General features: G+C 38.8%; 5 protein-coding genes across 8 annotated transcripts in view; 2 read left to right on the top strand and 3 right to left on the bottom strand.

Moving 5' to 3' along the window:
• Positions 1-3,320: 3,320 nt before the first annotated feature.
• Positions 3,321-9,498, top strand: slc14a2 (solute carrier family 14 member 2). Its single transcript, XM_084729600.1, has 10 exons — positions 3,321-3,549; positions 4,167-4,238; positions 4,794-4,977; positions 5,888-6,077; positions 6,239-6,367; positions 7,283-7,475; positions 7,983-8,130; positions 8,296-8,430; positions 8,711-8,760; positions 8,849-9,498. The coding sequence occupies exons 1-10, from the start codon at positions 3,526-3,528 to the stop codon at positions 9,233-9,235; spliced, it is 1,512 nt and encodes a 503-aa protein (XP_084585726.1). The 5' UTR covers positions 3,321-3,525; the 3' UTR covers positions 9,236-9,498.
• Positions 9,499-23,866: 14,368 nt separating this feature from the next.
• On the bottom strand, positions 23,867-46,765 carry lnpep (leucyl/cystinyl aminopeptidase). Of its 2 annotated transcripts, XM_084728960.1 has the most exons (22): positions 46,338-46,765; positions 41,793-41,887; positions 39,984-40,186; positions 39,019-39,130; positions 38,633-38,890; positions 38,349-38,539; positions 38,008-38,146; positions 35,609-35,743; positions 34,464-34,584; positions 34,207-34,358; positions 34,000-34,113; positions 32,859-32,990; positions 32,555-32,689; positions 29,640-29,800; positions 29,472-29,560; positions 29,183-29,366; positions 28,910-29,066; positions 27,625-27,809; positions 27,239-27,400; positions 25,625-25,765; positions 25,429-25,510; positions 23,867-24,786 (listed from the first exon to the last, which is right to left on the bottom strand). In XM_084728960.1, the coding sequence occupies exons 1-22, from the start codon at positions 46,363-46,365 to the stop codon at positions 24,655-24,657; spliced, it is 3,108 nt and encodes a 1,035-aa protein (XP_084585086.1). In that variant the 5' UTR covers positions 46,366-46,765; the 3' UTR covers positions 23,867-24,654. The 2 variants fall into 2 exon arrangements, with proteins under 2 accessions (XP_084585086.1, XP_084585085.1); XM_084728959.1 differs by having other exon boundaries at positions 34,207-34,584.
• Positions 46,766-50,248: 3,483 nt separating this feature from the next.
• Positions 50,249-62,674, bottom strand: erap2 (endoplasmic reticulum aminopeptidase 2). Its single transcript, XM_084728958.1, has 21 exons — positions 62,622-62,674; positions 60,801-61,192; positions 60,509-60,695; positions 60,067-60,236; positions 59,824-59,962; positions 59,606-59,740; positions 59,380-59,500; positions 58,156-58,310; positions 57,867-57,980; positions 57,631-57,762; positions 56,617-56,748; positions 55,927-55,995; positions 55,636-55,811; positions 54,416-54,495; positions 54,147-54,330; positions 53,878-54,034; positions 53,241-53,425; positions 52,937-53,098; positions 52,128-52,268; positions 51,793-51,874; positions 50,249-50,650 (listed from the first exon to the last, which is right to left on the bottom strand). The coding sequence occupies exons 2-21, from the start codon at positions 60,971-60,973 to the stop codon at positions 50,504-50,506; spliced, it is 2,841 nt and encodes a 946-aa protein (XP_084585084.1). The 5' UTR covers positions 60,974-61,192; positions 62,622-62,674; the 3' UTR covers positions 50,249-50,503.
• Positions 62,675-63,407: 733 nt separating this feature from the next.
• LOC146320633 (uncharacterized) lies at positions 63,408-66,105 on the top strand. Of its 3 annotated transcripts, XR_014771507.1 has the most exons (4): positions 63,408-63,534; positions 64,712-65,157; positions 65,248-65,353; positions 65,736-66,105. XR_014771507.1 is itself a non-coding variant. In XM_084729599.1 (2 exons), exons 1-2 carry the CDS (start codon positions 63,480-63,482, stop codon positions 65,053-65,055), a joined length of 399 nt encoding a protein of 132 aa, XP_084585725.1. In that variant the 5' UTR covers positions 63,408-63,479; the 3' UTR covers positions 65,056-65,366. The 3 variants fall into 3 exon arrangements, 1 of the variants encoding a protein (XP_084585725.1); XR_014771506.1 differs by having other exon boundaries at positions 64,712-65,353; XM_084729599.1 differs by lacking the exon at positions 65,736-66,105 and having other exon boundaries at positions 64,712-65,366.
• Positions 66,106-69,403: 3,298 nt separating this feature from the next.
• The window catches only part of rgmb (repulsive guidance molecule BMP co-receptor b), a 12,480-nt gene continuing 10,264 nt past the window's right edge, over positions 69,404-71,619 (bottom strand). The window contains exon 3 of the mRNA XM_084728956.1: positions 69,404-70,919. Within this exon, the coding sequence (XP_084585082.1) occupies positions 70,161-70,919 (759 nt within the window). The 3' untranslated portion in view covers positions 69,404-70,160. The remainder of the gene's footprint in view (positions 70,920-71,619) is intronic.

Genomic DNA, 71,619 nt, shown 5'->3' with positions numbered 1-71,619 from the left:
CTCTTTTCTGGCTACTCCTCTTCCTCCTTCAGTGATGACTAGATGTCTGCAGCAGCAATCAATGCTGCTCATCAGTGCTGTAACTCTACTATAATTGTGTTTAACGACTAAATAAATGCAAAAGGAACAAACATATCCCTCTGTGCTCGCATTATCCATCTGTAAGTGTATGTGTGTGTGTCTCTTGTTTCTGATAATGTGAGTTGGAATTCATGCAATGATAAATTAGTGCAACAGAATAAACGATATTTGCTAATCCCACTGCCATTCTCAGATACTAAAATACAAGGGTGAAAAGTTACATAAGTAAAAGTACACTGTCACAACTAGGTAAGTACTTCAACTACATTTCAAATAGAAAAATATTGTCACTCCACTTCATTTTGCATGAAGAACCATATGAAATGCTTTAAAAATACAATGCATTGTTTAAGATGACATCAATGGTTCGCAACATTTGTGGTTTGGGACCTCTAACAAAAAACACTGTCTATGTCTGTATAAAAGTAGTAAAACTACCTCAGCGTCAAGCAGCTTAGACAGTAAAATGCTACCTACACACCGATGAATCAGTATTATTTATCTTTATTTTTATGTAAATTTTAATGGAAATGCTATTTAGTTTGATGAGGGTAAAATTACAATGTAAGTTTTCTTTTCACTATTTACTAGTATTTGTATATTGTTGTATTGATATTCTCTTTCACAAAGTATCTGGATACTTCTTCCACACAACTTATATAAGTGCATGCATTGTGATCTGTATACCGTAAAGCACATGTAATGACAGTAGACTGGCTGAATGTGGAAAAACTGAGACATTGTTTGCTTTACAATCTTAAGCTATTCATCATTTCTTTTGTAAATGGATTGTGTTGTTTCTGGTAGGTTATGTAATGGGTTTGTGGTCCTGCCCACTAGAGAGCAAACTGGGCTTTATGCGCCCCATGAACTACAATGCGTTTGACACCCTTGGTGATATATTATTTTTCCTTTGTATTTGACACTCCTTTTGCTTTTCTGTGAATGCTGTAACAATGATGATTAACCATCTCTCATGACATGACAGCAGCAGGGCGTGACACCAGAGCAGAAAATCATGATGCATGGTGAAATGTTTCCAAACATTTTTCTAGCAGGGCAGCCTCTATGTCACTGCATCATGTTAAGGGCACCCTAGAAGGCACTTAATCCCCATCATGTTTTTTTCCTAAGTTATATTTTTGGGCTTTTCTTGCCTTTATTTGACAGTACAGCTGAAGAGCAGACATCAAAGGGGGTGAAGAGAGAGGGGATGACACGCAGCAAAGGGTCGCAGGCAGGAGTCAAACCAGCGGCCGCTGCAGAGGACTGACAGCCTCCATACATGGGGCGGACGCTCTACCAACTGAGCTAAACAGCCGCCCCAGCTATCATCATGTTTTGTCTACCACAGGGACATCCTAGAGGGCCCTTTATCTGTGTTTTAAATATGCATTTACCTGAGGGGCCTCAGTCCACCAGTGACTCTGACCATTCCCAACATTGCTGTGGTCTAGATTCAGCAAGAATTGCGAGCAGGTGCTGCAGTGCAGGTGTCATTCTTGACATACAGTACATTTTTAGACTGCCTCACTGCTTTTGCGTGTAAGCATGCAGAAATGTCAGTGAGTGCAGGAAAAGCAGGATTTACACTTTAAATATATGATCTCTGACATGTTCGCATGCTTTCATCGTACGTGAGACCAACATAGCCGGTCAGTCAATCAGTCAATCTTTACAAATATAGGGAAACAAGCTTCTTACACAGCAGACATTTTGACATGTCATAGTAGGAAAAGCATAGGTGTTATCAATCACAAAGTCTTCATTGAGTTAGGACCCTAAAACCAAAAAGCTCAAAGTGACATCACTGATATTCAATTAAATACAAAGTAGCTAAGCTGCTGTAAGTGGTGGGTTGATATGACAGATATAACAACTGTGCTACATTATGACTTGCTGGTGTTAAACAGTGTCTGACAGCTGTTGGGATGAACGACCTGTGGTAGCCCTCTGTCTTGCAGTGGGACTGCAGCAGTCTGCTGCTGAAGGAGCTGCTTAGTGCACCTACAGTCACATGCAGGGGCTGAGAGGTGTTGTTCACGGCTGATGTCAGCTCGTAACATCCTCCTCTCACCCACCTCCTGGAATCCAGAGATCAGCCCAGGACAGCGCTGGCCCTCTTAACCAGCCTGTTCAATCTTTTTTAAGATTTGGCTGCCTCTAGTCTATTAACAACCCATGGTGGACACGCTTTGTAGTGGACTGTCCATTATTATTTTACACTACATTGTCTTCATCTGTTGTTTTTGTATTATTTTCCAGAGCAGAAGGGAGGAAAGAAGGTGGGTGTGTGTTATGCACATGTGTTCCTTTGTTCCTGTATGTACTGTATGTTGTTGTATTGTCTTGTTGTTGAATTTTCTCGTCCTACATCATGGATCCCTTCAACAGTAAAATGTGTCAGAAAAGTGGTAATACAGGCTGGTTTGCTAAATAGCAACAACATTCCGAGGATCTTGAACTGAACCAGTTCAAGAACTAGAGCTCATTCCCAGTGTTCTCCTGACTTGAGAGGGATCTGTGCAGCAGGTAGATGACTACATTCTCTACCCCAGTGCCTGGTTAGTAAGCAAACTGCAGGGGTCTAATCCCCTCCATCGTCTTCATCAGGTAAGAGGACTTGCTCTTGGACCATGTTGAATACGGTTATTTTGAGGCTGTATGTATTTCCTCTGCAACCGTATTATTTTTGATCCATAATGCAACTGGTGTGCCATAAACTAAACTCTGCTCCTGTGACACTCTACATCACAGTAATTCTTATACAAAGAGCACCACATTTTTAACCAAACATTATTTCAAAGGTTATTAAGGCAGTATATTTTAGATACATTTTAAATCAAAGTTACCTTTTTAATATCTAATTTTATTACCGGTAGCTCCTTTGTCTTTTTTGGGGAGTGATATTACATAGCCCATAATAACAGCATAATAACATAAAAGCAATATGCCAAGTAAATCTTACACACTGGACCTATAAACGCTAATTTCAGTGGGGTGAGACATTCACCCCAGCGTCTGGCAGTAACACAGATCTATGTGGAGTGCATGACCTCTGAAGTGTTGGACTGCTGGAGGGGGATCAGGTGCTAACCAGTGCTGTCCTGACTCTGACGTGCTTTACGCTCTGCAGTAGGTCACATTGTGCAATGAGCACCCTGGCTTCGACTGACCTCATCTTTACCTTATTTCTGGCTGTCACTCAGCGTAGGAGAGAGGACTGACATTGTGTCAGGTTGTGTCTAGAGAGAGACTTGGGTGTGGCAAATACTATCACTGTTATCAGACAGAAATTCCTGTAAAGATGTAGAGCAGAGGAAAAGACAGAAGAGGTGGGGTTTTCTCTGTGGTCTGCTGCTATAAAAACCCCCAGTGGAAATCTCTGTTGCACAGCTCGAGAGAGGCTGGCAACCCGTGCAACCTGCAGCTACTCAAGGACTTATGCCTGGATCACAAAGCACAAAGGTAGGACTGCTCCTGTGATCGAATTAATTATTATTAATGATTTTAACTAACTTATTATTATTAATATTATTAATATAGGAAGATTACAGGGATAGGGTCAGGTTAAATATGTTATCCCTTTGTATGAGAACATTGATTTTGATTGATGATTAATTCAAATTCAATTAACTCAAATCATTGACCATACTGCAGCTTTATACTGCAGTGAATTAATTTTTCTATAAATAATGATTGATATTTAAAGGCTGCCAGTTGGTTTTGGTTTAATCTTCTGTAAGAGTTAATTTAAATAATATATTTTAGGCACGGTACACCTTCTGTTGTTTGTAGACAGGTGCATAGGAGGAAAATCCTCTGGAAAGAGAAGACAGATCTCCTGCATACTGTCCTTTACTTGTATTAAACTGTATTAAAGATACAACATTTCGGTCCTTAGACTCTAACTTTATATGATGAAGGTCTAGGATAAAGGATAGTGTGCAGGAGTTCTCTCTTTTCATACAGGCTGATAAAATGAATGCACACTTTAATTTTGGAAACCTTTCATACAAATATACGTTTAAGTATGAACTGATGAAATGTGCTGCTAGGTGACGCCTTGTCCTCTCTCCTCCCAGGATATTCAGAAGAATATCAACTGTTCCACTTCTGCTGCACTCACCACCACCTCTCCTTCCACCACCCTCTTTGTAAGTCAGTGCTCACAGTTTAGACATATGTTAAGTTAAATGCTGTGTGTGCTTTGCTGTTAATGTTTGCTGCAGATTTAGGGGAGGCTCAGTTAATGTAAGTGAGAAAATATTACATTAGTTATCATAGTTCAGAGATACATTATTGGGGAATTTTACTTTTGTTTCCAGAATCATAAACTGACTCATGCCTTTGATTAGGCCTTTTCTATGTATTTGGTATAGTCTTAAGTTCTGTAAAATGGCAATATGAGACTATTTCGGCTCAACTGTTGAATGTCTATGTGATAAAATGACACAATCATGATCCCATAGGCATCCAGGAATTGAGCGAAACTAAGAAAGTAAACTAAAGGGGGTCGTCTTTTTCCAAACTTTGTCTGAGGAGAGGCCCACAGTCTCAGACTTTGAAAACTAAATGGTAAATGGATTTGTATTTATATAGCACTTTTTTTTATGTCTATCAACTACTAAAAGCACAAAGACAAAAAAAAAACAAAAACAAAAAAACACAACTCTGCACTAATTAATTTCTAACCATGATGGTGGCTGCAGGAGCTTCAGCCCCTCATGGCGCAACCTGACCTGCCGTCTGATCATGACAACTCCCAGGAGAACAAGAAGGAGAAGGAAGCAGTACAGCTAAAAGCTACAAACCTGCAGAGGAGCAAGGCCTGCTTCCTCAAGGGAGTCTCCTACTTCGCTGGAGACATGGAGCCATTGGCAAAATGGATGGAAAGTAAGTCAACTCTAAGTTTTTGTTACATTGGAAAAATCTTCACCCACAAAAAGGCAGAAGAGCATACTAGAAGTTACATAATTATAAGACTGAAGATTTAAATTCTCAAAGTATTAATCACAGTCTAATCTCCAAACCTGTGCCTGCTGCAGTGTTCTGCTTTTTGTCCATATGTAGAAGGATTTATTGGCCTGTTAACAAAAATGCAAAAGTAACTAAATAGATTACATGGTGAAAAGCGTATTTAAGTACGAGTAAAATTTCAAGCTTGAAAAAATACTCATAAAAGTCTAAGTACCAAGGGCTTACTGAATTGTCAATAGTCACTTCTACCACTGATTGTAAATAACTTGATGGTGATACTCACTGTACCTGACATGATGTATAGCTTTGAGTATGTCCTATTGTAATAACAATGTGAGTGAGCCACAGAATGACGCTGTTAGATTGATTCTATATATCAGTCAATACTGAATGTACTGAATGATTTAAGTACAAACAATTACCTGACACTGACAAACTAATGACAGGAACTTTAGGCCGCACTCTTAAAACAAGCCAGGCTATAGATTAACAATGTGCAAAATGTTCCCTTTGAAGAAATGTTAGAAAAACCCAATCTTCGGATGTCCATTTTTAATGTAAGGCTTGTGTGACCTTGGATAATCAAATCGAAACACAGATACAAACGCTCCACTTCATCGTCGTTCACCTCAACAGGCTCCACTTCACACTGCGTCTTTTGACAATCTTTAAAAATATCAAGAGGGTTTTGCAAAGTACTTGGCAAATTGATGCGTTTGTTTTATCTTCGCCACTGGCTGCATGACTGTGAGCCTGCAGGAAGCCTATTAGGCAGCACTGGGAAGATGTCAACGCTTTCTGTGTGTTCTCTCTTTCCATCTTCCAGAACAGTTTTTCTTGCTGCAGTTGCTCGACTGGGTTTTGCGCGGAGCTGCTCAGGTGATGTTTGTCAACAACCCTCTGAGCGGCCTCATCATTTTTGGTGGCCTTATCCTGCAGAACTACTGGTGGGCTCTCAACGGCTTCGTGGGGACGCTCTTTGCCACTGTTTCAGCCCTCATTCTGCAGCAGAACAGGTTTGACATTTTTTCTTAGATAGAAAGTGATAAATGAAATTATAATTAGATATTACTACATATAGAGAAAGTTGGATGTGACCTCACTGACACTGTGTGTGGCTTCTTTTCTTTTGCTGTTCAACAGTAAAATATTCACTCATTCAATAACTTTATCTCAGGGGTGCAATAGCTGCAGGGCTGTATGGTTACAACGGTATCCTGGTGGGTCTGCTGATGGCTGTATTCTCCAACAAGGGAGACTGGTACTGGTGGCTCCTGCTACCCAACATCTTCATGTCCATGATGTGGTGAGTAACTAGACTGACTAATGGTTAAATGATACGATAGATTCATATCATAAGAAGTGAGAGGTGGATGTAGGTGATAAATTGGCAGCAATTAGCAATTAACATGCAATTAGCACCCACCTGTCAGTAGCCAACAATATTATTTGCACCCATGGTGAAATAGCCGGTGTTGCCATGTACACCCAGTTGTATATATCCTTGCATGGCAGAAACTAAGCACCCAGGTGTCCATAGCTAATAAGTTTTTGCACCCATGGTGTAAATAGTCAATGTAGCTATTTACTCCTGCATGGCAGAGACAAACCAACTTTTCCTAAATCCTAACCAAGTGGTTTTATTTCCCAAACATAACAAAACTGCTACTGAAAACTGAAAATTAAAAATAAAATAAAATAAATAAAACAATTAAAACAATAAACTGACAACACTGAAAGTGTTGACAGTGACATTTTCACACCAGATTCTTCAACTAGTTTCCCAGATCAGGCTTTCACTGCTGGTCTCCTGCAGGATTAGCAGGTGCTTAACCCCTTCATCCAACATCATCTTTTTTCTTTAGGGCCTTTGCTGGTCTTTATAACCAAACCAAGGGGGGTTGGTGTAAATAGCCAAATAATTCTCACCCATGTACAAATAGACACTCTGTAAATGAAGTAAACCATAACATGTAAAATGTAAAAACTGATCAGTTTATTGTCGTATGAAGATATAAATGCAATGACTAATTGTCTCAGCTCAGCATTTATATTTAAAGAACCTATATACTTCTGTTAACAGTAGCCTGGTCTCAGTCAATCATTTCTGATCCAGTCAGCCATGGAGCACCTACGCTAGTTAATAATTGTGTGAGTTAATAATTGTGTAAGTTAAATGCACATTAAATCTAATACGGGTGATGTTGTGTTTTTCTTTCAGCCCAGTTCTGTCCAGTGCCCTGGCATCTATTAACAGTCGCTGGGACCTGCCAGTGTTCACGCTGCCCTTCAACATCCTGGTGTGTCTCCACATGGTCGCCACCGGCCACTACAACCACCACTTCCCCCAAGTCCTCATTCAGCCTCGCTCAGAGCTGCCTAACATCACCTGGGCTGAAATCAACGTAGCCAAGGTCAGTGACAGACCTCTCTTTCTGAACATACCTCTCAGTGACATTATTTTACCTTTGCTCTAATGACATTTCAGCTATGTGTCATTTAGATATCAGTCAATGTCAGAACTCAGCTACTTGACCTTTGACCCAGCAGTCAGACTGGTTCAACAATAGTAAATGACTTGTTCCCTAAAACAAGACCTGTTCAGTCATCTCTGTGTTTTGAGTATTTCAAAACAAGCTGTTGTTTCTACACCAAACATTAGCTACCCAGTTAGCTAGCTAAGCCACATCTTAAGTTAGCTAATATTAGCAAAAATCTAACTAGCTTGCTAACAGCTTTCAGATGTAACTAGCTAGATAAAGACTGGTGTAGATTAGTTAGCTAGGATTTTGCTAAAATTAGATAACTACAGTTCTGCCGGGTGCCAAGCTTGCTCAACTGTTTTTGGATCATAGAGAGAAAAGGGGCGGGACTTAGAATAAGTAAATTATGTTCAACCTCGTCTGTCTGTACCTCCTCAGCTGTTCATGTCAGTGCCCGTGGGAATCGGCCAGGTCTACGGCTGTGACAACCCTTGGACAGGAGGAATGTTCATCATCTCACTCTTTATCTCCTCGCCTATCACCTGCGCTCACGCTGTCCTGGGATCTGCTGTAGGCATGGTTTCTGGTGAGAGAACCAGACACTACCTTGGCAGGCAGCCCATATAGGGTGCCCAGTAATGAACATCTTCATGTAAAAGTCATTCTGTCTCACCTCAACAAACAGCACAACTTACTTTTGCTTCCTTACATGCTTGCACTTCACTGATGGTTGTGATTTAATATTTTGCAGGTCTGGCTCTCGCAGCTCCTTTTGGAGACATTTACTTTGGCCTCTGGGGATACAACTGTGTGTTAGCCTGCATCGCCATCGGAGGAATGTTTTACGCTCTCACCTGGCAGGTGCACCTGCTCGCCATCACATGTGGTGAGTGGAAAGACCGTCTTAAAATAATCTGTCCCTGACAGGATGATTACCTGACATGTAACCATGTGCAACATTGTGAAAGCGCGACCACATACTTGGGTCGCACTTTATTTTACAGTTCTTAAATAAGACGTAACAAGCCATACTTTGTTTTTGTCTTTCATTATCCCTGATTACCCTCTAATAAGTTCTAATAAGGGTCTAACTGTGGAAAGTAATATTTGTATTTTGCATTTACATGAATACCATTTTAGGTAATCTCTCTTCTCCTCCCCTGCAGCTTTCTTCTGTGCATACCTCGGCTCAGCCATTGCCAATGTCATGTCTAACGTAAGCGCACATTTTCTCTCACACTTATATCTCAGCCTATAATAAACACAAGTTACTAACTCCAATGTGACATGTTTTTCATCTACAGTTTGGTCTGCCAGCCTGCACCTGGCCTTTCTGTCTCTCTGCTCTCACTTTCCTCCACTTAACCACGGGGACCGACAGGATTTTCAAGCTGCCACTGGCCAAAGTCACCTACCCTGAGAAGAACCTGCGCTTCTTCTGGAAGCTGCAGAAACAGGAAAAAATGGAGAAGGCTGAGAAAGAGAAGAAAGAGAGGGAGGAGCAGCAGAGAGCCCTCGAGGAAGAAGTGATACTGAATGAGAAGGAGAAACTGAGGCTAGAGCTTGAACGGATTGAGGAAGGGAGAGAAACAAGTGAAACGTCAGAGGGTAAAAATGATGAGGCATATGTCACAGAAGAAGAAGTCAAACCCAGTGATCAGATCGAGGTCCCTATTGCTGACTATGTCTAATAGTTACATTTCTGCAGCAAGAGAAAGAGGATACACTAATGACACTTAAATATATGAAGAATCTAAATAAATCTGTCTGTAAATAGTCTTTCAGATTACTGGTATATTTTACTATAAACTGAAAACTTATGCTGGCAGTTCTTTCTGAGTCCAGATGATGTTTCATTGGATGATTTGACGAAATATTTCACTATCTAGTTCTGTAAAACTTTGTTTATATATCATATGTATATTTTTTTAAATAAATTATTTTCCAATCATCACTCAAATCCATGCTGGTTTATTCAATGTTGTCTGAAAGTACTCAATCAAAGCTAAATATGAAATAATTGCAGATAATCTGTATCATCTGTTGGTATAAGAAACATTTACAGACACTTATATACCATTTAGTTAGAATTCACAGTCTGTTGTGATGTGTGCAATGTGTGTGGACTTCAGGGGGAATAGCTGTTTTGATCAAGGATGGGGATCTTTATAAATGAAATGTAATTTAATTTAAGGCAGAATAATTTCTAGAGAAATATTACTTGTTGTCCATAAACAAACCACACAATCTTCATCACAGGGGGAAAAAAGTCAAGGAGTGGTCTGTTTGAGTCCGCTGTAATGAACAGGAAGAGTCCTGGGGAGCTGGGCTGGTTGCTGGGCTGCAAGACAGACTATGATGGACACAGAGGAGAAAACGTTGTAAACAGTCTTACAGGTGAATACAGTGTGTTGTTCCTTTTCAGCAACTGTTTGCTTTTGAGTCAGAGTGGCACCAATGATATGTTCACTGTGTTTACCTTCATTAAATCACATGGAAACAACACCAGGCTGCAGCAGTGTAACCCTACAGTTAACACATCAGAGTGGTCGGTTATAATATTCTGCTTTTTTATGAAGGACACATCTGATAACCTGGGCTCAAAGCAAAAAATAGCATATATTGTATCCTTGAAACACATCGCAGTGCAAATATAGTTGTGCAACACATTACTTACTCAACTATGTGACCATGTATGAGGTGCTATATATAAGAATTATTGCCTAAATAGCATCAGTCCATGATGTAGTCATCACCAAATCTATCACTACCTATTGTTATTATAACTACCTGAGGAAAATCACACTCCCACCTGTCTTTGGGTGCAGATTTGTGTTCATGTTGTGATGCACTGAACCATCCAGACATTTCCTTAGGTAACCCTTTCTGTTTTCTGAGCTGTCATTCTGATTGGTACAGCTGTTTCAAAGCTATGAGACCATTGATGAGACTGGCTGGGAGAGTATTAGATAATCACAATGCTCAATATTCACCATCATCCAGCCCTTTGCATGTTGTGCTGCTGCACAGACATGAAGCAGAATACAAGGTGTGCATGGAGACGTGCAGTCTGTGCAACCTAAATATTCTCCCAAATAGAAACGGACAACACAGATGCAAGACCTACCGCCTTGCACTTGGCATTAATTATTCATCTGTCGACTGAGGTTGCAAAATATTTAACAGAGGGTGCAATGCTTTTGCAGGCTTGTAGACCAAAGCATTGAAAGAGGTATGCTTGCTACACACTGAACTGAAAATGATGATATAGGTATATTGTTTGAATCATTTTCCTGACCCCATACTGGTGCAAAAATACAGCTCTGTAAAAAATTAAGAGGCCACTGCAAAATGATCGGTTTCTCTGGTTTTACTATTCATAGGTATGTGTTTGAGTAAAATGAACATTTTTATATTATTCTATAAACTGCTGGCATCATTTCTCTCACATGTGAAATTAAAATATTGCCATTTAGTGCATTTATTGGCAGAAAATGACAACTGGTCAAAATAACAAAAAAGATGCAGTGTTTTCAGACCTCGAATGATGCAAAGAAAACACGTTCATATTCATTTTTAAACAACACAACACTATTATTTTAACTTAGGAAGACTTAAGAAACCGATATTGGTGGGATAATCTCAATCTTTAATCACAGCAGTGGTTTTTATACTCTCCCTCATAAAATAAGATTTGATTCAGGTGATCATCTAATCAGTGTCTCATTAATGAGAAGGCTTGTGTTGGAATCCAACAAACACTGGAATGGACTGACTGCCACACATGTAGAGATGCTTACTTAAGAAACATTTGTGAGAGTGGTCTCTTAATTTATTCCAGAGCTGTATGTTGCCAGTGATCATTTTACCATCATGTGACTGCAGTAGAAACCATTAAATAGTGTGTATATGTGTCTATTTTCAGGATTATGATTGAATAAAGTATTGAAATATTAATGAGACAAGTTTTAAATATTTTTTTGCTCAATTATTTGTTACATTAATCAAATAATTTAAAAAAAATCTTTAGATTAATCACTAAATTAATCGTTATATTAAACATTTAAAAATATTTGTTAGTTGCAGCCCCAGTGTTAATAATAAGTTTCTGTATGGTGCAATAAAAACTGTTAAATTTAGTACAGTGTGAATAACATTCATCTGGTTCAGTAAAGTAGGTCAGTAAATAACTTTCAGCAACTTTCAGAATATAATCTGGCACATTTCACAGTATGCATCTGTACATTTACACTGCGTCTTTAGCTTGGTGATGCCATTTCTGTTGCACAATGTGCTGCAACATTCCACTTGTTTAATGAAACGTGTGCTTGCTGGTATGATTGTACAGTTTACGTTGATGATATAATCTACAGTCATCCAAGGGCACCGCACATCCAGCACATTCAAAGGCTCAGAGATTTTCAACTCAAAACACTTGGGGCAGCGAACGCTCGGGAAAAAAAAAAAAAAAAAAAAAAGCCATTTCTTTAGGCAGTCGCAGACATTCTCTGCCCATTGGGAACAACTGAAAAAACAGCTATGTGGACATGGGCCTTGGCCAATTAACAATTTTGACTTAATAGGAAATTTAAGGTTGTGTGTGACTTGTTCTAAGAAACAGGTGGGACGTGATGTCAGGAAATGCTCTGCACCTGTATACACTGAGCCTCAGGATCATTTAACAGCTTTATCATTAACATTTCATAGCACATTTACATGTACAGTATCCGTACCCAATTATTAACTGTAATGTGTGTGCAATAAAGCATAAATACGCAGGACAGGCTGGTAACCTTGAGCAGGGAAACGTCCCCTCGTTTTGCATTTCATACAAACCTGCTCTGGCAATGTGCTATTGAAAATTTAATAATTACAACTTTGGTCCTTTCATCTTTTAATTCTGCTTGAGGGGTTAAGAAATCTGGGCGGAGTCTGCTGGTCATTTTTGCATTTTTTTTTTATTGGGAGTGTCTTAACATTTCTTCCTATTGGATAGATGTGGTGACAGAGATCAGATCTCTAACCAGCTCAGAGCTTCATTTTATTTTCAGTGTTTTGTATTTAGGAAATGTGCCAATGGGGCTGAAAAAATAGGACAGATACAAAAGAAATAACCAGCAAATGGCTGACTACAGACTCTCTTACAGTCCCTGAGTGGATAGAAATAGTTCAAGAAATTTATATCATGGAATGATTAACTTTTTCTCTGAGACATGCTACCAAAAATACTGGGAAAAAAATGGAAGTCCTGTATGAATCTGAAGTGATTTCTTACTTTTGTTAGGAGAAATTTGCCTTACTGCCCTCTGTACTTTTCTTTTTTACCAACAGAGCAGACTTTTAAGTTATACATGAATAGGTATTACCTCCTTAAGAAATACTTATTGTTCATAAAAACTTCCACGATCTCAAAGGGCAATTATGGACAGAAAGGACCCACAGATTTTGATACCACAGTGTGACCCAGATTCACCCATTTTATTTTACATGTTGTCTGTTGTCCATTTATGTCTGTTGTGTTTTTGTTATAAAAAAAAAATAAAAATAAAACTCAAATACACAAAGTTGTCATGTCGCAAACTAGGCTGCTTTCCATATGTTGTGAAACTACAACAGAAACGTGCGACACACTACAGTGAAAATATGTAACCCTGATGTTTCTAGAAGCTTGCAAGGCCTTCTTCCTCAAGTGTAGTGTGTGAGATCCAGCAGGAAGATAGGATCTGAAGATCAGATAAGCATGTACAGCACAACCAGACAGAAGCTTCTTGCAATTTCTCCTGAACTGAAAAACAGCAAAGTCTTCAATCTCTGTCTTAGAATAAGTTGAAGTTGAATGTGTGTGATGCTCAGTCATGATTACAATATGATTTATTGCAGTGCGGCATGTTTTCATCATTGCTAACAGCATGACTGAGGGTGGAACCTGTTCAGCAGGTCAGCTTTAGAGGGCTGTTTGTGTTTGCTTCGTCCGAAAATGATTTTACGTTTGTTTCAGTGATAATGACATAAAAATGTATTTATTTTTGAGGCTTTCCACAAAATACATTTTTAAACTGGATGCAGATAAGAGATGTCCTCTGGATGCATGTTTGGCGCCAACACAATCATCACCCACATAGCTTTGTCAGGATGTGGCACCTTTACAACAAATGGTCAAGTAAAGCTTCACAGAAAAAAATACTTTTCTTGAATGTTTCTGCAGCTTTTTTTAGTCCTCTGCTAGTTCAAATATTTTTTGTCAGTTTATGTGGGCACATCTTAAATGTTGGACTCTAAACTTTTGACACTGCCAGCACGAAAAACACCTATGTGGGATGCTTTCTTATCTGAACTTCTCTGTCACATACAGGTGATCACAAGATCAGACACTCAGGCGGCCTTATCAGCCTGCCTGTGGAAAAGAGGCTTTTGTAAAACTGGTAAGACTAATATTGTACGGTCAGAGAGACTGAACATTTGCCAGCTTAGATTAGAAACAGAGCAATATCTCATGATGAGGTGGCACACTGTCAAAGAGTAATAAGTAGAGTGTAATGACCTGAATAGCAACTTAAAAATCATTCAGTTCTTTATCAACACTGTAAATGAATTTTGTTCTTTTCATAGTATTATTACTGTCAGGGTTCAAATTACAGAGTGACTTTCTGGAGAGCCATCTTTGGAAAAGATGCCCGTGGATACATGGAAGTGTGCACCAGCGCTGTCAATTGTTGTGTTACCGCAAAAAACATTCTGGTGAAAATATTGCAGGATACAATGGGTGGTCAAAGTATTAATGACTTCCAGAAAGACTGCGTACGATAGTCTTCCTTCGACCTTCCTCTGTCTCCCTCTCAATCAAGCACACACACATGCTTGCTGCAGCGGTGCACACAGCAGTGCTATCGGGGCTTTTCTCAAAGGAAAAGGTGTTTTCACTTTTTTTCTGACCACCTTTGGTTGCAAGAGTTTGATCTGAGTGGTTGAAGTTGAGCCTGTGTTAGACATGATAGACAGGTGATTCATCCAATCATCCAATCCCAGATGTTTTTTTTTTAAGTGCCTGCCCTTTTCCAAACAGTTTCTAAGGACGATTTCCCAGATGGCTCTGTGTAACAAAACATCTGGTATGTCAGATTAACACTTTACAGTGAATAAAAATCAGTTAATCTCATAAAACTTCACATCTAAAGTCCATGTCAAGATCCAGTGTACTTTAAACAACATAACACCATTGCTGAGCATTTGTCTTGACTGTGACGACCAGAGTTGTATTTAAGACGGATTCGGGGTCAAGGCTGCACTTGCACTCACCAGTGTTGTTCAGCTGGTCTGCAACATCTCATCAAACATCTCATCTCCAGCTCACTCTGTCACCTTAAAACACACAACTTTTCAGTCATCAGAGCACCATCACTCACGGACAAATGATCTCAGAAACTAGGGCAGACACGTTTTTGCTCACGTTGCTGGCCTATGGCCACCACTTAAAGATAGCAATGTGTCATCTTGATTTATAAGCGCCCGCTTGATCAGTGAGGCCAACTGCTCACCTGATGCTCACGTTTCCTCATTCAAAGACTTTCTGCACACCTATTTACAAACCAGTTACCTGAAATCATGTGATGTTTTATCACATAATGTCTTACGTACTTGCTGATTCTTGGATCGCACAGATCAATCTGATGCAAACAGAGGTGTAGGTGCTGAGGTAGGTGACTGTGACCGTGACCAGCGCTGCTGCTGATTGTGTCAGCCTGTGCCAACCTCCATTAACCACAGACGCATAGTTCAAATGGTTGCTGTGCTTCTAACAATTGATGTGACTTCATGATGATTGATTGATTGATTGATTGATGGGTTGATGTCTGTGCATGTGGCCAGACACAGCGACCTACTCTCCTACTTTCTGCTTTGATGATGATGATAATGATGATGATGATGATAATGATGATGATGATGATAATGATCATCATCATCAAATTAATATTTTGTGTGTTGGGCCCCTGCATCACTCTGTTGGGATTTATTTTGCAATAATGACCTACATTATTCCTTATATAAGTCATGTTAGTATAGAATAGCTGCCCTCCTTGTGAATAAGTGAGAGGCTGATTGGATGAACAGAAATACTTAATTTATTTGAGCTTTAAGTTTGGCTTTGGATGTTTTCATGTAACATTAATGTTCCGAAGTCTTTTTGATTCAGTATACTTTAAACAACAGAACACCTTTACCGAGTATTATTCTCGTGTGACAACCACCAGACTGTGGTTTACATAAGGGTCAAGGCTACACCTGCAGTCACAAGTGTGGTTCAGATGGTCTGCAACATCTAATCACATATCTCATCTCCAGCTCATGCTGCTTCCTTAATTCTGCAGCCAACAGAGCATCAACACTTACAGACGAGTTCTCACTAAGCTTAGAAATTAGGGCAGACACATTTCTGCTCACATTACTGACCTATAGCCAACACTTAAAGACAGCGATGTGTCGTTGTGACGTATTACCGCACAGCTCATCAGCGAGTCCAGCTGTGCACCTTACACTCATATCTTCACAACTCTTTGTGTCAGTCACCTAACATCATCTGATGTTTCATCACACGTACTTGCTGATCGTATTGATCAATCTGATGCCCACAGATCAGCAGATGCTGAGGTAGGTGACTGTGACCAGCTCTGTTGCTGATTGTGTTAAACAGCCATACAGTGTGTCTAAAATTATTCTCATTAATAAGGAACAAGGAATTAATAATATAATTATAAAACCCAATAAATCTAAACAGACCTGGATAGTGAGTACAGGGAGGAAAAGGTCTGCGTACTTCTGGCACAGCCTGATGCTGGTTGGATATACTTGTTGGATAACCCATGTGGAATTTTGCACACAGGTTATCAAACTTCAGAAACACTTTCTGTTTCTGTTTCTTCCCCCCACAGAAGTTTTAGCAGGAAAGAAGAGTGAGGATGGGAGGAGGAGATGAGGAAAAGGAGATGGAAAAAGGGAGCCACAAAACTGCACCTGACTGCGGCTGGACTGGTGGGCTCACGCCATTTCTCTCTCCTGCCTGCTGACTCCCTCCTCAGGATCAGCTATAGTTGCTAGTTTCATTGGTTTTTATGTGCAAAGTCTTTGATAAGCTCAAGTGCTGTGAAATTAAAATGACTGCAGTTTATTGAGTATTTTAATCAGCTTTTGAAATATAATATTACAAGGATTTACACCAATATTGTGATACCTTACAAGACTTGCAAACATGGACACCTCGTCTCTACCTGCTGTTCTAAGTGTTTAGGAGAACACAGGAAAAGGACCTGCACCCTCTGTCAGTATAAATGGCTCATCCTATGAAAACATAATCATTTTTATTTCCAGGTGCTTTACACTAACGAAAACATATTTAATTTGAATTTTATATTCCATTTATGTTAATAAGTCCCTGTAAACTTGTCGATTCCCAAACTTCAGGATGCTACAGCCCAATCTGACGATCTGAAAAGCATCTGCAGTCCACCTACACCTTTAATCACACAGCTCTGATCAACACACACACTAATTGTACCAATGATGAGAAACAAGATGCTCTGGTCTTAATGTGACTGGTCACAAAATACAGTGTAACACCTGTTAAAGGACAGATAAATGCAGAACAATACACAATTTAAATCCCATGCTTTTTTAAAAAAAAGTTCATTATAAATATTTGATCATGATTTCAAACTTGCTTTCTTCCTATATAAATCTTTGCAATCAAATGTGAGCTGATTCTTGGGACACTAAAATAAAAGTCAAGGTTTTGTATTAGAGGTGTACGTTTCATCTGTTAAAGTGGATCATTATTTAAAAAGAAATGTAATGTGCAAACATTTTCCTCCAAAATAGAAGTGCTAAAATTTAAAGAAAAGTGGAAAGTCAAAGAAAGATAAAAATAATATATTATATTGTGCAAATGATAAATATCACAGTAATTATCTTAAAGAGAAACTATTACCTCTCCCTGTTCATGAGTGAGTCTCTAAAGTACTCTGTGCTCTGCTTTAACATTTCAATGTGCTCTGAATCCAAATAAATAAAAATAATATTGGGAAACATGTTAAAAGACCACAAAAAAATCTAGTTTATGATCCTAAGTGAAGGTAAAGTAATTGAAACTAGTGCTATCCACTGTACCTTTATTGTTACCAGCAGACGCTGTTTGGGGCCCTGAGGTGTCTGTCAGGTCTCATACAGCTTATTCATCAATTATACTGAGTTTGAATTACTTCTGTTGTTTCAATACACAAAACACAATTGTCTTTATACCTTGTGCACTTTGGTTAATTGGCCAAGAAAGAAAGTATGAGGCTGAAAAAACTGCTGCTGTGATGTCTTCCAGCTGTGTGGCATCCTGCCAAAACAAGTCTGCAAGGCAAAAAACTGATTTTCTAAAACACACAAAACACACACACACACACACACACACACAGAAGAAACTGTTTGCCAGTGAAGTGGATTGGATTAAACATGCAGAAAATAGGCATAAGAAACCTTTTTTTATTTTTTACTCTCTTTTGCAGACTTGACATACAGTAATGGTTTCCACTATGGATTCAGGTCTGTTTAAATGTTAAATAATTTCACAACATCTCCAGTGTATTAGTCAATCATTTAAAGCCATTTACATCCACATACCTGCTGTACAGTATATCTAAACAAACAGTCATGGTATCCAACTTCAAGGGCATGAACGAGAGCCAGTCTACAAGTTTCTAGAAGAGCTAGAAAGACCTCTGGTGGTTCAACTGAGAAGCATCATGTAAAAGGTGTTTGAGTGTAAATCACATAAACCATCAGCAGTTTAGTTTAGAGAGGATCCTCCCAGGATCTGTGATTTTAAGGCTTTTCAGCTTGATATCCACATAGTCATCAACAGTCAACGTAAAATATTTATATTCTCAAATGTGGCAAAGCTTTGTGAAAAAGGTGTAACAGCTCTCAATTCATTCCTCAAATTTTTAAATTCAATTCAATTAAATTTGATTCATTCAAGATTTTTGTTTTGCTCTCAAAGTGTGTTGGTGGTGAGTCGGTGATGCAGCTTCAGGTTTTATATATTTTATCTGAGGAGTCTTGCATTTCCCCCCTTTATAGCTTGAAGCACAGCAGCACGCCGTTTCTTTTGCATCATCTTCAGTATTGTGCATCAGAAAAATGAAAACTGAGGAAACTGAGGAGGCTCCAGAACAGTTACTAAATGAGTTAACAAAGTCAAGAATATATATATTTTTTTATTTTCCAGACCCCAGGATGCTTCTTTGCCTGTGTGTCCAGCTTCCTCCTGCACTCAGATGAACAGCTTTACTGACAGCTGTTCTTGTAGAAACTATTCTGATTGTGATAGAATATAACTAAGTACATTTACTGGTACCAGACAAAGTACAATTCAGGGATTAGTACTTTACTTAGTAAATAATACTATTTCCATTTCCACAGAGACAATATGGTAGTGTCTACTACACTGCATTTGTCTGACTGGTTTACTTTTCAGATAACATTTTTTTTATATTCTTCCTGTTAAGCAAAAACATGCATCTCTAAATTTGGTGACTTTTATTTGGGATTTTTCTGATAAACTGAAGGGTTAAGTGTTCCTTTATGGACTAACAAACGTTTTATACTTATAAGCTAAACAAACTCTCAAAAAATATGGAATTAGATGGGGTTTTTTTGCTGAAATACATGGTGATACTACAAACATGATGATGATTACACAGACCATGATGCATTGCTGTAGATTAAATTACCCAATAATATGTAAAATAGTTCAAATGAGCTCAGCCCTGAACATCTACGGCAGTAAAATGCAACACATTAATCCAAAACATAATTTACAATCATAAAACACTGGAGAAGCACTGGAACATTTTACTGCAGAATGAGTGCTTTTACTTTTCATATTTTAAGTAAAGTTTGCTAAGTTTGCTTAATTCTTAATTAAGTATGGAATTAAGTGCTGAGCTTTTACTTGTAGTGGAGTATTTTCATTTTAAGGTGTTGATAAACATCTTTACAGTAAGGGTTTGAATACATTCTTCACTGGTCCCTGATCAGTGTCCATGTGTTTTATATTCTTCCTTTTCTTCTAAATACTGTGGAGATTTTCTTTGACCTCATGGTTAAGTTTCATTCATCTCTGGGACTTTGTGTAGACTGTGTACTTTAAACCGAGTGATCTCACTGCGATTAAATTTAGCATAGGTAGACTCCCAGAAACACAAACCTAAAATATCCGTTTCAAAATCAATTCCAAAGAATTTGGATCAAACTTGATTTGGACTGTCACTGTTTCAAAAGTGTTATTTCAGCAACAACAATTTCAAAATAAGTAAAGCTTAGTGACAAAAATCAACCTCGACATCTACTTAAAAATCTAGGTCAAGTCATAATTATCATACTGGCACCCTTTGTGATTCGATTAAAAAGAAAATCCAACACCTTCAGAAAACAACTTTTATTTATATTTTGTTCACATGAAGAGCAACACAGTTTCAAAAAGCATCTGCAGCATTTCATCCCAGTGCAAAAACAAAGACAATCTGATTGGTACTTGACCACAACTCTCTCATCAGACAGGCTACATCGACAACTTTGACAGAACCCTGAACCTGAATGACATCAGCAACACATCTATGGAAGCTTATTGCAACTGACTTTACATGTCTTCATATTTTCTAACCAAAAGACGGTGAAAAACAAAAAAATACCAAATCCCAGAGCCTCAATAAAGCTGATTAATTCATCTGATTGCTGGCAGCTGGAAAAGTGTCTCTGGTGACAGTTCTTCATGATAAAACGGGGTGATCCACAGTTATCCAGGACATAAAACTAGAAGATGTGTATTTAAAGGCAAATTTAATACATTGACTGTCTGTGACTGACTGGATGGAAACAGACAGACCTAAACTGCAATGAGATCCTTTGTCTCACACACTACTACTTTATCTTTTCTCCCCAGAGGGTGTAGACCATAGACATATATATATGTCTATGGTCATGGTATATATATATATATATATATATATATATATATATATATATATGAGACTGGCCTGTAAACAAATACTTGTAAACAGGGTAGCTGCAGTTTTCTGGATTAAAAACACTTTAATGTCTGCAACTCTCAACTGAATTTCAATGAGTCCTTTTTACATTCAAGGGTTTATGATCCACATGGAGTAAGTTACAAAAAAAGCTTTTTTCCCTACACCATGGAAATCAAAAATCCTTGAATAAAATATGACTCATTGAAATTCAGTTGACAAATGTAGATGTTACGGTGCTTTTTATCCACAAAAACTGCAGCTCCCCTATTTTCATGTATTTGTTTACAGGCCTGTCTTGCCAGTTTCCAATATGGTGGGCTGAAGCAGTCAATGCGACATTGTATATATGTATGTATGTATATATGTTTATGGTGCAGACAGCCACATCTTCTAAAACTGGCAGGCGTCAGAACACCAGGCCGGTAGGTAACATGAATGTGCTCAAGAATTCACATAAATAAAAACCATCAAGTTAAAATGCATGATTTCAATGACAAGTTACGTCTGAATATCACCAAACCAATCACAACACACCACTGCACCTTCAAATGCAGTGACACAAAATGGTTTAGTCATGTTTCTTTACTCATTTATTGGGAAGGTGGTACTCAGAAATATTTTTAACAAACAGAAGTGGACCTAAGTTACAAATGTTTGACAACCACTGTTCCAAACACATGGGGCACATTCAATCTGAAATGATGTGCACTGTTTTGCTAGTTTCCCAACTGAACAACATGTTTCCTCAAAAACTGGCAGTACCTTTTCTCTAGTTTGGTGGGTGTGCCACAAGTGTTAACCAATCAGCAGCAATGTGCAACACCGTATTGAAAAGGCAGTAATGTCCACAACGGGGGATTCACACACCATTTCCATTTAAATAAACGTTTTGCTACTGTTCCTGCGCTGAACGCGGCGATGGTTCAATCTATCTGGTCCCCTGCTGGATCCCACCCCTCCTTACAAGCACTTTGACCAAACAGTAGAAGTCACTACTGCAGTAACACACATGATGCTTTTAAAGGCCTGCCACCTGTGCATCAGGCCAATTAAGTTCATTGAACATGTCAGAGGTAACAGTACAGAGAACTGAGCCCAGCCTTTGTGACACACATTGGTAACTTTTTGATGAACATGAAAATCCTACAGACACATTTTTTACATGAATGAGACAAAGAGGCTTCAGAGGAGAGGAGAGGAGGAACTAAAAACAGAGACACAAGTCTCATGACAATGTTAAAGGGGCAGTTTGCATTACATGAAGTGTGGTTGTATGAGGTACTTATCCATAGTCAGACTATTACCTACAGTAGATAGTGGTCGTTATGCCCCCAGTTTAGAGAAGCAGAGGAAGCTAAGAAATGTATTGCTGTGGATAGGGTCAGCAGGAAAATGTATTTTGAAGATTTAAGAAAAGGTTCACCTAAAAGAAAAAAAAAAATCATTATTAGTTAAAGTATACACTATATTTAGAATATTTTAACCTTTTCACTTTGCCATCAGACAGCCTTTACTGAGGGCAAACTGCTGTTATATAAGCCAAATATCGCTCTCTTCAACACCATCAAACATTACATTTGATGATTTAGATTTTTTTAATGTGAACTTTTTTTAGATGGATAAAATGTGTTTTGTTGTTGACCCTGTCTACAGCAGTACATTGCTTCTTTGGTTTGCTGGTGCTCTCCTCTGTTTCTCCAAACTGGGGGTGAGTTGACCACCATCTACTGAAGTTAATACAGACTATCGATGAGCACCATAATACAACCCAACATTAAATAATCAAAATGATCCCCGTAAGAACTCCCAAAGAAAATGATTAAATCTGCACTGCAGTATACCTAATAAAACTATCCTGAATATCATGAAAGTGATGGAGTGGATGAGTAAAGCAGTACCACTTTAGATAAAGCTCAAGACAAGTGAACAACTGTATTTAAATAAAATCTGGGAGCAAACACTGGGGAAGCAAACATGTTTAGACACTTCCTCAATAAATAGCTAGTCTACTCCTCATTCTCAAGAGCAACACAGCCAGTTAACATCTGAGTTTCTTTAAACCTTCGGTATGATTATTTGGCTGATGAGCAACATATTAGTCATGCCCAATACAGATGTTCTTCTATACGCTTTGTATCTTCAGTATGCACATTAGCCCTTAAAACACAAACATTCATCAGCAAAATGACCTCCCTGGGGTTATCTAAATCAAGAAATACAGTAAAAGTATTTGACCAAGATTCTCGATCAATTCTATGTATACATCTGCTCTTTACACACTATATACAGAACACAAAGCAAGTCTTAAAATGTTAAAAGAGGTTTAAAACAGTACATCCAAAAATCGCAGGGGAAAACGTTGTAGGGGTGAGCATATGTACATTATAATTACAAGTTTACAAGCACATGGAGTTTAAGGATGAGTCTGTACAGTGACTGCACTGCAGGCAAAAAGCTATCAAAGTGAAACCTGTTGATGAGAGCTGAACCGGGTTTATGACAGAAAGGAAGATAGAAAGAAAGAATAACATTTGGCTCCAGTGTGCACTGCCTGCTCTCACCTAAGACACATTGGTTGCTGATTTAAACCTGCACTGCTGTGCAGTACGCCCTCTACTGTACACAGTGGGAAGGTTTTGTCAGTACATTCAATTGATGCCAACACAAGTTTGGTATTTTAAGCCATCAATCAATCAATCAACCAACCAGCTGATCCTCTTAGCCCAGTGGTTTTCGAACTGGGGTCTGAGGACCAACACGGGTCATTAAATGGGTTGTACGGGGGTCCCCAGCAAAAGGAGGATTAAAATATTTGAACTTATATCACATTTTTGGAAGTTCGAAGAACAAAGGCAGAAACAGGGTCAGCCATTTTGACTGATTGTAATTTATAGCGATCCTAGTAGGGGGGGGGTATAGTGAAAAATTATGATACCAGTACCCTTAAAGGGATAGTTCACTCCAAAACTACCTATTTTTTCTCTTGCTTGAAGTGCTATTTCTCCATCTAGATTGTTTTGTCTCTGAAATGTAAGAGAACTAGATGACACTCAGCTTGTGGTGCTCAAAAAAAAAAAAAAAGGAAAAACTCAACTGCAATATCTTTTTCCAGAGACCATGACCCACTTACTCAAGATAATCTACAGACCTCACTGTAAGGAATTTCATGTAGGAACTACCAGCAGATTCTACCATAGAAAGAAAACCTATATGAAACTTGAATAACCAGTTCATGACTTCATTAAAGAGACATTGCAGTCCAGTTATTCAATTTTTTTGGCACAAGCTGAGTGCCATCTAGTCTTAACTAAGACAAAATCCCCTCTAATTGGGCGTCAGTGGTCTAATGCGTGTCTAGTTTTGTTTTGTAAATTTGGGAACCTGTGTTCTAGCCAAACCACGACTAATATAATAAATGCTTCTGGTGACATTAGTAACCAGAGTTCAGAATAGCAGGCAGCTGTTCTTCTTACACATATTTTCATGACACATCAACAAAAGGTTTGTTTCTCTCAAATTAATGGTAATTTCAACTCTTCATGGCTGAGGAATCCCTGACAGATGCATCTACATGTATCTGATGGTCAAGATAAAGTCCGGGACTGACTGACGATATGTACACGGACAGTAATGTTGACATTCTTCACACCTGCTCTTTGTGAAGTGGCCATTAAACAGCTCAGAAGTTGAGCAAAAGGAGTGTGGTTGAAGCATGATTGTCTGCTCAGGTGTGAGGTTTAGATGAGAGCTGCAGAGGACAGGTTTGGTCAACAGCATTAAGTGTGAGGAGGAGTGTGTATTCGTATCTGACATCTCGCTGTCAGACACACAATCAGAGCCACCCTGAGCTAGCAAATATGACTCACAGGACCAATCTCCAAAAAACGAAACATCTCGTCCATCCAGGTAGAACACATCCTCCAGCCTGGATGAAGGGAGTTTAGAGACACAGTCCTATGATAGTGCAAACACTGCTGTTGTCTTGACGACACGCCCCGGCTGCCTGTTAGCGGGGGCGGAGACTGAATGGAGTGCCTGTATTAGAGCCATTTTTGGAGCGTAGACAGGTTCTTGTCCATCCAGCGCTGGTTTAACCTGATGGTCTCCAAAGCTTCCTGCACACTCCTCATCTGAGAGCCGCGCTCCTTCAGACCGGAGAAGAAACCCTGAACCTGCAACACACACACACACAAATAATGAGGTGCCAGATCACACAGGACACAACACACCAAAAGCATTCTGTGAAGAGTTAATACAGAGTTGAAAGGAGCAACTTAAGTTTAACCACATTGTGATAAAAAGGATTAGTCTTTTATGTTATGAAATTGTTTCAAGTAGTTAAAAGGGAGCTGAAAAATTAAACTACAGATGTGTACCATAATATGTAATGCACTTTTCATTTTGTTAAAATGGATTTTCTAAAATTGGCACAGAAAAAGTACCAGTGAGGAACCAGCATCGAAGTCAAGGTATCGCTACTGGTATCGAAAATCTTTGAATACTCAGCCTGATGCTGGACAGCAGCTGACACAGTGTGCTGGGTTTTTTTTTTTTTATAAATAATGGCAATAGACACTTTTATTTTCTCTGACTGTATGGAAAACTGATGTTTTCACATTACAGATGACAAAGAAAGGTGTTAAACATAGGTCCTACTGGTAAAACATATACATGTAGGCTGATTGAGGAGTGTGCTGCTGATTCAACTGACAAAAGTCTGAGTTGGGCACAGCCTTTATTTCCCCCAAAACAAGTGCTTAGCTCCTCAAATACCCTGCAGCAAAAACATATTCTATTAGAATAAAGAAACTTACTTGATCAAGATGCGCCTTTGTGGAGAACTGGGATGTGGCAGACTTGATGATTGTCTGGATGGCGAAGGAGCCCACAGGGAATCTACAGCCACAAACACAAAAACACTGTCATCGTTTCATCTCTTCATTGTTATCTGAGATAATCTTAAATGTAGTCTAAGTGATAGCTGGTATAAAGCTGACAGGGACCACGTACTTCTCTATGAGGCGGTCCCAGTTCTCTTGTATGAAATCCCAGGCAAATAAGTAGCCGGCGAAGCCATTACACACAGTGTGGATGACCAGAGGCAGCTCCTGTGTCTGGATGATATCCCCCTTCAGACCTGCCTTCAGAATCCTGGACAGACCGTAACAAGTGTTCAGTTCAAATTCTGTTCAGTGCATGAACAGCATTATACTACATTTTTGTTGCTTCAATACAGTATGAGAATAAAATGTTTGTCAAGCCCTGTAATCACCGAGGTATTACAGACATGTTTCAGAACACACACATTAGGAAAACAATAGCAGCAGTTTACTGGTTTCACAGTTTATCATATTACGAATACCAGGTATATTTGCAGTATTGAATTTTATTGTATTTCCATACTTCCGTTAAAAGTAGTTGTTAAGTTTCATGTCTGTCAGGACATACTGACAGACATGAAACTTAACTTAAGTTGTGAAATTATGATAAAGGGTTTGTGGCCGTTGTAGCTGACGATAATTATTGTGCAAGACTATATACCATGACACCGTAAAACAGTGACATTTTCTGGGTTATCACACCGTAAAAAATAATCTTGTACCATTGCAACCCTACTCACAACAAATATTAGCAATTTAGTAACTGAAGCTCTCAAATCACACAACAAAACAATTTCAGCTGAAGAGGGTAATAAACACGTTGTATGTACAGTACAGTAATATCATGACGAGGATGGCACCAAAGGACAAGCAATCATAATACAAATGTAAATACTGGAGTAGAAGGATAGTTCTCAACTATGGAGGAGTTTGTGCTCTATGGTTATGAGTTAACATGGGCCATTTCAGAAGCCATAAAACCACATTTAGTGCCATTTTAGTAGTCACTGAAAAATAGACAGCACCAGTGCTCTTGATTCTGCAAACTGCATCTGCTACACAAAACTATTGGTGTCACACACCAGATGATTGGATATCTCACCACCTACCGATCATCAGGAGATTTCTAAATGCAAAATAGTAGTTTGAACTGCACCAGAAACAATGCTCTTCCTCAAGTCCTCTCAGTGATAGGCACAGGATTTCTATATGCCATTGCCCCAATATGAGGGGACTTTTTTTTAAACACGCCAAATTTTTCCACCCAGTTTCACCAATAAAAAGATGGAAGATTGTCCTAAATCTCTATTCAATGAAGCCTCATGAATCAAAAAATATCTGCGGCTCGACTCAAACAGACAGAGTCAACAAAAGTATTGTCTTTTGGTTTAAGGTGTTTCATTGCTTACAGCTTCTGGCTCAAGTTGAGTCCATGTTTGGTTATCATCAAGTGCAACGTATTAGGAAGTTGCTAACAGGAGGGATTGGTAGGATTTTGCCACATCAGTGAAATGCTTTGAACATTTAAAACACCGCTGCTCTGCTTTGCACTGATTTCAAAGCAGTTTCACTAAAGTTTCTTTATTGATTCCCTTTCAGCTTTGCAAATGAAATGATGTTGTACTAAATGTACATTATGCTTAAGAAGTTATCGATGGGGAAGGAAAGTGATTGATGCTTGATCCTGGCCAGAAGCAAACACACACACACACACACACACACACACACACACACACACACTTACCACACTATACGTCGTGCATCCTGAGTGGATGATAGGCCCCGCAGCATTTTTCGCTTCTCTGCATCATATGTGACGTGTTGGTACATGTTGAGCAAAGTCAACCAATCGTCAGGTGACTGAGCAGCCACATTGAATACAACCTGCTGCAGATCACCTGGGATCCTACAGAAATATATAAAGATGCAAACAGACTTTGGGTTATAAGTGCACCAAATTTCAGTTTCCTTCCAACAACTAAAAATGTCAGATACCAACTTGGTTAAGTCACATTCTTCCATCTCTGCTAAAGATGATTTCTGTCTATAAAAAGATGTTCGGGCTGCTCTTCTCATCCCGCTATGACAGTGACCCAGAAAAGCGACTCAATTCTTGTGTGCTACACATACCGTGAGGTCCCGTTGGGGTCCATATACTGTTTGAACAGGAGCTTAGCTTGCTGAATGCACTTCACTTCATTCAGACTGCAGGCTGTCTCCAGCAGGGCTGAACGCAGCTCCTGTTTAGACACACTCTGCTCCTCTGTCCATGTCTGGTTGTCCATCAGAGAACCAAAATGATCCAGAATATATTTCTGTCATATACAAGAAAAGAAATCATGGATACATTATTGCACAGAAACTCTACTGGCAGTTAAACAGCTGACAAAAACACTTCTTAAAAGTTGACTGACAGAAATTTTTCACAGAGTTGGGATGTTATCTTGTATCCCAAATGCCCTGATGAAACAATAAATAGCACCAACATCTTTAAGCTAGAATCAGTGGGATTTGTCAGTTCATGTTTGTAAACACACCAGAGAGATATTTGATTAATGAAATACTGGTATTTTGGGTTGGTAAAGTGTCCTGAGCTCAGCAAAATGTGCATTTTAAAGTTTCAGATCAGTTACACTGATAACCATGTGTAATTTTGAGTGGATTTGTTGAAGATATGAAAAATACTGGTGTCTATGTTGTGCTCAAAAGTGATCTAATTGATTTAAACATAGATAACACCTGTACTGAACAGTCAGTGATTGTTAATGGGAAAATAATTGCTTGTGCCTTGCTTTTAAAGCTGTGTTTGTTCAAATTAAAGAAGTTAAAATGAAATCCTAAAATGAACATTATATGTCATCAGAGATTAAAGAAACGCACCAAGTTGAAATACCAGCTTCACCAACAACAACACTACAGACCGGCATGTTCTACTGTGAAATGGTTTTTATGGTCTAGAATATCTGTTTTTGTTTGTTTTTGTTGTTTTTGGCCTATGTGATTCCACACACTGCCCGTTTTATGTTTATCCCCTTTACATGGAACTAAAATTAAATGAGTTCTAAGAAATCAGTAGTGATCTTTTAGAAGGAGTAGATGTTTCTAGGTTAAGTTGAGAAAGATGTGTTGACCCATTTCCGAATGCTAGGGTGTTTCATATGTCCCCTTTCAGGATAAATATTTACTTTGCTTTTATTTTACTGGTAAACATTCCTTCTCATCATAACTCCCAGTCTAAAGCATGCTGACAGATTTGAGCAATATATAATCAGCACTTTTTTTTTTTAAACAAAAGAATTTCCAAGACTACATATATTATGGGTGTATCTGACAGACGTGGATTAGGACATCTTTACTCACAAAATACATTGTCGACTGTTACTGCAAGTCAGTGTATATGTGTGTTTGTCTTTACCTTCATGCGTGCCACAAGACTGTGCTCCTGCCTTTTGTCGAGCAGCTGGTAGATATTGTTGAGCTGTAACAAAGCCTCTGTCACGGGAGAAGTCTCTGTTTCATTGGACATGTAGTTCAACAGGTTGAGGACTCGCTGGAAGGACACACGTCCCAGTCTGTTGACAACACAGGAGAGGAGAAAAGTGTTTAAATGTCAAATACTACTCCTCTTCAGTTTCTCCTGTCACTGGACGCAATTCAAAAAAACAACTATTTATGTTATCGGCTGTACCTGGAGAGAGCGAAGACATTGTGTATGAGCGAGGCACGGTCCTCGTGTGTGAGAACGTTGACACTGTTGGACAAAGCTTCTCTGAGAGTATCCCAGCCCTTGTCTCCGTAGTCTACAATGTAGAAGCCGGTGTTTCTGTAGTTCAACTTCAGCCACTTTACACTTTCTGGCACCTTAAACGTCCCTGAAAACACACAAACACATACATACACAATATTTACCCTCTGACACAGTATCTGAGGATCTGAGACTTGGACTTGATACTGCAGGTTAATACTTCATGTTTTACCTGACTTGGTCTTCAGAGTGAACACCTGTCTGCACTCAGGAGCTAAACTGCAGCTGTCGTTCACGTACGTCACTGGAATATGCCACAAGCTGAGGAGAAGCAGAATACACTCAGTCTGCTGTGTTTCTATTATTTCAGTGTGTGTTTGTGTGTGGTTATATAACCAACCTGGAAGTGTGCGTGGTATTGTCAGATGTGAGCAGGAAGTGCTCCTGTGTAAGGGTCACCTGATCTCCGTTGCGGCTTACAGTGACTAATGGGAATCCCTTCTGCAAGGTCCATGAACTCATCATCTCTGACACATTCTGGTGCTGCGTGGAGACCTCAACCTGAGGACAGGAAGACAAATCCAGAGTCTGTTAGGGATGACAGCACTGATTCTGCAGGATCAATACACTGATTCTCACAAGCTGCTCATTTGGTCTTGATTCCTTTCAAAAACAATCAATGATGACATTATGCAAATACAAAATGTTGGTGGTTGAATCACTTCGAGGTTTTCAGTACTTTGTTACACGGCTATATTAAATACATGATTCTTATTGGTCAATTACAGCATTCTAAGATCTGTTATTTAAAAAAAAAAACACCTCTAAGTTAATTCTGGAGCTGCACTTCTGTGTTTGGCCCAGGTCACTAGTGGGATGCTGCTAACTGTGATCAAGCTGCCACTAGCCAGTTAGCTCAGTTAGCTCAGTCTGTGTCCCAGTCCTATTAGACTGGGACAGTCCTATAGTCCTATTGTCCCAGTCCTATTAGACTGGGGCACAGCCTCTGAGACTGACAGAGCCCAGGTTGACAACTGGGACACAGTACTGAGGTCAGTTACAGCAGCTATGACTAGGACTCTGACTCTGGGTACGATGAAGACACAGCAGGTTCAGGCAAGGACATGAGGTGTGAAGCAGTTGAGGAGCAAGCTTGTAACTTAATGGGTTAATTTTTAGATATACATCATAGTGTCGAAAAGTCTGCAAGTATTTATTTATTTATTTATTTTGTAAAGATATTCATTCCAGTATTTTGAACAAGCTTGATATCAAAACGTTAAGCCTTCTGACTGGTTGTTCTGACACATTCATTCACAGTCATTACCCTTTTTATAATATAATAATAATCTTTATATATAGAGCACTTTTGAAAATTCACATTAGAAAGTGCTTGACAAAAGCAGTTAAAAAAGCACCATACCAGGTGATTCACAAAGGACACCAAAATTGGTTCAAAATTCAGATAAAACAGAACAGGATGGAAGAATGGCAAGAATAGGAAAACAAAAACATTTAAAAAAATAAAAACAGTTCAAAAAAGCTAAAACTTCAATAAAATCATGAAAGGCTCTCCAATAAAAGTATGTTTTAAGAAGGGATTTAATAGAGATCACAGACATGATTTCCTCAGGCAGACTGTTCCAGAGCCCTGGGGCCCTGACTGAAAACGCCCTCTCCCCTTTAGTTTTCAGCCGGGCCTGTGGAGCAGACAAAAGACCTCTGCCCGAGGATCTCAAGGTACATCCTGGTGTGTAAGGTACTAATAGGTCAGTGATATACGAGGGAGCAAGGCCATTAAAAGTCATTGCAATCTTTCACCTGTAGTTAAAAATACAGGAAGATCCTCTATTTGTATAACAGGACAGACAACAGCAACATGAGCAACTTCTTCAAAAATTTAAAAACAACACATCCTTAAAGTTAAAAAGACAAAAAAAATAATTTTCTAAAATTGTTTTTAATGTACCATTTTTGTAAAGTAGACTTACACTTAATAGTGCAAACATTTTTATTCAAATTGCACGCATTTTCGCTTTTGTAATAAATTATCATTAGTGGTTGGTATGTGTCATGTGATTTTGCTTATTCCCTCCAAACATTTGTCATTGTGCTGAACAGTTGCATACCCATTTTAAAAAGTATCAGTATCTGTAAAGTTCTTTTAAAAATATCTGTATCATATCGATTTAGAAAAGTGTGGTATCATCCCTAGACTCTGTGCAGCCTAATGCCATGTTTTTTTTCTGAATATCTGGCTGTGGTCTGAGACTTTGCAGCTCTGTAAGGGGCTGTTCACAGAGGAAAAAAATGGAGAGATAACCTTAAAAAAGTTTCCAAAGCTCAGATTCCATCTAAACAATGTCTTTTGATGAATAAGACAAATCTCAACATTCTGTGGGAATTATTGTTGACCTTTGAAGTTTGTTAATCCATTTTTATTATTTTGCCATTTAATTAATTTAGCACTCAGACTTTGAGGACTGGCACCATTGTGGCAAATTTCCAGATGACCAGTGCGAGACTAAGCAGGTGCAAGTGAAGCATCAACAGGGCAGCAGGGGGAATTAATGAGCTGGCAGACTGCCGTTAAACTGAGGAGAACTGGATTCAAGCCCGTTTTGACTGTAATTACCCAATCTGTCTGTATCTACTTGTGTCCTGAGCTCTGACTTGTCTTCAACAGGAAGCAAACAATAAGAGGAACATTCTTACAGGGATCAATAAATCATTATTATCAACTATTATCATTATGCTGATAATGTAGCTCCTGATACAGTTCTGTGATCACCCATTATATGATGGCAGTAACACTGGCCAATGCAGCTGATGTCAGGGAGACTGTATTTGAGCCAGCTACCTGACAGATTTCAGGAAACTACACTGTAAAAAAAACATCACCAGGAATTTATTGAAATCAACTAATGTAAAGATACAAGTTTTATTTATTCAAGATAAACTTGAAATTTCTCAAAAACTTCAGAAACATGTAAGAATTTACAAACAAAAGTTCTTCTAACCTGGAGTCTTTAATTAAATTTAGTTTCTAAAGAACCATGATCAGCATATTAGCTTACTCCCACCATGCATTGTTTGAGAGATAAAACTCTCCTGAGACCTGTTTTATAGTTAGAAAAGTGCATATGACAAAAAAATTGTTGTGCGTCTCTAATGTACTTTAAGATAAGTCAAGGTTGCTTTTTTCACAATAATGAAACCATGTGAACCATGATGAAGGATAGTTTGAGTTAAGTCACAACCTCCTTACACTTAAAATGTAATGAAGAACACACACGTACACACACACACACACACCTGTGTAAGGCTGTTCCACAGGTCATCGGTGACCGTGTTCTTTTCACGGAACTGAGTCAGGTATTGAATGATCCCTTTTTTGAACAGTTGGTCTCCTGGCAGCGAGGCGTTCAGCATAAGGAGAATAGATGCACCCTGGAAGACAGAAGCACAAAACATCTGTGATCAGACCCAAAATAGAACACCAACTATGATTACAACTGACTGTGAGGTTCCTGAGATATACAACTGGATATGGAAATGAATTAAGAACACCGCATCTATCAATCTACTTATATATACTACATGTACTGTAAAAGTTTACCTTTTCATATGAGACAGAGTCAAACATCTCTTCCACCTGCTCTGCTGTATTAACCTCTGTCGACACAGCGTGGGAGGAGTTTAATGCATCTTTATCCATGGCTCTGAACCGCACTGCCAGGAACAAATTACCCTGCAAACAAACACAGGGTTTATGGCTAAGGCACTTGGACTGAGTTACACAAACAAAGATTGGTTTAGTCTAAGATTAGTTCTAAGAGTTTGGCAAAACTAGGTTTAAAATGAGTAAATCCAGATTTAAAATTAAGCAGAGCTCTGTTGTACAATTAAAAACTAATCTCTCAAGTAAATCCAAGATCACTGATGTAAACCAAAATAAAAACATTTATTCAACACAGAGATACTTACTTACCCAATTAAAATAAATAAACATAAAAATTAATACATTTGAGAAGTTGTCGAGTAGAAATACTAAATAATGTTGCACTGTTTGCTCACAAACTAAAAAGTTAGTTAGTTACCCTCATGATGCTTGGCTAAAGAACACTAATTTCTCCTTTCAAGAAATCTTATTGAGTGAATTATTGGAATAATATGGCCAAATAATAGAACATTAAAAAAGGACAAAAGCACAGTAACAAAAAAAGCGACTGCCTGGCAGCAACTGGCAGACTGCTTTAATGGCTAAACTGGTGAAAAAGAAGGTACACATCATAAAACTCAATTAGGTTGAGTCTGGCCCTTAACTTTCTTCAAGGAACTTGATTGTTCTACTCGATCTGTTTAATCTTTCTTCATTTAAGTTTGGTGTAACAAAGGGCTGCAATTATTTTAATTATCAGTTAATCTGTTGATCATTTTTGTGATTAACTGATTAGTTGCTTGGTCCATATGTCAGAAAATGGGGACAAATGTTGATTGCTGTTTCCCAAGGCCCATCCTCAGATGTCTTGTTTTGTTCACAACCCAAAGATATTCAGTTTACTGTTACAGAGAACCAAAGAAAGCAGAAAATATTCATCTTTGAGAAGCTGAAATCAGAGAATTTGGACTTTTTTTCTTAATAAAAGACTTAAAACCATTAAGGGATTATCAATATAGGCAATTCATTTGATAGTTGATTTATCGTTGTAATTTTCAGTTAAACACTTTTAATTTATGAGACAGAGGTGTGAACTTACAATGTCCAGCTGAGGCAACACAGTCTGCAGTGACATGTACTGCATGTAAGTGGCGAAGCCTTCATTGAGCCACAGGTCGTTCCACCAGATCATCGTTACCAGGTTTCCAAACCACTGTAACACATCATCAGAGACAGATCAGGGACTTAACTGCAGGATATTCACTGTCTCTGCTGCTATCACAAACACATAAGTGAACATAGCTACCTGATGGGCAAGCTCATGTGCTATGACGGAGGCAACTACTTGTTTCTCCAAAGGAGAAGACTGCTGACCCACCAACAGGCTGGTCTCTCTGAATGTGATCAGTCCCCAGTTCTCCATGGCTCCTGCCAGGAAGTCTGGGATGGCCACCAAGTCTGACAAAAGAAAGATGAGGAGAATAGCAGGGGTGTGTACAGAGGAGAAAAGAAAGAACAATTGCAGTAGGATTAAATGACAAGCATGTGCCTGTGTGAACTCACCTAGTTTTTTAAGGGGGTAGTTAATTTCAAAGAAGTTATTGTAGAAAGCCAGCAGTTTGGAGGCTGTGTCCAGAGCGTATTCAGTGTGCTCCTTCTTCTCTGGCACAGAGTACACAGACACCTGAAACACAGACACACATATAAACGTGCTTCCTTACACTCTTGGAAATAAAGGTACTATCTAGAACCATAAAGAGTTCTTCTGCCTGTCCCCACAGAAAAACTCTTTTTGGTTCCTGTTAGAACCTTTTTAAAATTTCTACTTGGAGCCCATTCGGAGAGTTCTATGTAGAACCCAACATAAAATCGTTATACCTAGAACCCTGTATAAGAAGTTCAACAGAGAATGGTCCTACCTAGAACCCACCAAGGGGGTTCTACCAAGAACTTTTTATATTCCAAGGGTTTTATCTAAAGCACACTCAAGGGTTTCTACCAAGAATCTCTTCATATTCTAAGGGTTTTATCTTGAACCCATCAAGTGGATTCTACTGAGTTTTACCAAGAACTGACCCAGTGGGCTCTACCAAGAACCTTTACATATTATGGTACAAAAACCCCTTGACAAAAGAGTTATTCAAGGATTTCAACAATCCTTGAAGAACTCGTTCAACTAAAAAGGGTTCTTTGGATGAAAATAGCTCTTAATGGAACCCATAGACTTACAAAGAACCCTTGACAAACCCCTTCTTCAAACAAGGGTTCTTCAGAAGCAAATGGTACTAGGTAAACCTCAGCCCTTCAGGAAGAACACTTATGGAACCTTTATTTCTACAAGTGTAGTATTGTAGAGTTTGTGGTGCTCAAATCGAACTCATATGTCGAACTTGAATACCTAAAGGTACAAAGGGAGAACACACAGAAATCTTCAAGACAAAGTTGTCTAATCTCAATTTCACCAGTTTGATCTGGCCATGTCAACCAACAAGCTAAGGCTTCGGCCTGGAGGTCTCCATTAGGGTATGATGGAAAATTGAACTCAGGACCTCCATTTTCCTTCATGACCAGAAAAAACTGATGAAAGATTTGTGTGTGTGCTGCCTTTTTTTTTCCTGCAACAACTCAATGAATACCACGTCTAAAATATATACATGTATACCTGGATGGTTCTGAGGAGAAAGGAGTCACATCTGTGTCAGACCTACCAGAGTATCAGAGACAGTTTTGCTGACAGGAGTGAAGTTAGCGACGATGAAGGCCACCAGGTATGTGCTCATGTTGACACTGGTCTTCTCAAACTCATCAAGCTCGAGGCCATTGAGAAGTTTTGTGGTTCTCACCTGAAACACAGCATAAGGATAACATTACTATCAAATAATGCTGATAGTATATTCTGAATTAAATCCAATTTGGCATTTTCTCAAATGGCTGTGAAATACAGCGCTGCAAGCAAAAACCAATACGTGGTCTGTTAGCTTAATTGTGCCCACACACTGAGCTTACGAGTCACAGTGGGAACAGGTATGACTCACAAGCTTCTCATAATATACTGAGTGAGTGACATAAGACAGTGTTGTACTGTACCTTGAGTCCATCTAGGTGACATCTGAACAAATGAACATTAAATTTGATGGCAAAAGCTCTAATACTAATTCAGGTTAAGTTCCATTTAGGTCAAACAGAGTCAGGGTGCTGCAATTGTACATGCTGGTCACTGGAAAGGCTCTGCTACACTAAATGGAATGCGATCTTAATTAGAATCATCATCTACAGCAGTATTTCTCAAACTCTGTAACCCTCAGAAAATATTAAGCTCTTCAAGTACCACTATTATGACCAATATAAAAATTCCATAGCCATATCTTAACCACAGCACCATTACATAATAAAACATGATTAGTTTGTATAATGTGCACAGTTAAGAAATAACACATACAAAGAGAGAGAGGGAGCTTCACAAACCTTGGGTTCCCTTCCTGGTCGTGATCTTTCTTGTATTAAAACAGTTCACTAAATTATGTTTCTAAAAGCATCTTAAACAATGAATAGACAATGCAGTAACAGAATCTTGTTACATATTGATCAGTCTGATCTGAGTTTTGTGAGCTCTATGTGTTGCACTGGATGGACTCACTGACAATGAAAGTAGCCTCACCCAAAAGCTTTGTCATCTATTTCACTGTAAACGGGAGCATAATTTACTAAATGAACATCATGCTGTATAGAGACTTGAAACGAGCGACTGAGACCATAAACTCATTAGGAAACTGTTTATTGTGGCCATACATCAAGTGAGAGGTAGGGTCAAGACTCAATACAATCAGACTTTTTTTAAAACCAGCAAAGTCAACACTTTTGCATTGGCTTCACTTTTCAGACCCAAAAGCTCTCCTGCTGTCCATGGCTGTACTGTCCCTTAAAGGCCCAAAAAGCCCAGAGAATAATATACATAAATAAATACAGTCTACTCTGTTCAGCTACCAGCAGTTAAGGCAGGATGCATGTTTATTCCTGATAAGAAGACTATTTACTTTTGACTGTTGGAAGCAACAGCCACACTGTACAAAGGGGTGTCACTAGAGCAATTCTCACACACCGCAAGGGGCAGCTCTTCTCACACACATACACACACATATGCACATTCAACTTCAGTCTTTTCATTTTACCTCTGCTTACTAATGTGCCATAACTAATCATTGATGGTGTATGCTTGTGCTACATTCATGAATGCATTCTACTTAGCAGGCTGATACTGAAACAAAAATATGACAGGAAAGACAAAACTTATTTTAAATACATTTCAAAGATCTCATAGTTCAAGGGTTTTTTTGGAAATATTGTAGCATTTTGATTGTATGTTTTTAAATTAATTCATATAACTTTCAGGGAATCTCTAAAGGAAGACTGTGTGCCAGAATCTGGCCCCTGCAGTATGACGGTTGTGAAAAAGGTCAATTGCATGCTCCTTCAAACCAATATGTGGCATTGTGTTGTGTGATAAAACTGGACATTTGAGAGAGGCCTTTAATTGTGTCCAGCCCAAGGTATACCTGTGTAATAATCATGCTGTTTAATCATATTTAGAATATAGTAATAGGATGGGGTGGAAATTTATCTTTGGCTCACCAAACACAAGAAATAAGACAGTAGTTAGTAAAAACAAATACATGGTTAAGATTAAATACATGTTAAACATTAACCATTAAGCACCAAAAGCAGGTCATGTCATGTCTGTGTTTTAAATGTCATCAGTCACTTTGCAGAGTTAAGAATATCGATGGCACTTGGGACAAAGGACGTCTTAAATACATTATTAGTTGCCAGAGAGACTCCCAGAGGTGAGAGTGGAAAGAGGATGGAAGCTATCTGTCAGGATGCTCCTCACCGTCTTCCTTGTCCTCTCTGTACAATGTTGGATCAAAGGCTTCTGCGGTTTTCCAATTATTAATTGGATATTAACACGATCCTAGAAAGTTCATCCCTATGTCTACAACTTAGATGACCGTGCCAAGTTTGTGTGTGTGTGTGTGGGGGGGGGGGGGGGTATTGAACGCTTTGTTACAACATTGCAAAAATAAGCAGAACTCAACTAATGTCACAGTACCTTTGGCATGTTGGAAAGACTCATGTAGTCTGGTTTTCTGCTGATTCTAACCAAGAAGGTGGCTTTGAAAGATGGTTCATCAAAACAAGGAAAGGCCTTCCTTGCAGACAGCGGCTCAAATTGGGTTGCAGCTAAGACCCTGTAGACAAGAGAGAGAGGAAATAACAAGTTAGCTAAATGCTGCAAAATCAGTAAAACAGCCCTTTTCAGTTTTTCTTTGTTATCAGGTTTACAGCACAGTTTTGTTAGCATCTGGTCTTGATTTGAGCCAAAGGTCACAAGACAACACATCTTTCAGCTGTTGTAAAGAACGTACACCACAGCCAATAAGTCAAGTGTACCTTTTACTGCCATTTTTATCGGTGTATGAGCTGTTATAGAAACCATCGTAGGTGTGTGAGAGGCTGGCAGAGTAATCCAGGGTCAGAACACAGGTCTGCCCAACCTTCAGCTCATCGGAGAACTTCACGGCAATCTGCTGTTTAGGTTTGTACTCCAATACAGTCACCTCACTGGCCTCTGCATCACCCAGCTGGAAGAGAGATGTCTGAATCATTTTTTGTTCAGGCACAAATTAAATCTTTATATACAGTTATCAGCACACAAACCCAATTTCAAATCCCACCTTGAAAGTAGCTTTGGTAATGTTGAGATTAGCGCTGTGCAGAATGATGCGTCTGGCGTTGTGAAGCACACTCATGTTAATAACAGTGCGACCAGTGAAGGTCATAGTCTCGAGGTCAGGGTTCAGGGTGAGGTCATAGCTGAGAGGGTGCACGCTTTGAGGCAGCCGCAGATCTGCCCATGGAAACAGTTCTCCGTTTGTAGCCACAGGGTAGATTGGCTCGACAGGGGTGGTCTTGTTTGGCTTAGGACACCCTGTCTGCAGAAAGATGGAAGGTTGGGGTCAGATAGAAACATTAAAAAAGGAAAATAATCTGATATCAGAGTCATACTTGGTCACATGTTCACAAAACCTACCTAAACAGAGCTAGTGAATGTTTTTCTTACCTTGGTGAAGGTGCATCCAGGTAAGAAGTATAGTACCATGGTCATGGACGCCACAATCACCAAGAACAACACACATACAACCATGGTCCGGGCTGAGGGCCGTGAGCATGTCCTGAGAAAAAAAACAGTTTAACATAACTTTATAATTTCCAAATGCGGGGTGAAAAGGTGGAACAGCAGTGTTCATGGAAAAGATGTAGATGGTGGTGCTGCAGAGACAAAGGCTATAAATATAAACATTCAACTTGGTATTCTGTTGTCCAGAGGAATAAAACCCTTTTAGCTTAATGCACTTAAACCTGTACATGTTTGGCCAATTTTCTTCATCTGCATCATGTAAGAACCAAAGACTGACTGCTTCTTCTGTGTAAGCAGGCAGGTAGGAAACTGTCTAGGGCAGCAACTAACGATTATTTTTATTGAATGTCAAAAAGCCCATTTGCCGGGACCTTGCTGGTGCATGTATGAAACAAGACCGCTGACACAAGTCAGGTAATCACAGAACTTATTACCATGCTTCAATAAATGCAGCCGTTCACTGCTACAGGTGCACCATTACAAGCTATTTTATGATTCTATGTAGATGTTGGTCAAAGATAAGGGCCATGGAAGACACTGATTTTTAGTGAGTGCACGGAGAGTATCTATGGTACTGTTCATGGTATGTGTTTATTACTTTCCATCTATTTGTTTTGTTTTAAGGTGAGGTGTTTCCAAAAAAAAAAAAAAGGTGTTCAACATCAATTTCATATTTTCACATAGTTATAGAAACTTCAAGTGTTTAAGTGCCTGCCTCTGAATCCAACATTTGTACATCACCACACTCCACAATACCAATCATAGAAGCTATGACTATAGAAGCTAATAAATGAGACAAAAATATCACAAGCCATACCATACTAATAAAATATTTTTTATGGAAATAAAGTGCAGTGTCCCGAATGATGACCCTTTCAATGCATTACCTGGGTGGAGGCTGTCTGGTGTAAGGGGAAGAGCTGGATCTGTGAGCTGAGCTGCGGTTCATGAAGGACATGCCCAGCAAACGGGCAGAAGACTCACAGTCCTCCTCATCCTCGTCCATGTCATTCTCTCCCAGGCCTCGCACAAGCAACCGTGAGCTACGAGGCTCATACGCCACCTCATCTGGGTCAAGAGCAGGAAACGTCTGGAGAGAGCATGTACAGTACAATCTGTTATTCTGCAGTTAAACTCTGCAGTGTTTCCCAGATACTGTTAATAACTGGATTGCTTCCGCAGGTAAATGAATTAGCACAGGGTAAGATGTCATCTGTGGAGGTGGTGAGGAAAGTGAGGGCAAAGACAGGAATAATGAATAATCAGACAGAGAACGATCTGTCAACAAAAAACAGGCACAGATGACAAGTAAATCCTAGTTATTAGAGAGCATTAGGGGAGATTTTTTAACCAGAACTGTTGTGGACACAAAGATCTTGCAAAGAGGAATGAAATTTAAGAGAGGGTTTCATACAGTGAGGAAGGACAGAGGTAGTGTGGACAGGGGGACAGACTACAGGGATAGCTGTATGAGGTAGTTATCAGCAATCAGTGTATTAGTTACAGTAGACCTTGGTGGGCACACCTTCAGTTACCAGCACAGAAGATAAGCAATGTACTATTGTGGATAGGTTCAGCAGCAAATGGTATTTTAGCCACTTAAAGACAGGTCTACATAAAAAAATCACTATTAAAGTGTATGCTGTATTTAAAATATTTCACTGCTTTGCTGCCAGACAATCTGTTCTGACAGGAAACCCCTGTTATATAAGACAAACATCATTCTCTCCAAACTGACCACACTTATAAGCAAAATCAGTAACTTTACCTCACAGAAGACAGGAATTGCTGGTCTACCACTGCCTCAATCTGATAGTTTGTTTGTATTATGTAACTTTGGTGAATCCAAACTATGTTTTTAAAACACCAAAGTCACAGATCAAAGTAGCAGTAGACCAGCAACTCCCATGTTCTATGAGGTAAAATGACTGATTTTGCCTATGGAGCTGTCTATGGTTGGTTTGGAGAGAGTGATGTTTGGCTTACATAATGGCAGTTTCCCATCAGAAAAGATTGTCTGACAGCAAAGTGGTGAAAATATTCTAAATATAGTGTACGCTGAAATTATTGATTTTCTTTAGGTGGACTTTTTTTAGCTGGTTAAAATGCCTTTTGTTGCTGATCCTGTCCACAGCAGTGGATAACTTAGCTTCCATACTGGTTCTCCTCTCTGCTTCTCCTATCTGGGGGTGTGTTGGTCGGCCTCTACTGTAGATCATACACTGACTATGGATAAATACTTCACCCCCACGTCAAATAATCCAAACTATCACTTTAAGGTTTACAATACTTTGTTTATGAGGATTTACGATACAGTACGTCTTGATTAACAAGGCTGAATGGAGAAAATGGTTCACTGTAACTCTAAAAACATACTGATGACACAGCATTGTTGTCATGCTAAAATGAAGTTCATATTTGCAACAAGTAATTCTCACAATATTAGCTATAGATATGTGTAACTGACAGATCTGAAATGATGTACAGAGCAGTAAAAGTGTTGGCCATCCTAAAATTAAGTGATCATTATTCCTATTGCCCTGATCTGTCCATATTATCAGATCTAAAGATGAAAGCACTTATGAAAAATGTGCAGAGTGATGCAAATGTGCATTCTGATATTTGCAAATGACTGAGCCTGGCTGGTCCTTGAAATGAGGACAAAGCACGCATGACATTAGATGATATGAGCATACCGGAAATGCAGTGGAGTCTTTGGCCAAATCCACAACATCAGGCTCTTCTTCAAACATGCTGTTCTCAATCATGTTCCTCGGCAGGTTGGCTCGGTCTAAAACACAAATAGAGGAAGAGAAATCAGATTCTTAAAAGGGGAAATGAGATAGGTGAGAAGGAAAGAGAACAGATTCTATATGGTTACATAAGCTATACCGCTAATAAAAACAGAATGCAATGATTTGCAAAAACCTTTCCAACTATATTCAACTGAATACAGAAAAGACAAGATATTTAATGTTCAAACTGATTAACTTCATAGTTTTTTGGTAAATGTACATATTTTCAATGGGAGACAGGTCTGGACTGCAGTCAGGTCAGTCTAGTACCTAAACTCTTTTACTATGAAGCCACACTGTTGTAACGCATGCAGAATGTGTCTTGACATTGTCTTGATGAAATAAGCAGGGACGTCTCTGAAAAAGATGTTGCATTTGTTGCTCCAAAACCTGAATGTACCTTTCAGCATTAATGGGACCTTCACAGATGTGACAGTTATCCATGTCATGGGCACTAACATGTCCCCATACCATCAAACATGCTGGCTTTTGAACTTTGCTCTGGTAGCAATCTGGATGGTCCTTGTCCTCTTTCAACCAGAGGACAGAATATCCATTATTTCTGAAATACGGACTCGTCAGATCATACCACATTTTCGACTTTGCATCAGTTCATCTCAGATGAACTCAGGCCACAGAGAAGTCAACAGTGTTTCTGGTTGTTGCTGATATATGGCTTTTGCTTTGCATTGTAGAGTCTAAACTTGCATTTTTGGATGCAGCACCATACTGTGTTTACTATCAACAATTTTCAAAAGTGTCCCAGAGTCCATGTAAAATCTTTTATACAATTATGTGGGTTTTTAGTGCAGTTTTTAATGCAGTGCCGCCTGAAGGGTCAAAGGTCAAGGGCATTGAATTTAGTTTTTTTGCCTTGCCCCTTACGTGCAGAGATTCCTCTGGATTGTGTCAGTCTTTTCATGATTTTATGAACTGTAGATGGTGAAATCCTTAAATCCCTGCAGTTTTGTTTTGTGAAACATTGTTCTTAAACTATTTGCCCATGCACCTTTTCACAAAGTGGTGAACTTCATTGCATTCATGTCTGTGAAGGACTGAGCCTTTCAAGGATGCCTCTACAATACCCAATCATGATACTATCACCCGTTACATATTGACGAGTTGACTGTTCACAACAGGTGTTTTTTGAGCATTCCACAACTTTTCCAGTCTTTTGTTGCCCCATCTCAACTTTTTTAGATTGATGTTGCAGGCATCACATTCAGAATGAGTGTAAATTTACAAAAAACAATCAAGTTTTCCTGTTTGAACATTAAATTTCTTGTCTTTGTACTGTATTCAATTGAATACACATTGAAAATGATTTACAGATGATTGCATTCTGTTTTTATTTACATCTTACACAACATCCAAATGTTCTGTGTTTTTGGAGTTCCAGCATTTTACACAGAAGAGTAGTGGCAACAAGTCATTTTTCATCAGAGAGACTTATTGTCACTGAATGTGCAGACAGTTTCTTCAGTTTCCGGTTACTAAAACTCCTACAGCATTTCCTGGTGCTTTGACCTACATACAATGAGTTCATCAGGCTGGTAAGACAGCTACTTTTAAGTGCTGGTGTTACGAAATCTGTTGAGACATAAATCATTGCATTTCCTTCACAGTAGTGCCCAAAAAACCTAAAAAGTGCCCTCAAAACCCCTACAAGATCCTGAATTTCAACAAAATAACCTGTCTCCAGCATCATGACAAGCATTATATCAAGATCCATGTGATTTTAAAGCAGCCAGATTCTCCCTCAGAAATTCTTGAAACAATCAGAGGTATGTTCAACTTCCTAATTCAATAACAACGAAAGTAGTAAAACGCTATGCAATGCAAGTCTCCTAGTTTGCCTCACGTTCCACTCATGCTTTTACAGGCTAAAGACAATGCATTTTCTGTCTCAGTTGCTGATGGGTTTGAGTGGAAAGCACCGAGAGACAGTAAACACGTACTAATGAATACACAGTGTTCATACAGAAACAATGACAGCAAACAAAGGTGAGCTTTAACTCCTGAAAAGGAAGACAGGAGTCCAGAAATGCACGAGGTGAATTTAGTCTCTTGTCTGCCCTGTATAGTGTTTCTGATATGACTGTATGGGCTGTCACTGTGTCTGTGTCTGGACCACATTACTGTGGTATTAATGTCTATTAATAGGCTAAGAGCTAACTAGTAGGTAATGTGTAATGTGCAGAGGAGAATATGACAAAACTAAGACACATCAAACTCCATTAATAATGACTGTCAGGTCTACTTTCTAACAACTGTGGGATATTGTTGTGATATTATGGTGAAACTTATTTCATAAGATGACAGAAGAAAGAGAAAGGAAATGTAATGATTATCATCCAGACTACAGACTTATCTAATTGTTGCTATTTTGACTGATACTGCAATTGCAATATGATCTGTGATATTAGCAGGAATTATAATTTTTCAATCATTAGTCTTATTTTTATTGAAGAACACATGAAAATGACTGTGATATGATGATCAAGACAGATCAAGACATCACAATATTTATTTTAAAACAGTGTAATGACACACATTTTGCTCTTCACAAATATTGAGCATCCTGGAGTAAGCCATATTGTGATTTGAATAAAGTTTCAATTTAATTGTTCAGCCCTAAAAGCAGGCAAATAAGAATAATCAACAACTCCTGTACTTTCATAAAGTTTATATGTATATTGTCTGCTGACTGTCCTCTTCCTGTTTACTCAAAGCATTTATCAGCCCTACCTTAGAATCACAGAAATATAACCAAATATATATATCTGAGTCTGACATATGCATCTACTTCTTCACCCCAGATAAGAATAGACAACTGACACAGGGCAGGAAGGAAGCCAAATAATGACACACAAATGATGTTATTGGTTAGGTGGTTATTAAAGAAACAGGAAGGAAGCATCTGCTAATGTTTTTTCATTATTATCTGATCAAAATGTGGTTGTGATATGTGACTTTTGGCTTTTACTAGAAAATCATGAAATCACAACAACCAAACACAAAAAACCAAAAAGACTAACTACTCTGATTCAGGGCTGGGCAATATATCAATGTTATATCTATATCGAGATGTGAAACTAGATATTGTATTAGATTAAACTGAAATTAGATGATCTGGATATTTTTCCCCAAAAAGATGACTCAAAATGATTAACAGATTATCAAAATAGTTGGTGATTAATTTAATAGTTGGCAATTAATCAATCTGCAGTTAAACAAGAGATATGCATAGAGATAGAGTAGAGTATAGTAAAGAGTATGTAAATAGAGTACTGAACCACAGTGATGTTTCTGGTTGGTTGGTGATTAAAAAGAAAGAGGAAGGAAGCATATGGTAATGTTTTTCATCTTTATCTGAACAAAATGTGGTTGTGAAATGTGACTTTTATTAGAAAAACAACAAAACTACTAGATTTTTAGCTGAGCAACACATCAATTTTAGATTGATAATGTCATATGAGTCTAGATATCATTTAGATTTTGTTATATCCTCATATGTCATCTTTTTCCTGGTTTGAAAGGTTGCCTTACAGTAAAGTGACACAGTTTTCTGAATTTACCTGACTGATCTAGCTTTTGTTATCAGAATTCTCATTGTGTTAAGCTAATATTTTCTCAATGCACCAACGGTCATATCTATAATTATCAACACATAAGTATGTTAAAAAAAAAATATTGTGATATTTGATTTTCGTCCATACTTCCCAGCCCTACTGTGATCTGGTGATTCAGATTAACCTGGAATAAAATAACATCCACCGAGGAGAACACTCTTTTCCTGAGAGCTGTTATAATGTGTGCTCTGGCCTTTTTGTTTGTTTTAATAAAGGCCTAGACGCATTGGGACCATAACTGAGAGGTTATACAGCAGCTGGCTGCCTGAGCTGAGCGTAGCATGACTTATCTGCTCTCCACACCAACACAAAACACTATTATCAAACCAGCAGGCTTCAACTGGCAAACAGTGCTTCTGTGACACAACTTGTGTGTCTAAAACAGTGGTATACTATATTACTGCGAACAGACTTTAAAACAGCTGTTTCAGCTGTTAGAAATGTGTCAGTGGCTTTGTTTAGTTCGAATAAAACCAAAATGTTAAATAAATAAACTACAAGATCCACAAGCAGCCCATTCTGCGTTGAGGAGACAGTTATGTGCAGTACATTGCTGTCACCCCTCTGCAGGACCGTGTAGTGGGACTGCGATTAAGTCGGCTTCTGAAAACCCCTTAACAGTAAAACGGAAGACACCAGTCGCTCAGAAAACATGACGGTGTCTTTCTTTTAGCTCGTCTAAAGTCAAGCTCCCCCCTTTCAACATGTGTCCTCGGGTGAATGTCACTCCTAGAGAGCTTGCTGCTAACGTCCCGTTAGTTATTAGCTGGCCTGCTGCTGTTAGCTTACTGTTACTACCATCTCCCGTCCTTACCTGTACTGTTGCTGTCAAACGGGTCCATGATGGGATATCTTTAAACGGCTCCTCGGGTCCAAAACAATCAAATCTCCTCGCGTTTACAGCAGCTCGACAGACAGAGGTGATGTTTTCTAGCTGGACACAACCCACCGCAGGCTACAACAGCAGCCTCTCCTCCTCACTGGACTAACGTTAGCTACGTAGTTGCTAGCTTGAAACTAGCCAACTTCTGACAATTGTAACTGACTGAAAGACATCCAGTTTTGCTAACGTTAGCTCACTTCCACAACTTTATCGCCCATTGCTGATTCGTAACGTTAGAATAAAACATGCATACGGCGTGATTGTGTAGAAAATCGATCCTCAAGGTAAGTATATACAAACAAATCTGGTCGGTAAACTAACTAACGCACGAAATGACACTTTGCTTCCTCCCCGACCAGTTGTTGACAACCTCCCATTGCATTACAATACTGACATCCTATTGGCTGTTCCTGCCGGGAGGCGGGGCCAGGGCACAAGACACATTTTTTATTACACTAGTGAGGACTTTATGCTGCCTCAGGGGTGACAACCTTCATTTTAAAACCACTATGTATCATTGTACAATACGACTACCCTCATATTTAAGACTTTATAAATGGTTTATAATTAGGCTATTCATTATGTCGTAAAGTCTTCATAAATCATTAATAAACGGTTAGAATAAAAGTTATGCACGGGACTTTCCCTTTCTTAGTCCCTCAAAAGGGGGCGGGGGTCGCAATATTAGAAAAGAGAGGGAATGAGCTTCTAAGGGTATGAAAACGTCTGCAATTGTGGATACTTTCTATATTTTTATTTCGAAAAAGTTAGAACACAGTCTTCATATATCAACATGAACTCACTATTCAGCAAGATCCAATTGCAAGTACAAGTACTGTTACATTATTAAAAAGAAAAAAAAAAGACTCAATTATAAGTAAAAGTATTGGTGTTAGAAAAAAAGGACTCCTTTCAAAAACTACTCAGAGTATTGGTTACTTTTTAACCGCTGATGTTTAATACATAATCAATAGCAGACATTCGATCAAAGAGATTTTTGTTTCTTTTTAGTCTAAATCACTCCCAAACTTGAAATTTTCGTTTTTCCTTAACCAGTAGTTGAAAATGCTGACAACTGATTATTTATGTATAATGTATAAGATACAAAACACTTTTTTGACTTTAGTTCCATTTCTAAACAAAAGATCAAATATTCATGAACACAGTTTTAATCGGTTAAATTCTTGAGGCAGATTAATTGATTAATGATTACATCATTACTCCAAACCTGTGCTGCTGCTGTGTTTAGTTTTTCATCTGTATATCCTGGTTTTCATTTGAAGTTTGCAATCAGATAACTTTACTGGCTACAAAAAAATACAGATGAAAGGTTTGGATATTAATTCATCTTGTTCTCAGAACTCAGTTATAATTTTGAAAGTAACTAAGCAGATACTATGGTTTAATGAATATAAAAGTATAGACTTGAAAATTTACTCATAACAGTAGAAGTAACCCCAAAAACCTCCACCCCTGCTACTAATTAATCTTATGATTTTCTAACATTCATAGGTAGCAAAGTGGAGCCTTATTGTAAAGCAATGATACTCAACTTATGAAATCTGGCCCACATCAGGGTGCCAGGTGGCTTGTCAACCATTTTCTTATTGAAAATAAATTGACACTGGGATTTTTGTTTGTTTGTTTGTTTGCTTATACATTAGTAAATGTTCAGTAATATCCCCTCGCTGTTACTTGGGAAGTTGCAAATTAGCTTAATATGCAATTCATTTCTGGCCTGGTTGGAGCAGTTTTTGTTTATGGTCTATGTTAATGAATCATTCCAGGCTTTGAGTGATTGCATCCCAGTTTGAATAAACATGTATAAATGAAAAATGTAACCAACGGTATTTGCAACTAAAATGCAGTTGCAGTAATTAAATGCAGTAAAATTTATGAATTATCCATCATATGTCATCTAGGCTTAGTGTCAATCCTGTACGGAATTAATTTAGTTTAGAGGTTAATTTAATAAGCCAGTCAATTGTCAACGTCGCCATTTATTGATGAGTTAGTTTGGGTGATCAGCACACTGATCCACACCTGGAATTCTGTCCTGAAGATACCAATCATCTGGTAATTTTGATGTGCCAAATTAAACTTTTTGGCTATTTATATATGCTTATGGTGATTAAATGTTAGTAACTTATTAACACATATGTGATGAAGCTGACAGGTATAAACACACAGATGGAGAAGACAAAGTGAGCTCAGTAAGCAATGACATTGAGGCTTAACAGCACTGATAAATGCAGGCAACAGGTCACTATTTATCTACCTATTTACCTAATTATCTATCTTTATCTGTTTACAGCCAAATTAATAACCTAATCATAAACCATTTGTAAAATGGTGCCAACCATTACAAAATAAAGTATAAATCAACACCTCCAATATTTTCCTCTTCTCTTTTAGTGTAAAGAAGTAAATGAACATTCTCAAAACTTTCACAATTGAATGAAAAGTGACTTATTTATTTACAAAGCAGATTATGAACAGCCTGAGATGTTTTAAGAAAACTGTACAGTTTCAACAATGTCTCACGTTTTCCACATTCAGTCAGTCTACTGCTACACTAAATGCAAATATTGTTCTTACTCAAATTAAATAGTGCCTTTAACTTAATTTATACCAGTCTTTTAATTTCACTTGTTTACACTAAGGCCTTTTACTTAGTTTCATGCCCCGCAGACCACAAACTATACTGGAAACCTCTTATAAACAATCAACAACAAGACAAACATTTTTAAATCTATTGCTAGATTACACAAAACAAAAGACATTCTAAATTCAAATTCAATACTCTTCTGTAATAGTTCCAGTATATTATCTGTTGTGTGGAGATTCGGTGAAAACACAAAACAGTCAGAAATCCACTGCTCATACTACATAAAAGAGTGATAAGGACTGTAAACTGACAATCATGACCCTATCAACATATTATTCATAAACTTACATGCTCTCAAATTTAGAAAACTGCATATTAAGTAAAAAAAAAAAAAAGTAGTAAGTGAGTAAGTATAAACTAACAGGTACTTGCATGACCACAAAAACAAATTCTTAATTGAAAAATGTTCAACATCTTTAAATAAGACTGAAATATTGCTTTCATGGAACTGTTTTCTGTCTGTGGATTCATCACTGTTCTGCAATTTCTAAACTTTTCTACAAGTCATTTTTTACACTTTGAAGTGTCATCCTGTGGGCCGGATTGGACCCTTTAGCAGGCTGATTCTCGCCCACAGGCCATATGTTTGACCGCCTTGCTTTAAACATTCCATGGAGGTCAACCCTAACCGTTAACCTCAACCCTTACCCTAACCTCAGCCTATTTAAAGTTCTTACCTTGTCCCTAAAACAAGGTCTGAAACCTCAAATAAACAGTTAAAATGACAAATATGATACACACACACTTTTCACTATACTTGTGAGAACATTTCATTGTTTGGCATTCATTGTTTGGAGGCCAAATCTAACCTGAGCTGTAAATGTTACACATCCAACCACAAAGCTCTTAGTTTAACACCAAATCTTAATCCTAAAATAAACTGTTAACGTAATGAATATCAAGTAAACACACACACACACACAAGTGCAGACGTACTTAACACGAGGATGAGTTTCAGTTAACACAACACACACACACACACACACAAAGGTGTCAGGAGGTACAATGAACACTTTTATTGTCTATTTAAGAATCCATTTACACAGCATTTGAGTGTCACATTGGAATGGATCTCTCTCTCTCTCTCTCACACACACACACACACACAGACAATACATTATTCACAGTACACACACGGCCTCACACACACACACACACACACACACACACACACACACACACACACACACACACACAACTACTGCTCAGCTGGCACCTCTACTAATTCCATTTTCTGCTTTGTCTAACAAATAAGTCCCCTGAAGATTTTACAAAAAACCCTTTTCTCATATACAAAACTGTCAACTCCTCAGTTATGTCACACATTACAATTTGCAAATAAAAATACATACAAAATTCAAAAATCTCGCAAATTTCCCCCCCTGTGGCATCTGCCAACCACAACCAGCACCTCTCTTTCTGCTGTCCTTCACTTCATTTGCTGGTTCAGCCAGTTTCTCAGAGGCTCCAGGTTCCTCTGAAACCAGCGGATATTTTTCTGCACGTTGTCCAGAGCAACCTGAGTAGCTCTCAGCTGATGCGCCTGTTCTTTGATCGACTCAAAGAACAACTGCACCTGAGGGTCAAACACACACGTCCATTTACGAAAAACCCACACAAACATTCAACTGAAAATTAGTCTAAATATGTAAATTCTCAGTTCAGAGTTCCTTTTTGCTCTGTGTTCCAGTAACAGTTGAACCAGCTAGAAACTCAGCAGAATCTCAGTCAACTTTCTCCTTTCCTGTTTCCTATACTTGCACAGGCCTCAACGTTAATGGTGAGAGATCTACTTTCCCAACATCAAATTTTACTTGTCCCTTTACAAATTGCTTTATTTATTAGCAGTTTTCAAGGACCAACGTAGACCAAAGTTAATCGTCATGTTTACTCAAGTTTTTCAAATCCCAAGGTGATGTCTTCAAATGTCTTGTCTAATTTTCAGTCTAATATGATACTATACTAAACAAAAATCTGGAAAATCTCCACATTTGAGAGACAGAAAACAAAATTTTCTGCCATTTTGCATGAAAAAATAACTTTAACAATTAATTGATTATCAAAATAGTTTCATAGTTTGACTCTTTTGCCACTTGCCTGTTTTTCTTTTTTCTTTTTCTTTTTTTGCATTTGCGTTTACCCTTAGTCCCTCACAAAAAATGCTTCTTCTATTTTTTTTTTCAGTTATAAAGTAGTGTGGTACTGACTCACTGACTCACTGGCTGACTGACCCGCAGCATTAACAAATGTCTGCTAACCTTGTTGCAAACATAATTGACCCTTCCTAAGTCCCAGCCTTCTTGGAACCTCGGCCAGCTTTCTCCTGTCCTGTTTCCTGTACTTAGAGTTGCTAGTGCTAGACTTATCTATGTTGAAAAGAAAACCAGTAATGAAGATTGTTAAAAGATGTTGCTGAGGACCTGTAAATGTGATAGCACACATTTGTGAAAGGGTTTTGTAGATGTGTCACACTATTTTACGACTGACAACAATTTGAAGGAGCATTTTTGAAGTGGAGAAATACAAGTGCAAAAATGGTTATGTTTTTCAGACATAAACATTTTAAAAGCCTTTTTTAAGACCACGGTATATTGATATTATCAGTAATTATCACTATCAGTAATATTACTGATATTGCAAATACTAGCCAATACCAATAGCATGTTGAAATGTTTGGGGCATCTCTAAGTTGCATTCAAAATAGAAGGGTGCACCTACATCAGTGAGTTCCTCTGGAGATGAAAACTGGCCCGTGGTACCAATGATGATGTTTCTGATACAAAATGAGCCCAGCTGGAACCTGAAGAGCAGTAAGACAACAGGGAGGACAGTCAACACAGGACAGTTTAATGTCTGCTCCTACAGATGCACACACTGGTGTTTAACGCTTTCATAGTTGTGTAATCAACTACCCATTGAGCTGCTTGTGGTACAATCAGGTCATTCTAAAATCAAAAACCTGTTCGACTTGTTATTGACTGGCATGGAAGCGACTAAAAGGTAGATTTTCCTGTTTAGGTAGGTTTTCCTGAGTGTCTCCATTATGTACTAACTTTTCAACCAGTGTGTCCCAGTTCTTCTTGACAAAGTTCCAGGCAAGCTGATGTCCCTGCACATTCCTCGCCACCATCAGGATGAGAGAGGACAGGTCCTGGGAACGAATCACCTTTCCTTCCAGACCCAACTCCAGCAGTCTGTAACACAAACATATACAATATAACACGGATCTATTAACACCACACAGTCACTTAAAGAGCCTCCACCAGCAGCTGTTCAGCACATCTGTAATACTGACACAGAATAAATATTGGATATCGTACCTCCATTCTATCTTTTCTGTTACTGTCAGGTTAGGCATTAGGTCTCCCTCCATTTTCCTAACTTTCCTGCTGTACTTCCCAAAAAAAACCTGGAACAATCTCACAACTTTACCACCCTGAATGAGAGCATCCATTTCCCACATCTATTCATTATTATGTTGCTGAATACGCACTTTGTAAAAAAAAGAAAATAAAAACTGTTTAGGCACAAGAAATGGAGGTTGAAGTCACTGAGGAATGGTGGGATGCTTATCTTGAGTATTCAGGTCATGATTTTTGGAAAGAGGCACTGGTTTTGATTTTTTTTTTTTTTTCTTTTTTGGTGTTTTGAGCACCACAACCTTGTGCCATTTACTCCATTTATATTGGCAAAAAGGCAATTACTCTACTATTTCTTTTTCTCTTTTCTTATCTGTTATTACAGGTTGTGGGAGGGACTTTCATTGTTTGTAATACCCTGTCACTGCTGCACAGTTTGAACTCTAATATAATACTCCATGTTTGCCACTTGGTGGCAGCATTAACTGCATGAAAAGATGTACCTGTGTAGTTTGTCTGCGTCTCTGCTGCAGGTCAGGGCGAATAGGATTTTGTTTTTTTGTGCCCCAGAGAGTGAGATGTTGTATGTGTGTAAGAGTGAAGCCCAGCCCTGGTCGTCCTGAGCTCCAACTGCATACACCGTCTCTGCTACATCAGTGGGCAAGCTGGAGTAAACACAAGCGGAGACATGATGAAATATTAAATTATACACTCCAGCCTAACATGGGGAATAGCTGCTGATTATCTGACTCGTATCAGCTGTTGTTGACTGATAATAATGTATGTCCAAATATCATTTAGACATACTTGAGTGTGCCGTTGGACTGAAGCCAGTCTCTGAAGCTCTGGCGTGCTCGCTCCACACAGGGAGGATCATCCAGGTGGCAGGCCAATGACAAGACCTCTGACCTCAGCCGTCGCTCTGACACAGTGCCCTCGTCGCTCCATGTCTGCTGGTCGATGACGTCACGGAAAAATTTCAGGATGTACTTCTGCACCAAAGCACACGGAGAAACAGAAAAAGAGTCAGAATAAGAATGGGTTCCATTTATTCAGTGCATAACAACAAACATATAGAAAATATGAATGAAGATTAAGGCGAGTACTGCAAGTCAAAACAACATAGAAATAGAAACCAGAGAAATGACAATAACATATGAAAAACAAAAATATAATATAAAAACAGTAGAAAGAATATGTACAATATGACTGTTAAATAAATAAATATTTTATGTAGCTGTATTATTTATTTATTTATTTACTTCTTTTTAATTATTTTTATGGGAGTTATATCATAATGTCTACATGTTATCATGAGTAATTTGTTTATATCAAATAAATATAAGCTGTGCAGAGAAACAGATTCTCACATGAACTAAAGCTGCAATTTATATTGACATTGTAAAATAAATGCCAGATTAAATGCGTCCTCTTGTCTCCTCACCCCCAGCTTGTTTGTTAGATCAATCTCATTCCTTTTCTCAATAAGCTGGTAAAAGGCCTCCAGATAGCCCAGTCCTTGGAGGAGCGGCACTGTGTGCGTCTCTGATCGCAGGTAACCAATCAGGTCTAGGGCTTTGTTGAGTGGCAGATGACCTGCCCTTTAGAGACAGACAAGAATATTTGAAAGGTTAGCTGCTATTTCAGGTACACATACAGAAAACAAACCTAGAAAACACGGACACACAAACACATGAAGACATATGTGCTTACGTGACCAGCTGAAATGAGTTGTGTATCAGGTGAGTCCTATCTTTGTAGCTTAGAGCAGTGTGGTTTTCCATAAGTAGTTTGGTCATGTCGTCCCAGCCACTGTCCTCATAATGAACCACATAGTAACCCGTCATGTCACTGTTTACTTTCACCCAGCTGACGTCCTCCCCTATATGTATACTGTCTAAAAAAGCAAAAGAGAGTATAGAAAACAATTAATAAAAAATTAAGATATGTGTGAACTATATTTTGTATCTCTTCCCTGTTACCTGTTTGTGTTGTCAGCAGGTGTCTGTGGACGGTGCTGGAGGCGTCTGTCTTGTATGTCAGAGGGATATGCCACAGGAAACTAGACAAAAAAAGAAAGTATTATTTTAAAAGTCTTGATAATGTTAAGTGAGTAGCTGGAACCAGTGAGGTTTTTTAAATCTAGAAACTGTTTTACACTTAGTGTCTGAAAGAAACTTGACTAATAACCTATATTACCATTTTTTGACTATGCTTATGTTGTTTATCAAAATGCATCCAAAACTGCGCTTCTACCCTGTTAATACAGTATTCAATCATCTCTGTATATTTATCCTTGGATGTTTCTTTAGTATTCGTCTACTGCTGCATATTTCTGCCATGCCAGAAAAAGAAAAACGGGTTAGGGTTAGGGTCACATTATAACATGAAAAGCTTATTGTTATAACAAGATATTTTTTATGTTATTACAGGACATTTTTCACATCACATTGTAAGAATATATTTTTCTTGTTAGAATAATGTACTACTTATCTTGTTATAATGTTACATTTCATGTTGTTATATCATAACTTTTTGCTGTAAAACAAACATAAATAATGAAATATATAAAATGTTTTGTAAAAATATAAGCTAGCACGTTATAACATAATTTTTCACTTTATAACAAGATAGTGTATTGTAATAAAATGCAAAGTATGTTTTAATAAGTTTGTATGTTGTAATGATGTGGAAAAATCTTGTTATAATGAGAAAATCTGATGTTCTAATGTGAAAATATATATTTTTTTTAAATTTAGAACGTAAAACTTGTTATAATATGAACAACATCCTGTTATAACCACACACTTATCACGTTATAATGTGATACCAATCCATTTTCTTACTCTGGCAGCAGCAATACTCTGTCATACTCTGTTCTGTTCTCTGGGGACACCTATTGGTTGTGGACAGCAATGCACTCTTTCTGATGTTAATGTGTGGATTATAATACTTGTAGTGTGTGTGTGTTGAATTGTTGATTGTTTTGTCTTCCCTGTTTAATGTTCTTGTGGGCTGTGTATTAGGACCCCCTCGAAAAAGAAATGTTTCATCTTAAGCTGGTTTGTCCTTATGAATAAACTTGTATATATATTTACATGTGAGAGTAAAAACGTAGAGTAGGGGAGCAGCGTATCGTGTGAATATAATAGTAAACTAAATAGTAAAAAAAATAACTGAACAAGTGCAGATGCGTGCTAACCCCTGTTGCAGTGTGGACCAGAGGGGGTCAGAGGGCATCACCGTCCTCAGGAACCTGTCCTGTCTGAGCAGCAGATGAGGCCCCTTCCTGGTTACAGTTACCAGAGGAATCCCTTTCTGCAGCGTCCACGTGTTCATCATGGCTGTCAGGTTCAGGTGTTCCCCTGCAAACAGGTACTGTAGGACACACACACACACACTTACACACACCGTCTCACAAAGTCAGAAGATCATTTTTAAGAGAAAACTTATGAAGAGAGGTCATAGAGTTGATGTCTAAATGTTTACTCACTGCATTCTTGGCAGCCTGGCGGCTGCTGTAACAGTGTTTTCCTGAGATGAAGTCCTCCTCTGAGCATGTCTGAAAAACAACATAAACTTCAAATAAAACGTTTACTTTTTTACAACATAAATTTCTATTAAAAGATCAAAATGTTTCTTGGAAATCACATGTGCCTTTCATGGCCATGCTACACCATGGTGTTTTACAATCTGAATGTGATCTTTCTACCTTCATAATAGCTGTTTGCTCCAATTCAATTCTGTCCAGTAAGATAATTAAATTCATATTGGTAATCCATCACAATGGACACCACGGCAAGCCAGCATATTTTTTTAAAATCACTTACGATTGCATAACATAACTTTGAAAACAGACACAGTGTTCACTTTGATTATTTTGACCTTCTTTAGACAATTCTCAAGTCTCAGAAAATTGACTTATGCACCATAATGAAATGAATGGGAAATGATGGCTGTCTCAGAGGAGAGAAATCACCACAGTAGAAATATAACAGACTTACAATATATGGTATAAGATAAAACTTTTTAAAGATCTTTAAAGAACATCCAGACAAAAATGAAATATGATCTCTGGCTGCAAAGTCAAATACAGCTCTGTCACGCTGCCCGTTAACTTTTTGATTTACACAAAGTACAACAAGGTGACAGCGTTCAAAGATAATGTAATTTGTATTTATACATTTGCTAAACTGTCCCACAGGTCCTGGTTGTGTGCATTTCTGTAGCTGTATTTGCGGAGGTATCGAACAATCCCGCTCTGGAACACGTCATCTGTCAGAAAGTGTCGCAGCATGTGCAGGACACACGCCCCCTGGTGGAAGAGACAGAAAATGTTTATTTAATCAACAGGCCACAACAGGTTATGATGTTGGTTGTTGTCAAAGCAGTTTGAATATCATTAGTCATAAATGTGAAAAGGAATAGCAATATAGAGAATAATGGTTATATAGTGACAAGGTTGTCTTTAGATGCTGTTTGCCAACAATTTCAAACATGACCAGGCAAATCACTTCTGAGTAGCTAAATAGATAGACTATCTCGCCTTTTCAAATAGATTTTACGATAATAACCAATAATAAACAGATAACAAACTCACTTGCAGAGTTGCACTATCAGATTAAGATTAATTTTAAATCTAAGATTAGTTCTAATCATAGTTTACCAAAATGAGGTTTAAAGTGAGTAAATCCAGATGAAAAATTTAGCAGGGCTTTGTTGCACAATTAAGTCGGGTGAAAACTGTCAACTTTTGGTTGCTAACAAACCTTACATTGTTTGCTGGCTAGCTAAAAAGTTAGCAAAACATTAGATTGTTTCCTGGCCAAAAAGTTAATTAGCCTTGTTAGTCTACTCATGATGGCTCAGCAGACAAGCTCTAATTTCTCCTCCTTTGTAAAAAACTTGTTGGCCAAATTAATGGAGCATATGGAAAAATAACTGAAGATCAAAAATGGACAAGAGCACATAAAACTCAACAGGACTGAGTCTGTCCCTTAACTTTCTTGGAGAAAGTTTACTATTTTACTGTTAAGACTGGATCACATTTTACACTGGTGATTTAAATTTGGTGCAACAGATTTAAATTTATTCTAGGATTAGAATAAAAAAAGACTAAACCGAGCTTTAAAGAGAGTTTTGTGACCCTCTTTGTGACCGAAAGCAGCACAACACATGTATGAGACTGACAGCATACTTTGTCATAGGAGACTGTGTCAAACATCTGTTTGATCTGGGTGGGGTTCTCTGCTGGGCTGGATATCGGCCGAGAGGAATTCAACGAATCGTGACCAACTGCTGCAAAACAGGTGTGCAGCAGATATTCTTCCTGCAAGAATGGGCACAGAACAGGATCAGCAGTGCTCTCTCCTGTCTTAGTATTAATCTACCACTATTAATCAGTTGAATTCTCCAAATAAACAAAGCACATACCACTTTGAGGTTGGGGTAAGTGGCCTCAACTGAGATGTACTCCATGTATCTGGCAAATCCTTCATTCAGCCAGATATCATTCCACCACTCCATGGTGACCAAGTTACCAAACCACTGCAGAAAAATGTAATAAGTGATTTGTGAGCTAAACAAACACTTAATCCTCAAAAAACGAAAAGGTCCGGAGGTCACAGAAATTCAAACAAGTGCAATGAAGGTGCTCTTTGGTAAGGAAATGAAAAGTAATCCTCCATGTCTTTTGAGTGGGGACACAGCTTCACACTCTCACCTGATGGGCGAGCTCGTGGCCAATCACCATAGTGACCCAGAGTTGATCAGAAATGGAGGATGTGAGGGGATCAAAGAGAAGGCTGGTCTCTCTGTAGGTGGTCAGACCCCAGTTCTCCATCGCACCAGACTGGAAGTCTGGAATGGCTATCAGGTCTGAGAGAGAAAAACAGAGGTCAGGGGACAGAAAGTGACGGGGGAGGGGGGAAAATGATAGACCATATAGCTGCATTTCCACCCAGAGTACCCAGAACTACTCAAATCCCAGGAACTACTTCTCAAGGAGCTAAAAGGTTTCTTCAGCCATTTGCTGTGGGAATGAAAGCCTGGACTTTGTCAGTGGCTCATCTGTCTGCACAATCTTAAAAATAGGGGTTCCAAAACGGTTCTTCTTGAACCCTTTTTTGAAGAAGGGGTAAGACCAGGTTGCTTTGTAAGACTTTGGGCTCCATTATGAACCTTTTCCATCCAAATAAAAATTTCTGGAAGTAAGATTTCTTGAAGAATTGTTAAAAGTATGGGCATTAAAAAAAACTTCTCTAAATTAAAGCCATGGTAACATAGATTGTTGAAATCTGTCTAATCTGTAGAATACAATATGGTTCTGCGTAGAACCCTATAAATGAAACCCTTAAATATATTTTTAAATCCTCCTGGGTAGGTTCTACATGAAAACCTTGGAATATAAAAGGGTTCTTGGTTGAGCCCTTGGGTGGGGTTTACATGATACCCTTGGAATTCAAAAGGGTTCTCTGCAGAACCCTTTGAATAAAAAAGGGTTCTTTTTAGAATTCCCTGGGTGGTAATAGGGGGTTCTGGGTAGAACCTTTCACAGATAGTTCTAGGTATAACTCTTTATTTTGAGTTCTTGGTAGAACCTTTATAAAAGGTTATATCAGGAGCAAAAAGGGTTCTCCTATTGGGAAAAGCTGAAGAACTCTTTATGGTTCTTTACGGTAAATAAACTGGTTTACAGCTGCAGATTTTAAAAAATGATGGCTGAAATTAAATGCAGCCAGTACACAACCAATTGGAAATGTTCAAGGCAGCAAAACCCCTCTCCCAAAGTTCATGTACTTTTGGAAAAATCTACCCACCAAACAGGGATATTCTGGAGTGGGGGCTTAATTCAGAAGTGCATCAACCAAAGGTTCCTAGTCCCTGAGGAAAGTTCCCACTGTGGAAACGCTATTTTTTGGAAACGCTTTGCATGAGCAAAGGGTACCTTGCTTGGGTAGAGGATAATGGATGTTGAAATAATCCTCATAGAAATCCAGCATTTTGACAGCAACCTCCAGAGCATAGCGTGTCTGCAGCCACTTCTCTGGGGCAGCATAGATGGACACCTACAGATACACAGCAGTGATGAAAAACAAATAAAATGTGTCACTGAGGAAGTAATACTGCTGGCAAGATATTAAAAAAGTAAAATATTGTCAGGAAGATCACACCTGCACCCCAGAGGATGTTGTTGCAGTGACAGATTTGAAGTCACAGACGACAAACGCTACGAGGTATGTGCTCATCTTTACACTGGCATCAAACTGGTCCTCAAGGAGGCCGTCTTTTACTTCAACAGTGTTGGCCTGAAACACATGAACAATTCATTGAAGTCATTTTTCACAAACATTCAAACATGCATGAAAACTAACATTAAGGCAACACTCACCACAGGCATGTTAGACAGCGAAATGTACTCTGGACTCCTCCTGATACGTATGGAGAAGTTGGCTTTGAAACTCGGCTCATCAAAACAAGGGAACGCCATCCGAGCACTCGTGGGCTCAAAATGAGTCGAAGCTAAGGTCCTGAAAAGAGACACTTACAGTTAGTACTTGCTGGTAGCTGTACCCTCCCTGTATGTATAGAATATTTTACCAAACTTGCTGGGAAACAGTCTATTCTGTCCTACCTGGTCTCTCCTGCGCTGGTTCTGTATGTGCTCTTATAGAAGCCATAGAAGCCTTCTGCAAGTTCAGCACCAAACTCAATATACAGAAAGTACTTTTGCCCACTGCTGAGCACCCTGGGGGAGAAAATACCAATCTGCTCGTGGAGAGGGTTATGAAGAACCGGAAGAACCTATGAAGAGAAAAGCAGTATGTATTAAATCATCGCTTAACTTTAAATAATATTGCACCAAAACCGCACTCAAATGTATTTATTTACTTATTTTCAATTTGTGTAAGCAGGTATCTACTGGTTTCATCAATAAACTTGGACTTACTAAACAGATTAGTCTTTAATTGTGCTACAGACCTCTGCTTAATTTTAAATCTGGTTTTGCTTATTTTAAACCTAGTTTTTTCTAGACTCTAGAAGCTGAAAATATGGATATTTGTATTTACACTTACTTGGTCAGACAGAAGAGCGAGGTTCTGGTCCAATATGGTGGCCTTAGAGATGTGCAGACCCTTGCTGTGTAATACAACCCAGTTGGTATTGTTCTGGACATCAATCTGGATCTGCACCGAGCCAGTGAAACTGAGACTGGTGAGGTTGGGGTGTATGAGGAGGTGGTAGTGAAGAGGAATGATGTACCTACGATAAAGAAAGATTTGCTGCTTTTTAAATCAGAGACTCAAAAACTGAGGTCCACCAATTTTCTTGTCAATCTCCGGTTTGTGGGTGTTAATAAAAGGGTACCTTGGCAGGCGAAGACGGCTCCAAGGGAAGGACAGATTATCAGAGACTACAGGAGGCTGCTCTCCTGCAGGGTGAGGAGGGCCTGGTGCCTGTTGTGAACTGTGGGTGGGCTGAGACCCAGTCAGAGACACGTGTAATAGAGACAGCACTAACAGCCTCACCAAGACCATCATAGAGGAAATGTCCTTCAACCACTGATTTAAAAAGAAAAAAAAAAGCTAACAGTGTGACAGGCTGACAGCTCGTATTGATCTTGGTCACATCCCAAACATGAGGAGTGATGAAGGACCACTTGATGTGAGTGCTGAACGCCTGCTGGGGTGATTTGTCCAGATGTCACACTGTCAGAGGACGGTTGAATCAGAAATGTCTCAGGACCTTCTTTCTTAAATCTGAAAAACAGTAGAGCAGGATTAAGAACTCATCACAGTCTCTCACTGAAATATAATTTATTCTACTGTTCTTCAAACATCTTTCCTGCATCCTCTAGCTGCATTTAAAGGGACACTTCAACCTAAAATACATATTTTTCCTCTTACTTGTATAGTGCTATTTAGCCATCTATATAGTTTTGGTGTGAGTTGTCAAGTTTTGGAGACATTTCCCCCAGAGATGTCTACCCTCCCTCAGATAAGGATTGATTCAAATGTGTGTACACACCACCTGAACTGAATGTGTGTGTTGTGACAGTGTGCAAACAGCATATCGGGACTTTAGAAGACTTGGATTATACCAGATAAGCAGTATGGAGGCAATTTATGATTTTATTTCAGTTGTTTTTTACGTTTGAAAACTGGTCACTATTCACTTACATTGTTTAGGACAGTGTTCCCCAACCCTGGTCCTCAGGGCCCACTGTCTTGCATGTTTTAGATGTTTCCCTGCTCCAACACACCTGATTGAAATGATCAGGTTGTTGTCAGGCTTCTGCAGAGGCTTGATGACGAGCTGATCATGTGAATCAGGTGTGTTGGAGCAGGGAAACATCTAAAACATGCAGGACAGTGGGCCCTGAGGATCAGGGTTGGGGAACACTGGTTTAGGAGATTCACTGTTTTCATGTGAAACTCCAGCAGTGTTTTGTGGACTAATACTAAAATAAACCCAGCACTCAGTTTGTATGAAGGCGAGTAGATAATGACTTAATTTTTATTTTTGGGTGAACTATCCCTTTAAATAGATAACTCTTTAGCTGCTTTTTACACTCCTCACCCTGAGTGTGACATCAGATTCAAGAGAGGGTAGACATCTCTCTATATCTTCAAAACTCTACAACTCACACCAAAACAACCTAGATGGATAAAAAAGCACAACAAGGAAGAAGAAGGATATGTATATTTCATGTTGCGGTGAACTGTCCCTTTAAAGTCGTGGTTTTGCTATCTGTGTTTTATTTCACCTGTTTCTACCAATAAGGTAAGACTGATGTTGGGCCTTGCACAGTAGCGGTGCATCTCACGTGTTCATTCAGTCAGACTTTTCTTGTTGTGTTCAAGTTTTAGGCCCCAACCAGCCACAACAAGTCCCAGCCTGAAGGAGACTCAAACATGTGACAAGCGGACCACATGATTTTCCAATGTGGACAAAGCAAGATGAGGACACAGAGCTATAACTGTGAGGTGACAACAGCTGCCGGAGGGAGCATAGCTGCAGTTCAAACCAGGCTGCACAGGCAGGAACTGTGCTGCAATGTTACTTAAAACAACCCACATCAACGGTTGTGAATAAAGCTGGAAAGTAAAGTCATGTTTGTCTTATATTTGATTTACAGGTTGTGTTTTAAGAGAAATCAGTCAGCTACAAATGAGAAAAAGTTTGTACCTTGATCATTTTAGCGTCATCCTTCCTTCATGTGCCTGCTGTTGAGTTTCACTTTCTTTTACTGTGAGTTCCCGCCCACTGCTGTGTGTGTGTGTGTGTGTGTGTGTGTGTGTGTGTGTGTGTGTGTGTGTGCGTGTGTGTGAGAGAGAGAGAGAGAGAGAGAGAGAGAGAGAAACTTCTTAATTTCAATAAATAATGTCCTGTGTAATGTCTTTTTCAGCTAGTGTTGGAACAATCTACACTTCACACTGTCACGCTGAAACACAGCTGCCCACACTACAGTTTTTCTCTTTAGTGTGTGTGTGTGAGTGTGTGTGTGTGCAGGTGTATCCTAATGTTCCGGGTGTGTCGATATTATCAGTTTCTCACCTCAGATCTAACAGCCGTAGGCAGGTGTGTGTGTCTCCAGTTGTTTGAATGTCTCTTCGCTGACTCTCTATACTGTCCACATTACTGTCCCCCTGTCCTCTGTCCTCATGTGTGTCCCTCTTTATGAAAGCAGATAAAGCCTCGTTTGTGTGTGAGCCCACACTGTTCGCCTCTTTCTGTCCCTCTGTGGGTGTGTGTGTGTGTGTGTGTGTGTGTGTGTGTGTGTGTGTGTGTGTGTGTGTGTGTGTGTGTGAGGGGGGGGGTTGTTCGTGTGTGTTGGGGTAGCAGGTTGGGGGGGGGGGTTCATTGTTAGTAGAAGGTCACAACAATGAGACATGTCAGTCCCCCATAATGCAATGCTCCTGAGCCAAAGCCAAACAGCATGCCCCCATTTCACACACTCACTTATACACAAGGTGCACAAACACACACACACCCACACACACAAACAAGGCAGTAATCACTGGAGCTGCTCTAACTATAGCAGACATGACTGAGCCATCCAGAGGTCTATTTTACCTTCCTATCATCTATTTATGGACAGGTAAGAGCTTTTCATCTCGAATGCAGGGTTATGGTGCATATTTTGAATCAACAGGCAGGGTGAAAAAACAAAAAATACAATGCTGTTGAAAGTCACTTCAGGTTACAATATTACTGATATAACCCAAAAACACAAATTTGCCTCAGAGAGCTTTGAAATGTGTACAACACACAACATACTTAATCTTTAGGGTTTTTTTATACTATCAGTGGTGGCCACAGAAAAGTATTGACTCCTTCTACTGGAGTTACTACATCAAAATCACAAAGAAAAATTGCAGCATAAAACTAATAATTAACATATTTGGAGTTCTATCTGGAAATAATGTTAAATACATGAAGGATTCACTTATTATGGCAGCCTAATACCATTTATAGTTATGGTATAACAATTTAAGTTATCACATTATAACATGAAACTTTTCATGTCATAAAAAATAAGTTTGTATGTTGTAATCAGAGAAGGGATGTAATTAAATACAACTACTTTATTACTGTATTTAAATAAAGTTTTCAGGTATCTGTACTTTTGTTATTTTTCTGACAGCTTTACTTTTACTCCCTACATTTTAACATGAATATCTGGACTCTCTACTCCTTGCAATTTCAAAAAAGGCTTATTACTTTAGTTTTAATGCATTTGCAGGGATTTACTGATTACTTTTATTTGGCATCATTGGGCACAGACTTCCCAACATCAAGACAGAAAAGAGGAATCCTTTGTGTATCCATCAGTGCATATCACACACGACAGATGTCAGATGACGAGAACGTCTTTTGATTGATTTGAGAACCAAGATAAGATTGGGGATAAAATCAATAAAAAAAAATTGGTCACAAAAAACAAACAAACAAACAAAAAGCTGTGCCTGCTGCAGCCTTTGGGGCTTTTTATCATGATATTTCAAATTGTAGGTCTATTCAATAGTGAATTATGATTTTCAAAGTAAGAGTAAAATTAAAGGCTAATTACAGTCATTTGAATAGTTTGTTACTTCCTCTCTTGGTAATTATTGAACTAACTGTCTCATCTCTACAACTACTCCACATTTTTTGCACCTCATTGCATTGATATGTTTGCATATCTTTCGGCTGAATAACTGCAGAGCAAGCTCTATCCCCATCTTAAATTCAGATCTTCTCTTTTTGTTAAAATGTAATCCTCCATCATCTTTCAGGAGGGGTGGAGGGTGATGTGCTGGCGTCTCTGGCCCCTCCGGTCCACCTGTCAGGGGAGCGGCTGGGCTGGACCCTGCTGGTCTGTATGGTGAGTGACTTCAGGAGAGGACGCCTGGAGGTCAGCTGGAGGTCACCATCAGAGGGCTTCATGCCCAGCTCACCACACAGCCTTGCTATAAACAAGAAGCATCGTGGTCACAGCGCTGTGGCCATCATCACCGTGGTGACCAGAGACTGGCCTTCCTACAGCTGCTCTGTGAGTCACAGACGACACGGTAAAGTCATCAGGAGACGCCACACCACCTCATCAGGTAGAACTGGAGCTGGTTTCTGTCATTTCTAGTCACAAACAGAGGAAAGATACCTTTTATTTTACATTTTTGGTGCATTTTTATCATTTCAGCTCATCAAGATGAGATCTGTGATGAATATGAGGAGACAGGAGGTAAATTTTAATTATTTCCATATAGGTAAATAAAATAATCAGTGTGATCAACAGCTGTTGTTTCTCATGTTGGTCTGATTTGATCTCCAGATGTTGATGTGTGGACAAACACAGTGGTCGTCATGGTAATGAGGCTGCTTCTCATGAAGATCATTGTCTTTGACGTTCTGATGACCATTTACGCTGTTATTAAGTGGTAAGAGGATGAATCTGTGTTTTATTTGGAATAAAGTGAGAAAACAACCAGGTTTTCACCCACCTTCATGCAGCAGTGAAATGTAATGAAGTACTTAAGTATAAATTTGAGTTACTTGAACTTACTCCACTATATTTCAGAGGGAACTATTGCACTTTTTATTCCACTACATGTATTTGACAGGTTTAGTTACTATAGTAACTTAGCAAATTAAGATTTGTGCACAGAAACTGTATGAAATGCACAAGTCCAGCTGATATGATTACACAGAAAATGAATTGTCTGTTTCCATAATTTTTCACGCATGAGGTGAATATGTGTTTTATCTTACATGAGACATACAGCAGTTGTGTCACAAATCTTCATGTATTTGATGTTTCAGATGTTTGAAAATGGAGGGCTTCTGATGCACCGTGTGACCTTGAAAAGAAAACTAAGCCACAGAAGGGAACTCTTTCTTGCCTGAATTCTGCACAATAGGGATTTTTTGTCCTTTTGAAGAAGCTGAGCACAGTCTGCCCTTGTGGTTGGCTTTATGAGGATGGTTTTACAGTGAGGATTGGATTAAAATCTCATGGATCAAATGGGAAATTATCCACTGTTGGGATCATGGGAGCAGCAGTTCTCTTGTCGCGCCTTTTTCGGCCTCCTTCTCATTGACATCCAGGTGCTGCCGACTGTTGAAACCAGTTTGTGAGGCCAAACCTGGTATCTGATGGAAGCATAACCTCAGACAGATGGGTTAGTGCACGTACTGTTATATAAGTGTTTGTGAGAGGATTTTTCTTACGCGTTTTGAATTATGAATTGCTTGAATTGCTGAAAAAATAGGGAAAACCACGGGTGGAAGTAACTAATGGCAAGTACTCAAGTTATTGTAATTGAGTAGTTTTTTGAGTACTTGTACATTTATGAGTATATTTTCACGTCTGTACTTTTACTCATACTTTAGCATGCTTTACACTATGTAATCTATTTAGATACTTTTAAAATCATATTTGAGAACTGACTGCAATTTTAATTCATATCCAAACATTTCACCTGCATTTTTTAGCCATTAATGCTGGCTGATCACAAACCAGCCAATGAAAATATATGGATGAAAAAAACAAAAGCAAAGTGCTGCAGCAGGTACAGTTTTGTAGTGTTGACAGTGACAAACTCAGTCAAAAAGGCAAGAACAAATTTATAAACTATAAAAGTGCACAGAGCAATGATGTCAATAACAGTGCCGGACCTTGTGTTCTTTTCAGTATCTGTGGCAAAATAAAAAGAATAAAAATACAAAAAATAAAAAATGATTTAACACTGAGTTAGTTCAGTGAGACCTGCATACCATAGCATTTGCATGGGGTGCCCCTGTGATTGGTGGAACTTGCAGGAAACTACAATGATTGGTTAAATTTGCAGAAAAGTTGCACAAAAGTTGGACAAAAAAAATGCAAGGTCATTCAGAATTCAGGGAGACTGGTTGAATTTGTGTGAATCATCAACAAGATGCAACTTCCTGGAAGGACTGATTAAAGATCAGCGGTCAACACCTGTACTTTTACTTGTAACTGAGTAATATTATAGTAATGCTACAGTACTTACACTTGAGTACAGCTACTCTTTCCACCACTGGGGAAAACTTATAGCTGCTACAAGGGACTTTCCTATTTTGTTGTTTTTAGAAGCAACAATTGTAGTTTTTCCACTGTCATAACCACAAAATATAACATAAAAAATAAAATTATGTAAAGAAAAATCTCGCCTTGCTTCTTTGTAACTAGCTAACATGCTACTCACTGTAACTGTTGCCTGGGAAAATGTAAACACAGGCTCTTCCGGTCTGCATATCCTCTGATGTCACATTAATTAGCCAGTCTTCTTTCTGACGGTCTTGTTTGCTCTTGTGGGTCATATAGAACCGTCATTCCCAAAGACTGGGTCGTGACCCACAGGTGGGTCACAGGAGATTTTATCTGGGTCCCCTAAAAGAATATAAGGTTATGGAAGAAATTCTGCAAAATTTAAGATTTATATCCACAGTACATGTTGTATAAGGCATTTAAAATATGTATATTGTTATACTGATGAAAAGGAAAAGGGACAAAACAGGAGCCTTTATTTTGTCTCATTTATGAAGTATGCTAAAATGTTCTGTTCTGTAAAATTGAAAAATCTTAAGGCAACTTTCTTCAATACATTTTTTGAGTTTTAGCCCAACTCAAACTGGTGTTATCTAAAGTGTTACCAACTAATAATGTTTTGTTGAGATAATTTGCTTTTCCTCTTTAGATAAACCTTTAGGTTTATTTTCTTGATGAGAGAAAATAAAAAAGATTGAGCTGGCCTGTTAACTCAACTTAAATGCATTATTTTTTTATTTATAAAGTATTCAATGTGTATATGCATGATGATGATTTATTAATAAGGCCTGTTGTGAACTGGGTGACAATGGTTTGTCATTTTTAAGAAGCGGGTGCACAAAAAAAAAATGTTTATGAAGCACTGATATAGAGGTATCAATATTAGGTGGAGACTGTTTCATAGCCAGTTAAAAACTCATTGAAATATGTTTAGCTCAAAATTGTTGGAAATTTGTAAAGAAACATCTTTAGAATCTTGTTTTCTTTTTTATATTCCTGTAAATATGACATTAATAAACAGGTAATAAGCTTGGATCATTTTGACTTTATTGTTTTTTAAATAAAACACTTGCACACAGTTTTTTTTCTCATGTTTTTTTTTTCTTTTTTGAGCGCCTTGAGTAACACACTGACATAGCAACAGAGCACCACTAGGTGGCAGTACAATCACATCTGACTTTTTTTAAATTATTATCCAACAGCAAGAATATGGAGCTTAACTTCCTCTACAGGACACTACGTTCATAAATAAGTTAAGTATTTCAACATTAACCAGTCACTCTTCACCAAACTGACACTCACACATGATGGGAGAGATCACAATGCCAAAAAAACTGAAAAACTGATATTAATCTTAAATATGGCCAACCAAATGGGGCTAAATTATACAGAATTTTAAAAAGGCTCATAGTCTGAAGGGTTGGCATTTCAGAATTCGAATGGCATACATTTCCCACAATGCACTGCTGAAGCACATGCCTCAGCAGACACACAGTGTGGCAAAGTTTTCTCAGTGATTTGCAGTGTTTTGTCTACACTCCAGTATCTTACATGTATCCCAAAAATAAGGAGCAGCTCATCAAATCTGGCAGTAGGAGGAAAACATGTTTACAGTAGCAACTTTAAAAAACAAAGGAGAGTGTGAGGAAAAGAGTGCTGGTTTGGTGGTGAGTTATGATTTCATTTGTACATGAAAACCATACATTATCTGTCTTTGGCTCAAATTAACACAACAAAGAATACAGTGAGCAACACACATGAGCCGGTATCGTCACAGCCTCTTGGCAAAACAGAAAGGTGGGAAAACCTCTGACATGATTTTCAGAGGAAATTAAAAAACACATCCAGGCATGTCACCAACTGGTAAAAAAAAAAAACACTGATGTAGTAACACACGCATTTTCACACACATTCACACACATTTTAAATCAGGACTGAGGGAAAACAACAAATTCATAAAGCAACGAAATAGTACAGATGACATCTGTTGTGACAATATTCATAATACATTCAAAAGAGAACAACTCACATTGACTGACTTAAAATGACACGCTGAGTAAAATCAGCTACTGGAAGAAAGACACATTTTAACAAATAAAATGGCAGCTCCTTGTGTTCAACAGACTTTTACTTTGAACGGATCCAAAATCAAATTATAGATGGACTTAAGGGGCTGGATTACAGAAACTTCCTCACTTGCAGATCTGGACAGTTTGGCAATCATGGAAATTAGGGTTAGGACCTGATTTAGAAAGAACAGAAACATTACAGACTAAGTAAAAGTGTGTTAAAGCAATTACTGAAGCATCAAGCTAACAGTGTTCACTAACTGTATCTAACCGTATTGTTAGCTAACTTGTTAAATTCGTATGGTTGCTTATGAATGCCGGCGGAGACTGTGTCTGCTATCTTAGCACACTCTCTTTCTTTTATCTCCCATGTTAGCATTGTCATAAATTTCCCAAAAAGAACATGGATTGGATTTTTTCCACGGATGTTACTGACAACTCTAATGACTCATCTGTCTTGTAGTGAAGTGCCAATCATTGGTTTTGCTCCATTTTTGGATGTTTAAATGTAAGGTATGTTTCCGTATGTTTCAATAATAAGAAACCAAGAAAAATCCTACTCTTACCATCTGAATTTAAGACATAAGACAGGAAGTTTCTGTAATACAGCCACAGAACTTGAGCCACTGGAGATTTTGGTGGAGGACAGTAAGTGAGAAGAAGAAACACTGATGTGGATTGTTAAAAAGAAAAAAAGTCTAAATAAAGTGCTTCTGTTAAAACAAACATCCTCTGTCTGAGGTATTAAAGAAAAATCACATCATATGACACAAAATAAAACAAACTCTACGCCATTACACTGTGCACTGAAGACAAGCTATTTACAGTTTGGAGTGTACAGTATATCCACATACTCAACCCCCCCTACACATGTAATTGCCAAGTGTCCTATCCAAAGATCAGGTCGTCACCTGTGTTATTCCTCAGAGGGTTGATTCTGCCAGGTTAGATGCAGTCAGTCAGTATCTCCTGCCACCGCTTCTACAAAAACACTAGTTCCCAGTAACCTTCCACCCTGCTGCTTCCTCTCAACATAACAGAGGAATCAGTCTCAGTGCTCAGCAAAAACTCTCCTTCACACACATACACACACACACACTCCTGCTCCTATATCAACGCCACACTCAGAGCACACAGCAGGAGCAGAGCGAGCCGTTTGATAGGTTGAGAATCAGAGCGTAAGGTGGAGGTGGCAGAGCCACGGGGATAGATCCTCCATCTATCCCGGTGCGGGTGGAGGCTCTCCATGTCCTTCAAGGCGCTGTACGCCGCCACTGTGAAGTTAGCATCCCCAGTGGTGAGGAGATCAAACACGCAGGAGTGGAAGTAAATGTCCTGCACCTCCAGCTGCTCCCTGCAGCGCTCCTTCGCCCCCTCCACACCAAAAACCTGCATGGCACTGTAGGGTGATGCTTGTGTCTGTGAGGAGTAGCTGGGCCGACGCAGCTGCTGGAGCTGTAGGCCGAGTGCAGGAGCGGAGAGCGGCAAGGGGAGGTGCCCCGCCTGGTCGATGCGCTCTCCACTGGGGCAGCCGTTAAGACAAAGCTGCAGGTCCTGGGTGGCATCATAGGCCTGAGCCAGCTCCTCCGGGATCCGCACCGCCAGGGTCAGGTAGCGGCCCAGCTGGCGCACGATTACAGTTACGCCAATGTAGCCAGCGTGCAGCTCCACGTGGTGCCCTGGGCTGCGCTCAGAGATCCACAGAGCCCGGACCTTCCCGGTTGCACCATCTGCACCAGCAGAGGTGTGGATGGGGTCTCCGCTGCTCACGGTTCCATCATCAAAGGCAGCGGGGAGGTTGTCTGTGACTGCCTGGTAGACCCTCTGGTCTGTGCAACCCTCGTAGGGCTTGAAGATGATGGTGATCTACAGAGAGGGAGCATCAGGTGAGTGGTAGAGAAGATTAAAGTAATTAAATTGATGAAATTTTGAAAATGCAAGAACTGACCCATCTTAAATCCCACCCCTTTTTGAGCTCTGCTCCAATAATAGTTGAGCAAGCTTGGAACCTGGTCAACTTTCTCCTTTCCTGTTTCCTGTTTTTAGATATGCTATGTGTTAGCTGAAGATTGTTAAAAGATTAAGATGTTGCTGATAGACCTGTAAAATATCTGTAAGTAACACATCTTAAGCTAGCAAATGTTAGCAAAACACTAGCTAACTGGCTGGGTAACAACTGATATAGATTAAATGACTAGTTAGCTAGCATTTTGCTAATGTTAGCAAACTTTAAGTTGTGACTTTATGTCACTTTTACAGGACCCCCAGTGTCCTTTAACCAACTTCAAAGGTTACAAAAGGGGGCAGGACTTAGGAAGGGTCCATTTAAACCCAGTATATGTTTAGTTTTAAAATAATCATCTATTATTAATCAATCTATTAGTTGATCAACATTAATTAATTAACAACTACTTTGATAAACAATTTTCAAGCAAAAGAAATTCTCTCGTGAAGATTTGCTGCTTTTCTCTGTTTTGTGTTGTTGTGAATTGAGCAAATTTTGTTTGCTAAATTGAAAACTGCACGTTCACTATTTTCTGACTTTTTATAGAGTAGATAATGAAAA

This window comes from Lutjanus erythropterus, chromosome 10, assembly GCF_056507025.1.
Source record: "Lutjanus erythropterus isolate fLutEry1 chromosome 10, fLutEry1.hap2, whole genome shotgun sequence".
Taxonomy (NCBI): domain Eukaryota; kingdom Metazoa; phylum Chordata; class Actinopteri; order Lutjaniformes; family Lutjanidae; genus Lutjanus; species Lutjanus erythropterus.
This window is presented reverse-complemented; position numbering and strand designations above follow the sequence as displayed.

Bases quoted from the DNA above. Each gene is read 5' to 3' on its own strand.
- slc14a2 (XM_084729600.1), top strand. From the start codon at position 3,526: ATGCCTGGATCACAAAGCACAAAG. The intron at 6,368-7,282 runs GTGAGTAACTAG...TTTTTCTTTCAG, and splicing joins ATCTTCATGTCCATGATGTG to CCCAGTTCTGTCCAGTGCCC. The intron at 8,761-8,848 runs GTAAGCGCACAT...TTTCATCTACAG, and splicing joins TTGCCAATGTCATGTCTAAC to TTTGGTCTGCCAGCCTGCAC.
- lnpep (XM_084728959.1), bottom strand. From the start codon at position 46,365: ATGGACCCGTTTGACAGCAACAGTACAG. The intron at 34,114-34,206 runs GTAGCTATGTTC...GATGTGTTACAG, and splicing joins CACATGAGCTTGCCCATCAG to TGGTTTGGAAACCTGGTAAC. The intron at 27,810-28,909 runs GTAAAGACAAAC...TGTATATGACAG, and splicing joins GTCTTGTGGCACGCATGAAG to AAATATATTCTGGATCATTT.
- erap2 (XM_084728958.1), bottom strand. From the start codon at position 60,973: ATGATGGTCTTGGTGAGGCTGTTAGTGCTGTCTCTATTACACGTGTCT. The intron at 55,996-56,616 runs GTATAAATACAA...GTTGTTTTTCAG, and splicing joins TGTGGGACAGTTTAGCAAAT to ACATGCTCAGAGGAGGACTT. The intron at 54,331-54,415 runs GTAACAGGGAAG...TTGCTTTTTTAG, and splicing joins CCTGCTGACAACACAAACAG to ACAGTATACATATAGGGGAG.
- LOC146320633 (XM_084729599.1), top strand. From the start codon at position 63,480: ATGACTGAGCCATCCAGAGGTCTATTTTACCTTCCTATCATCTATTTA. The intron at 63,535-64,711 runs GTAAGAGCTTTT...ATCATCTTTCAG, and splicing joins TATCATCTATTTATGGACAG to GAGGGGTGGAGGGTGATGTG.